General features: G+C 39.5%; 2 protein-coding genes across 2 annotated transcripts in view; both read left to right on the top strand.

The window, feature by feature from the left end:
* Positions 1-7864, top strand: part of cacna1da (calcium channel, voltage-dependent, L type, alpha 1D subunit, a) — a 98542-nt gene extending 90678 nt beyond the window's left edge. The window contains exons 43-47 of the mRNA XM_053484197.1: positions 1270-1398; positions 1537-1676; positions 1803-1909; positions 2757-3074; positions 3300-7864. Coding sequence (XP_053340172.1) covers positions 1270-1398; positions 1537-1676; positions 1803-1909; positions 2757-3074; positions 3300-3605 — 1000 coding nt within the window. The 3' untranslated portion in view covers positions 3606-7864. The remainder of the gene's footprint in view (positions 1-1269; positions 1399-1536; positions 1677-1802; positions 1910-2756; positions 3075-3299) is intronic.
* Positions 7865-20034: 12170 nt separating this feature from the next.
* Positions 20035-71805, top strand: cacna2d3 (calcium channel, voltage dependent, alpha2/delta subunit 3). Its single transcript, XM_053484050.1, has 38 exons — positions 20035-20147; positions 22782-22863; positions 26245-26361; positions 28627-28686; positions 32715-32877; positions 34807-34938; positions 35970-36030; positions 36555-36705; positions 37683-37757; positions 38183-38272; positions 39354-39467; positions 43182-43260; positions 45180-45313; positions 45604-45621; positions 47456-47527; positions 47615-47695; positions 47810-47884; positions 51106-51189; positions 54752-54823; positions 54923-54984; positions 55067-55134; positions 55417-55462; positions 58496-58593; positions 59380-59473; positions 60734-60829; positions 60983-61104; positions 61299-61376; positions 62198-62259; positions 62579-62623; positions 63208-63270; positions 64692-64762; positions 64918-64993; positions 66734-66774; positions 66889-66944; positions 67094-67211; positions 69102-69214; positions 70383-70465; positions 70663-71805. The coding sequence occupies exons 1-38, from the start codon at positions 20035-20037 to the stop codon at positions 70753-70755; spliced, it is 3258 nt and encodes a 1085-aa protein (XP_053340025.1). The 3' UTR covers positions 70756-71805.
* Positions 71806-72089: the final 284 nt, after the last annotated feature.

Raw genomic sequence — 72089 nt, 5'->3', positions numbered from 1 at the left:
TCTAGAATGGGTTCTATATTAGTACTGGGTCAGTTACATGAATAGATAGCAGTCTTAAATGTTAAAACCTTAAGACCTTTACACAAGACATCTCAAATGCAACATAATAAGTTATGATACATAACCGGATGAATTTACTTCAATCTCTACAGTATACGGTCCCTTTTACACCATCTACTGTAAATATCCAGTTTAGTAGCTCCTAAGCGACATGTGTTCTTTAAGGCATGATGCTACCACCACCATGCTTCACAGAAAGTAAGGAACCAACCAGGTGAGCAGCAGTGCCTGTTTTCCTTTAGCTTGCACAGTACTTGTTCTCATGGCCATAGAGTCGTTTCGGGTGCCGGCTGCACATTAATACCAAAACTCATCCCAGCTGTGAAGCACAGTGAAGGTAGCATAAGAGTTCAGGTCTATTTTTCTGCCTCGAGAATTTTTTACATCCGAACGTTAGTATACCATTCCTTCAACTTAACCATATGACTAATTCCCTCGTTTAGCTTGATGCTTATGAAATATCTGTTCAACTTATAAGAAAGGATAGAACATAGGGGCCAGGGGTAGCTCAGTGGTTAAGGCATTGGACTATGGTTCGGAAGATCCCAGGTTCAAACCCCACAACCACCAAGTTGCCGCTGTTGGGCCCTTGAGCAAGGCCCTTAACCCTCAACTGCTCAGATGTGTAATGAGATAAAAATGTAAGTCGCTCTGGATAAGAGCGTCTGCCAAATGTAAATGTAAACTTATTTTACAGTCTGTAAAGAAGCAGCTATAATGCATTGTAAAAAATACTAAGGTGTTATTGAGGGAACATTGTTTGTTACTTGCTACACCTGACAAATGACATCGTTTCAAGGTGCCCTCTAGCTAACCTTAAATTCCATGCCCAGGTTTAGTGAAAATTCAGTTTTATGACTATTTTGGTGCAACAGGCTTTAATTTGCGAGCACATACAATTACAACCAATTTATGTCCATTGATGGTGCAATCAGCCTCTGGGCGTGTTCTAGATTAAAACTTACTCCTAGACTTCTTTTGATAATCTATTCCAAAAAACACCCTTAACACTCCAACCATGTCTGCGTCTAGACCCTCTTGGTTTGTACATATCGCTCGTGCTGACACTGTGTGTGTTTGTTGATGAGGACAGCTTTGCTGCATCGCTGCCCCACTGGAGATATGCATGGCCCTGCATGGTCTTATTGCTCCTATCCTAAACACTGATGGACACCGTGTACTTCTCTTAATCTTTGACCTTCTGCTCAGGTCATGTGGCAGCATCAGGCGTCAACCCACTATTCGCCGCGAGGAAGAGTTTGAAGAAGACCGTCACTCTGGGGAGTATTACAGCGGAGAAGAGTTTTATGAAGATGAAGGCATGCTGTCGGGAGACAGGTATCACCACGGCACAGTAGATCGAGGCCTGCGGGTTATTAGAATAAATGTTTCTCATTCCATGAAGATGAGACAAAACACATTGTCTGATTTGTTTAACTTTTCATATTAGTGGTTAAATTTTTTTTCCCTGGTTAGGTATCCCAGCAGCGATCAGGAGTACGAGACTCCGCGTGGCTACCATCATCCTGACAGTTACTATGACGACGACGAGCAACCCCTTTACCACGACTCGTACAGGTCACCGAAGAGACGGCGGCTTCCTCCCACACCACAAGGTGGACATTTTGGTGCTGGCAATAATGAGCCAGGCTTTGCTTTATATACCTTATATATACATAGATTGGTGTAACTGTGTTCCCTCTATACTGGTAAATAACTCTCTTTATCCGTTACACATCCAGGCACCCGGAGGTCGTCTTTCAACTTTGAGTGTCTCCGCAGACAGAGCAGTCAGGATGAGCTTCCTCGCCAGCGGACCGCTCTTCCACTTCATTTAATGCAACATCAGGTATCACTGCACTACCGCTGCACTCAGCACTTCTGACATGCCTCTCATGCCGTCCCTTCAACGTAAAGAAAATGAAATAACCAGTATTTTCATTATTAAATAAAATCCGAAACCCTGAAAAGTCTGCTGTCTTTTTCATGAACCTCAATAATCAATTTAATTCAATTCAATTTTATTTATATAGCGCTTTTAACAATGGTCATTGTCTCAAAGCAGCTTCACAAAAAATTAAAGAATTTTTTTTTTTTTTTTTTTTTAGAAAAGAAAAGAAAAGAAAATATTTGGAAGTGTGTATGTGTGAGAAAAATGTGTCTAGATAATAATGAAATGAATGAATGATAAATGAAATATCTCTGATGAGCAAGCCAAGGGTGACGGCGACAGTGGCAAGGAAAAACTCCCTGAGATGGCAATAGTAAGAAACCTTGAGAGGAACCAGACTCAACAGGGAACCCATCCTCATCTGGGTGATAACAGATAGAAAAAACATCATGTGTGTTATGCAGGTGAAAGTTCAATATAACAGAAGTTGTGTAGATTAACATGAAGTCCAGTTCAGCACAGGGAGTCAGTAGGTGCAGAGGGCAGATGGGGTCTGGATCACTGGAAGCACAGGAGCAGGATGGTAGCTCCAGCCATCATAAAGCAGAATCCAGCTGGAGCTGGTCCTTCTCTAGATGCCTTAGAAACCTCGCAGGGTTGGCCTTTGTCTACTAAAGCTGGCACAATCTCCAGATGCCTCGGGATGGGTAGAAAAATACAGAAAAGATATAGAGAATAATCAGCCATAAACCTGCTTTCAGGTCTGTGCCTTTGTATATACAGTATGCCCCTTGGTCTTTTTCAGGTGATGGCGGTAGCAGGGCTGGACTGGAGTAGAGCTCACAGACTCTCCCCTTCTCGCTCTACTCGCTCGTGGGCCACGCCTCCTGCCACACCTGCCAGTAAGGACCGCACTCCTTACTACACGCCCATGATCCGCGTAGACCGCCCGCACCGCGACAGCATGGGCAGCAGCTACTGTTCGGTGAGGAAGAGCTCGTGGTACACAGATGAGCCAGAGTACCAGCAGAGCACCTACTCACCGGTGCACCTGCAAATCCCAGCTGAGTACCGGAACCAGTACCACCACAAGAGAGGCAGCGCAACCAGTCTTGTGGAGGCGGTGAGTCTAGGGGGCACTGTTCACTAACCATGAGTTGCATGAAAGTCGAAGATTTTTGAGAGGATGCATGGTAGTTTTGGATTAACATCGAGCCTGTTTGTTCTAGAGGTTCTTGAATCTAAGAATGTTTAACTGTAGGTGTGTTTGAGAATCATCAAAAATCTATTACATGTGGTGTGTAGATGCATGGTATGTTCTGATATTCTGATACCTTTTGTGAAACAGGTTTTGATATCAGAGGGATTGGGCAGGTACGCTAAGGACCCAAAGTTTGTGTCGGCTACGAAGCACGAGATCGCAGACGCCTGTGACATGACCATCGATGAGATGGAAAGCGCGGCGAGCCACCTGCTGAACGGCGGAGTCACGCCCGCGGTCAATGGTGTTCACGTTTACCCGGTCATGACTCAAAGAGAGTATGACGTGCAGGATGTTTCTGCCAACTACAGCGACGAAGAGCCAGAAGCCGAATCCCGGCCTCGTTACGAGGAGGACTTGGCGGACGAAATGATATGCATCACCACGTTATAGCGTCCGGTTAGCAGCCACAGCTAGCGGACTTTAGTTGTCACAAAAAAACGAAATGCATCTATTGGCTTAAAACCAAAAGAAGTGCCTTCCTTTCCAGTGGAGTAGAAAGGCACCTGGAGTAAGGACAAGCTTGCCCCGCCTACTCTCTCCCTATTGGTCGAGGTGCATATCCATCACAGGTGAGGGGGGGAGGGGGTCACTTCGCCAGGAAACAGTGTGTCGGACGTCTGATGGTGATGCTCTGCAGCTCGCCGCTAAGCTGATGATGAAGTGTGCTGAACTGTGATTGGCCGCTTGTGCTGTCGCTGCAGCGTACGGACCGATGAGAGCGCCCGCCGCTATTGTCTCCAAGGTGATGACAATCAGATTCAAAATGTCATTACCTCAGTCACTTTATTAAAGGTTTTTGCATATCACGCATGTTTTTAATGCAAGCTCAGTAAGGCGTATCTCCCCCTAGAGGCTTTAGTTTCACCTGATTAACTAAGGGTTAACGAGAGTTATTAACTCTTTAGATAACTAACTCCAGTAAGAGCGTTCTGGACTCGGGACAGAGATCTTACTGCGTTTTAAAATCTGGAAATTAGATAACGTTTTGTAAAAAAAACAAACAAATAAATAAATAAAAAAGATTGCAACGCTTGTGTTGAATGCACTAGCAGGCAGCAGGTTTATTTTTTTAACTCTAGGTGTAGCCTGTTCGGGCTTTCGTAAAAACGACTATGCTGTAAATGAATTGTAATATAAAAAAAACATGAGGAAACTTTGGAAAGAGAAATATTTTGTAATTATGTACTGTAGGAAAAAGGAATCAGCAATATTGATCCTAATTGATGTTACTGTATCATGGAGAGAAAAAACTAATTGTGAATTTATTAGATACTGGACTCTTATATAATGTTTATTTATTTATTTTGCATTCTTGATCATATGCATTCTTAATCGGTTTGTGTGACAAAAACGTTTTTAATGAGAGGAACTTCATCTCACACCTGCACAAAATATGCAAATCGTTGTTGTTGTTTTTTTTTTTTTTTAACATTTCATCTTTTTCCCTGTATGTATGTTTGTTTGTGTTTGTGTTTATGTGAGATGACATGAAACAGCAGCATCACTCGTTCCTGACCAGAAATCCCCAGCATGCAGTACGGATTATAAAGTGAGACTCTCCGATGCTGGACACTACTCTAGGGCTCGTGGAGCTGTCGTGCGTGTAGTTGTGTAGTTTGTGTTACGAGGAGGTTCTGTCCCGGTGTTTTCATTGTGTTGTTTGTGCACAGGAGGTGATGTTGGTGTTAAATACTGTCACGCATTGACAATGCTGCTTATATCGTGTATTACGACAAAAAAGACTGAGAGGACAGCCAAGTCCGGCGCATGCTTGTCTCATTTTTCCCTTTAGCGCTACGGACTGGGACGAGCCTGCTGAGGGCGTAACGATCACTAACGTGAAACCGACAAACGAGGCTGGGCTGGAGCGGCGAAGCAATACCGATTCCCGTTCTGTGTCTGACTCGCCGTGTCTCCGGTTTCTACATATACCTCCCATAAGCGAGGAAAACAAAGGCCCTGATTTACTAAGAGCCAGAATATCGCTTGCTGGTTTTTCTGTGCGCCAGGCGAAACCGGGCGTGCCGCAAGCGATTAATAAACAACTGCGTAAATGACCTCACGTTGGTAAGAATGCAGTCGATGATGCCATGACCGAGGCCAAGTGTGTTAAAAACCTTGTGTGGTGGACGCCTAGCATGAAACCAACCTCGCTGCTCTGGGAGTATTAATTCATTCTCTAGGGCTGCAAAAATAATGAAAATGTTAATGTTTATGTGAATTTATCAACAAATAACCAGCGTATAAATGCGAGCAGCTGTAACAAATATTATTTTTCCTTATGTAATAAAGCGAAACCGTGTGGAACAACTTCACCTTCACTACCGTCTTACTCTTCTGACGTTCTCGTCTCAGGCTAATCCTGGTTACAGTTTTAAAGGAGGAGTTAATGATTCTAACCTGTTCATTTTGTCCAGTTGTCTCTTACAGTTCATGAGCTTTGGTCCGTTCTCTGTGTGGGCTGAAAATGAAAATAAAAAACTGCGTAAAAATTCCATCTACTTACACAAGCCTGGGGTTTTATGGAGGAAATGAACAACACGGCACAGGCCGCACCACACTACACTACTCCAGCCAATCATTTATGATTTATATTGATATTAATTAGCTAGCCTATATTTTTAGGGTTGTTATCCATTGAAAATCCCCACAAAAAATAAAACTTGCTCAGCTTGGCTTTCCACAAAAGTACCCACGACTTGCTTGATCACTTGTATGCCGGAAATGCTTTGTATGTCGAGGCAAATTTCTGGCAAAATTTAGCATTTGTATGCCGAGGTAGCACTGTATCCCTGACTCCTCCTTTAAATCCCAAGAATGCAGTTTGTTTCAAATCAATAAAACGAGAAACTCAGAATTTTTTCGGTTCCCACCGAATGGAAATCAGACCTCGTTGTTTATCTTAAACAGGCTTGAATTAAAGGACATGTAGAATATAAACCTCCGTGTCAAAACCCTATTCATACCCGACATGGTGATTAGCTGCAGCTCTAATTAATACATGACATTGAACAGAATTATTTCGAGATACTAAGCCATAAGTCTTGGAGAACTAGTATATAATACTTGCTGTTAGGTTGCACTAATCTTCAGGCTGCTGGTGCTAAATCAGTCTCCATGCATAAACTCCTCCATGTGTTTTACCCCAAAAACATGTCCACTGAGGAAAAGGAAAACCAGACAAAGAGCCACTTTGTGCGTTTCAAAGATCCTCATTGATTAGCTTGTATGTTTCGTTCTTTTTTCTTTTTTTTTCAAATTTGTACGCGTGTTTACACTAACGCAACCCTTTAGTAAATCAGGGCCATAGTGCAAAAGTATTTTATCACTTAAAGTATTTTACATAAGAGGCTTCCTTTCCCGTTACCAATAAATAAAAAACATCAGATCACCACGAGAGATGTATTACTACTATTATTATTATTATCGTTATTTATTTAATATGTTTGACTGCAAAGGCACTGCCTTGAAGTGTTGGGTTTCAGCGCAGACGAAGCAGGCTCCAGGATTTGCGAGCAATGTCCTGATTTGCGAGCGAGCGCTGTGCTTTCAGTCAACCGAACACTAACACGAGGAAAAAAAAAAACTAAGCGAAACAAAACGTGGATTTAACCACTGCATGTGCACATCTCAAAGGGCTCTCTGAAATGTTTCGTGAGGAGGAAATACATGTACATACATAGTGTTCCAGTCTTTATGTGAATATATCTTGTGAGAGGACCAATGCGCATTCTAGGCACATTGTACTATTTGTAGCAATTACTCTTAAAAATATATATAAATATATAAATATATAATATGCATTATTTTTTAAAAAAAAGCTTTTTAAAAGTTTGAAAGTTTAAAACAACTTGCTTTTACCTCATGTCAGGGATTCCTGAAAAAAAGTTAAAAAAAAATATATATATATATAATAGCTAAAATAAAATATAAATATATGTATGAGAATTGATTTGGTTCACTCTACACCACTGGGGATTTCTATATTAGCACATGGCTGTTGGTCTTTGCACAAACGTCTGTGATTTCAGTTTCTCTTGTTTTTTACTTTGGAGTTTTTTGTGTAAGCGATTTTTGTACTCTTCTCCCTCCACCGCCCCTCCCCCACCCCGTGAATGTGTGTAAGCTGTAGTGAAATACATACAACATGTCATCTATCATTTCACCGTTAAATCCTGGAACAATGCGAAAAATAATAATAATTTAAAAAAAAAACGTTTCACCTCATCATAATTACAAATGGTAACGGGTTTCAAGTTTACAAAGAAATGTCTGTTAAATGAAGCGTTTTCATCACTTGTCACTCTAGAATTATTCCTACTGTTAGTATTATGATTATTCTTATTGTAATTAACGCTGTAAGGAAATTTAAGGTTATGATGTATATTCTGTACAAATCTCCTGAAAAGATGTGTGATCATGTTCACTACTTGAAAGTCCTGATTTTTGGCTCTGTAACCATTCTTATTAAGTAAAAAAAAAAAACTCTTTGTAGCAGATGTATGAAAACCCCTGGAGGTTTTGTATTGATGCATTTTTTGTTTTTGTATTTTCTTTCTTTTTTTCCCCTCCATTTATTTTGACCCGGAGTTGATTTGAATTAAAACTGAAATTTTATTTTATAAAGAGCGTTACTGAATAAACATAAAAATGCCAGGACTGACTCGCGTACCCACTTGTTTGTACTAGACCACAATGAACACTATTTTTTACAGGACTGTGCAAAAGTCTTGACGTCCTGCCTAGTTTTTTTATTCATATTTTTCTTCCTAAGTGCCAGACTTAAGCGGCAGGACGTAGTGGTTAGCACTGTTGGCTCGCACCACTAGGATCGAGGGATGGATTGCTACCCTGTGCAGGGTGTACCCCGCCATGTGACACACGTCCCGTGCAACCCTGTAGAGGATAAGCGCTATAGAGAATGAGTGAGGAAACCAGACTTACGTGGAACAGTTCTCCAGGCTTCCTGAAAGACTCAGATTTTCACTTGTCCCTGTACCTGAGCAGTTTCGGAGGAATCCACACAGCATCATGAATCACTTAAGCATGAAGACACATCTAACCCAAGGCATGACCCAGTGAGAAACAGGTGCAGATGATGACAGATGATCAGGCCGGGGATTAGTAGACTGCTAATGCTGAACGCTGAGTGGTTGCAACAGACGAGAGAGGAAATCACGTCGCTGCTGAGATCGTTACATAAACAAGCACATTTTAAATTGTATCTTTTGGGCACTTTGCAGCCTGTCGCAGTAGAACAATTGTTCTAATTTCTCTAATTTAATCAGCATCATGTAATTTCATTTAATATGAAGAAATGGGGGGGGGGGTCAAAACTTTTACACTTTTGTGCTGTGTCTACTGTACAGCTCATCAATATCCAAGTGATGTTACCTGTTATTTGTTTAGCTCAGTTTACACAATTTCATCCTATAAAAATATATCAATTGCAATATTTTGTAACTATGCAACAGAAACAGCAGTGCACAGTCAGAGATTTTACTGGAAATAAATGAAATTCCTGCTCAGCTCCTGTATGTGGAGTTAAAATGAGCTCTGATGTTCTGACATTAAAATCAAAAGCAAATCATCTGTGTTTAGTAAAACTCCTACTTACAACTCCTGTGTTAGCATGCAGCGATGATCATGGCAGATGGCACGCCGCCTGTCAGCGTGCCGCGGATCTGGATCGCCTGCAGAAATGTTGACCAGGGCGAATTTCAGTGGTCGACGCATCTGCCTGTGCCAAAGGGCGACCTGAACGGTGTAGAATCTGGATGAACAGCTGTCAAAGATAAAATGGTCATGATGGCTGAGAGAACAATAAGAGTGCCCCGTGGCACGGCCCGTGATCTCTGCTAGTGCCGTGGAATTCCCAGGTCTGTGACCAGAGTCATGCTGAGGGCTTCTTCACTGTTAGGGGAACAGGATATGGCTGGCTATATAATCATTTTCTTGTTAAACTCCATCATTAGAAAGCTCATAAAATCTAACAGCTAATTCATTTTGCCCAGAGTTAAAATCAGCTAGCTTATATTTTTGTTATACATAGTTTGATAAGATTTTAAAATGTTGCTCCTGTTTTCCTGTGTTCCAGCATCACACTCAGCAAACTTACAGTACATATAATTTTACCAGCAAAATTTCAAGTATCGTGCTATGATAGTTTACTATCTCAGTCTCTAAATGGTATTAAAACTTAAGTCTTAAATCTTGTGAATTTAACAAGCTGAAGATCCAAACTGACTTAGGGAGACAAAACACACTGTACGAGCCCCCAATAAAATGTTTGCTCAAATTCTGTGTTGTAATGTGTGTTCATGCCAGATTATAGATGAAAATACTCCAAACAATAAAACCTGCTTTACCTGGTCAATCAAGATGACCCGCTAATCAGCTCAAGCAGAAATCAAGGCTCTGAAAAACAGAAACGTTATTTGCGGTGAGCTGGAGGTAATAAGGACATTTCTTTCTGTCTCTTTGTAATCGTGCCGTGAGTGTGGGGTCATACTGTTGGTGTCTTTTAGATGAGTTTGGTAGCGGCGTTCACACTCAGGGATTTTTAATTAACACTTTCTCACACTGACACAAGTTTCAGTGAGTTTGCCAAATGATGTAGTGTGTAGAGCCACACAAACCAAAACAATTTCAGTCTTGAAATTAAGACTCCAGATCATTTGGCTAAGCCGAGGAGATCCATTAATTATACCTGCATTTCCTCCCACAGTCCAAAGTAGGCTAATTCTGTGTGTGTGTGTGTGTGTGTGTGTGTGCCCTGCAATGGATTGGCACTCTGTTTAGGATGTACACCACCTTGTGCCCAAAGTCCCTTGGGATAGGCTCTAAGCCTCCCTGTACAGAATAGCGGTGTGCTGTTAATAGGTTAGATTAGAATTAATTTATTTTTAAAGGAAATACATAAAAATATTCAATTCAATTCAATTTTGTTTTGTATAGCACTTTTAGCAATTGTCATTGTCGCTAAGCAGCTTTACACAATCAAAATAATTATTTAAGTTTGTATGGAATGGGAATTTGTATAAATCAAAATGGTCAGTTTGTCCCTGGTGAGCAAGCCGAGGGCGACAGTAGGAAGGAAAAACTCCCTGAGATGGTAATAGGAAGAAACCTTGAGAGGAACCAGACTCAACAGGGAACCCATCCTCATTTGGGTGAAACAGAAAGCAGGAAATTATCTGCATTTATACAGTCTGTTAGGTGGCAGGCAGTTCAACTATAATAGTTGATGTTAATTGATGTTAATATGGAGTCCAGGTAGTTATTGAAGACTCAGGTAGACTTGTAGGAAGTTCCAGTCCTAAACTATCGAACTGGCATTCCCCAGAGAAACAGTTGCCACCACACCAGTCGAGGCCAGAACCATCTTCTAGGTAGAGAGAATCATCCCCAGACACCAGACCCATCCCAAAAAGACACACGGGGCATCCATGTGATAAGATCTCCAACCAAAAGTGGGGCACCAGGATGGGTCAGACAGGTCCGGAGGGCAGAGGGAGTCTGGATCCCTGGCAGCTCAGGAACGACATGTGTAGCTCGACAGAGAGAGAGAAAGAGTGAAAGGGGGAGACAGGGGGAGAGAGGAAAGAGAAAGAGGGGGAGAAAGAGAAGAAGAGGAGAGATGGCAGTTAGGTATGGTCACAGTGACACAATGTATAATGTGAAGGTATATTAACTGTGGAGTGCAAGCAGATACTCTGTCAGGACTAACTGTGACAACAACTAAAAGAGAGAGCCAGAAGGAAACACAAACATGAGGGCTTCCTGAGATGTAAAGCAACCAATCACCTCACCATCAACAAACCTGAGTGATCAATGAGAGTGAGGAAGACAGCATCCAAACATACCAGTTCACCATAATACTCTACGTCCATGAGTCCCCCAGATCAGCTCCTTTACCTAAGGCAAATCTATTTCTAAAAATGCTTGGCTAAATAAATAGGTTTTTAGCCTGGACTTAAACACTGAGACTGTGTCTGAGTCCCGAGCACTAATTGGAAGACTATTCCATAATTTTGGGGCTTTGTAAGAAAAAGCTCTGCTCCCCGCTGTATTTTTCATAATACGCGGTACTGACAAGCAGCCTGCATTCTTTGATCGAAGTAGGCGTGGCGGTTCGTAAAAACACTAGCAGTTCGCTCAGGTACTGCGGCGCGAGACCATTTAATGCTTTATATGTCAAGAGTAGTATTTTAAAATCAATGCGAAATTTCACAGGGAGCCAATGGAGTGAAGATAAGATAGGGGTGATGTGCTCATATCTTCTGGTTCTAGTGAGGACTCTCGCTGCTGTACCGAGATGGCGTCGCTGAGGTCGGCTGCCGTCACGACTGCTCCGACCTATTTTACTTTGTTTTCGTCTTTTAAGTTTTCTTTCGGTAACTTTAAACCGGCTAATTCATCACCATTGAGTGCATTAGGTATGATAGAGACACTCTTGTTTCTATTGGTATACAATGTACTCACAATTCAACGTTTTTACCTCCGGGTCCAAGCTGGCCGAGTGAGATCCTGAGGGAGAACAAAGGACGTGACGCGAAGCGGCGGCCCCGAGGGAAACGAGCCGGGACACCGCACACCTCTGCCTAGCATCCTGCTCGCCAACGTCCAGTCACTGGAGAACAAGCTCTATGACCTCAGGGCCAGGGTAAAGTTCCAGAGAGACATTGGGGACTGCAATCTCCTCTGCTTCACCGAGACATGGCTGAACCCAGCGGTGCCGGACCACGCCATGTGGGATTAATCGGGAAACTAGCGGACGATACCGTGGAGAAAAAGACTATTAGAACGTTTCCCAACCAGAAGCCGTGGGTGGGTAAAACCATCTGCGACGCTCTGAGATCTCACACCGCTGCCACCAACACGGGACTCGCGTCGGGGGACATGGAACAATACAAGGCTGCGTCATACAACATCCGGAAGGCAGTGAAAGAGGCGAAGCAGCGCTACGGAAAAAAAAACTAGAGTCACAACTCCAACAGAGTGACTCTAAGAGCCTGTGGCAGGGTTTAAGGACAATCATGGACTATAAAACACCAACAACCGGTATGACGAACACGGACGTGACTCTGGCAGACGAGCTGAACACTTTCTATGCTCGCTTCGAGGCTGCAGCTAAAGACGCTAGCAATGCTAATGCTAGCGGCGCTAACGGCTGCAGACAGGAAGACACTGCCAGCACCGGAAACGCGTTCATCATCACCGAGCATGACGTGAGAAGAGCCTTCAAGAGAGTGAACACCAGGAAAGCAGCAGGACCAGACGGCATCTCAGGCCGTATCCTCAGAGCCTGCGCAGACCAGCTAGCACCTGTGTTCACTGAGATATTCAACCTCTCTTTATCTCAGTTGGTGATCCCCACATGCTTCAAAGAGTCCATCATTGTTCCTGTCCCAAAGAAACCTCAACCTGCTTCTCATAATGACTATCGCCCTATAGCCCTCACCTCAGTAGTGATGAAGTGCTTTGAACGCCTGGTCAGAGACTTCATCATTTCTTCACTACCGGACACACTCGACCCACTACAGTTTGCATACTGCTCAAACTGTTCTACTGATGATGCCATCTCTTACCTCCTCCACACATCACTCACCTGGACACTAGGCAAGGGAATTATGTTAAAATGCTCTTCATCGACTACAGCTCTGCATTTAATACCATAATTCCCTCCACACTCACCACCAAGCTGGAGCACCTGGGACTCAGCTCATCTATGTGCCAGTGGATCTCCAACTTCCTAACTGGCAGACCACAGGCAGTAAGGATGGGTGGTCATGTCTCAGCCTCCCTCACTCTCAGCACTGGAGCCCCCCAGGGCTGTGTTCTGAGCCCCCTGCTGTACTCTTTGTACACATTTGACCGTGTGGCCACTACCAACTCCACCGCCGTCATCAAGTTTGCTGACGACACTGTTGTGGTGGGCCTGATCACGAACAACGATGAGCCTACCTAGAGGAGATTGGAAATCTGGAGGAATGGTGCCAGAGGAACAATCTCCTCCTGAACGTCAGCAAGACAAAGGAGCTGATTGTGGACTTTTGTACAAAGCAGGAGAAGAACTACCAGACCCCAGTCATCAACAGCAGCCCAGTGGAGAGAGTGGACAGCTTTCGATACCTCGGTGTTCACATCACGCAGGACCTGTCATGGTCCTGTCACATCAACACCGTGGTGAAAAAGGCCTGGCAGCTTCTCTATCACCTCAGACGCTTGAGAGACTTAAGACTGCCCTCCAAGGTGCTCAGGAATTTCTACTCCTGCACCATAGAGAGCGTCCTGACGGGAAACATCACAACCTGGTTCGCGAACAGCACCATGCAGGACAGACGAGCTCTACAGAGGGTGGTGCGTTCAGCTGAACGAATCAACCGCACCGAGCTCCCGGACCTGCACTCGATCTACAGCAAACGGTGCTGGAATAAGGCCAGGAAGATGGTGAAGGACCTCAGCCATCCCAACAATTCACTGTTCTCTCTGTTGCAGTCTGGGAAGCGATTCCGCTCCCTGAAGACCAATACAGAGAGATTGAGGAGGAGCTTCTTCCCGCAGGCCATAAGGTCTCTCAACCACAACACAATACAGGACTAATATCATCTTTTTTACATCCAACACTGACTGGGCATTCATGGCCACTATGGGACACATTCATGCACACTTTTTGCACTATATACTTTCATTATGGACCACTGCACAAATCACTTTAATAATAAGACACTTTAAGAACTCACTTTATGCATATTTGCACACCTCAGCCATTTTTACATTTTTTATATGGACAAATTTCTATTTTCATCTTAATATTTTTATATTATATATATTTTGTTCTTATTTGTACAGTATATTTTTATTTTTAATTTCATTTTACTTTGCACAGTATATTTTACTAGTTAATTTCATTTTTCTGCAATATTTCTTTTACTGCAATATATCTTTATTTGTACTTGTACAGTATATTTTACCAGATAACTTTATTTTTTACCGTATTTCCTTTATTCATATTTATTTCTTATGTTTAAGCTTTTGTTTTAAGGTCACTGGTAGTCGAAAAAGCATTTCACTGCATATCGTACTGTGTATGACTGTGTACGGGACAAATAAAATTTGAATTTGAATTTGATTTGATTTGCATTCTGGACTAGCTGAAGCTTGTTTATGCACCTAGTTGAACAACCAGACAGTAAGGCATTACAATAGTCCAACCTAGAGGTGATAAAAGCATGAACTAGTTTTTCTGCATCGTTTAGCGACAATATATTTCTTAATAATATTTTATATAATAAAATAATATTTCTGAGGTGAAAGAATGCTATCCTGGTAATATTATCTACATGAGCTTCAAATGAAAGGCTGGAATCTATAATCACACCAAGGTCTTTTACTGTTGCACTTGATGGAACAGAAAGGCCATCTAAAGTTACGGTGTGATCTAAAATTTTACTCCTAGCTGTATGCGGTCCTATGACTAGAACTTCTGTCTTATCCGAATTAAGCAGAAGGAAGTTAATTAGCATCCAATTTCTTATGTCCTGCACAGATTGCTCAACTTTAGTAAGCTGTTTTTTCTCATTAGGTTTTGCTGAGACATATAACTGTGTGTTGTCAGCATAACAATGAAAACTAATACCATGCTTACGGATTACGTTGCCCAAAGGGGGCATGTAAAGGGAAAAAAGCAGTGGACCTAAAACTGAACCCTGTGGAACGCCAAACTCCACTAGAGAACATGCAGAATAATCACCATTTAAGTCTAAATACTGATAATGATCGGTCAGATAGGATCTGGAGAGCGCTGTACCCTTAATTCTTAATTCATTTTCTAATCTGTGAAGAAGTATAGTGTGATCAATGGTGTCAAAAGCTGCACTGAGGTCGAGTAATACAAGCATAGTTACACAACCCTGATCAGAGGCCAATAGGAGGTAATTTACTACTTTAACGACTGCTGTCTCTGTGCTGTGATGAGGCCTAAATCCCGACTGATACAATTCATGTATGCCATTTCTATGTAGATATGAGCATAGCTGCTCAGCTACTATCTTTTCCAGAATCTTAGAGATAAAGGGGAGGTTTGATATTGGTTTGTAATTGGACAGCTGACAGGGGTCAAGGCCAGGTTTCTAAATTATTGGTTTGATAACTGCTAATTTAAAAGATTTTGGAACATAACCAATGCTGAGTGAGGAATTAATTATTCTCAACAGGGGTTCTGTTATTGCTGGTACTATCTGTTTAAGAAAATGTGTCGGTACAGGATATAATATACAGGTTAATGAATTTGCAGAAGAGATAAGTGAAATTAGTTCATTCTTTTCAAGGGGAGTAAAGTATTCTAGGTTCTGATCTGACATGGCTAGTTTAGCATCTGCATCAATTATCAAGTCCTCACTATTGCATAATGTTTTTGTGGAGATTTCTGCAGTGGTTTTATTTCTGGTTAATTTGGCTACAGCATTAAATAAAAATCTAGGATTATTTTTGTTATTTTCTATAAGAGTGGAGAGATACGTTGATCTAGCTACACTAAGAGCTTTTCTATAGTTCAGGATGCTCTCCTTCCATGCTATTTGAAATACTAACAATTTAGTTCGAAACCATTTACGTTCTAATTTCCGAGCGGTCTGTTTTAAAGTGCGTGTGTGATCGGTATACCAGGGAGCAAGTTTCTTATCTCCAAAAATATTTCTTTTTTCTGGAGCTACATTATCTAAGGTATAGCGACATGTCGACTCTAAATATTCAGTCGCCTGATCGAGTTCTGTGGGGTCAGACGGTGATCTAATCGAAGTTGGGAACTCTGGGAGATTACTGATAAAACTCTGTTTGGTAGTTGATGTGAATGTACGTTTCATACGGTAGCACGGCCCTGTGCATACATTATTACTGTGACACACTTGAATTGAGACAAGATAGTGATCTGAGATAACTTCAGATAGTGGAATTGTGAATAAATTTCTTATACTTAATCTGAATAATATTATTAAATCTAAAGTGTGACCTGCTTTATGAGTGGGTCCTACTACACACTGATTTACTCCTACCGAGTCCAGTATGGACATAAATGCTGTTTTCAGAGGGTCTTCTGGATTCTCAAAATAAATTATTAAAATCTCCAGCAATAAACGCTTTGTCTACAGAAACAGCTAGGTTTGAGAGGAAATCTGCAAATTCACTAAGAAATTCAGAGTACGGCCCTGGAGGTCTGTAGATGACAATTAGTGGAATCGACTGAGCTGACTTAATATATTTAAATACACTTAAGTTACTATAAAGAATTTCAAATGAAATAAATTTGTGTCTGTGTTTTTGTACAATAGTCAAATCATCATCACTGCAATTTGCGTATCGTCCTAACCGCTCAACGGACGATGCCATCTCCACTACACTCCATCTTGCCCTCACACACTTGGACAAGAAGGACGCATACGTTCGAATGCTGTACATAGACTTCAGCTCAGCATTCAACACTATCATCCCCCAACAACTGATCGGGAAGCTGAGCCTGGTGGGCCTGAACACCTCCCTCTGCAACTGGATCCTAGACTTTCTGACCGGAAGGCCTCAGTCAGTACGGATCGGGAACTGCACCTCCAGCACCACCACACTGAGCACTGGGGCCCCACAAGGCTGTGTGCTCAGTCCCCTGCTGTTCACACTGCTGACTTACGACTGTGTAGCAACACACAGTTCAAATCACATCATTAAGTTCGCTGATGACACGACCGTGGTGGGTCTCATTAGCAGGAACGACGAGTCAGCGTACAGAGAGGAAGTGCAGAGGCTATCGGACTGGTGCAACAACAACAACCTGTCTCTGAATGTTGACAAGACAAAAGAGATGGTTGTTGACTTCAGGAGGACACGAGGCGACCATTCTCCGCTGAGCATCAACGTCTCCTCTCTGGAGATTGTCGAAAACACTAAATTCCTGGGTGTCCACCTGGAGAAGGACCTCAACTGGTCCCTCAACACCAGCTCCCTACACAAGAAAGCCCAACAGCGTCTCTTCTTTCTGAGAAGACTGAGAAAGGCCCAGCTTCCACCACCGATCCTGATCACCTTCTATAGAGGGACTATCGAGAGCATTCTGAGCGGCTGCATCACTGTCTGGTTTGGGAATTGTGCCATATCGGACCGCAAAACCCTACAGCGGATAGTAAGGACAGCGGAGAAGATCATTGGGGTCTCTCTTCCCTCCATTGAAGACATCTACACCACACGCTGCATCCGCAAAGCCAACAGCATTGTGGCTGATCGGACACACCCCTCTCACACACACTTCACACTCCTGCCATCTGGAAAAAGGTACCGAAGCATTCGGGCACACACATCCAGACTGTGCAACAGCTTTTTTCCACAAGCCATCCGTCTCCTCAACAAAAAGGGACTAAACTGATACACACACACACACACACACACACACACACACACACACAAACATTATCACTCAGCTTAACTACTACAACTCAACTACATCAATACATCAAAACACTGTGACTGGACTGACAAATGAACACAAGCGCAGACACACTGACCCACACAAACTATCGTACACACATCTGTAAATGCCTCACTGTTTATCTCTTCTGCACAATATTCATTACTTTTTGCACAAATACCAATTCTTGCTGCTATGTTTTTTACTACCTCAACACCATATTTTATGTTTTATGTTTTATGTTCCAATATTTCGTTGTTGTCGCACTGTCACTTTGTTGTTGCTCGTTTTGCACATTTGCACGTGCACTTTATGTTGTTGTCTGGGAAAAAAACAAAACAAAAAAAACCTGTAGATAGTCTTTTAGTTAGTTAGTCTTTTTAGTTAGTTTTTTTTTTTTTTTGTTAATTTATGTTGTAATTTATGTTAGGAATATCTGTCTTGTCTCTGCTAGCCAGCTAACTAGGCTTCCTAGCTAGCTAGTTTAGCTTCTCTGTTAATTTATGTTGTAAGTTTATGTTGCATGTAGCACCTTGGTCCTGGAGGAACATTGTTTCGTTTCACTGTGTACTAACTGTATATGGTTGAAGTGACAATAAAGCCTACTTGAACTTGAACCATTGTGAATAACTTCATTTATTGCTACATACTCGTCAAAAAAAGATGACCTCATGCTGCTGTTTAACATGCTCTTAGCTGGCTAAAAGTGTTAGCCAGCATTAACTAATGTTGCTTATAGCTTGGTCATCCAATTTTAGCAACTTAATAAAACATTATTTATAATGTCAACACTTTAATATTTATGTAGACAAAACAATACTGTTTAATTCCTGAAGATTCACTATAGTGTTTGTTTGAATCTATGTGGACTGAGGTGGTGAAGCTTTACTGAAGCTTTTATAGTCTGAGCAGTTTAATAAATTAAAAGTTTAAAAAATCTTTAGACTACTATCATCATTACAATCTTACTGGACAGTGACTGGGTGGAAGTCTGCATTTCACAGCTTGGAATAAATCTAACGCTTTATGATGATTGATTTACAGTTAATGTTAATGTTGAAAATCATATAGATATATATTGATAAGCTTTAATTACTAAATCATTTATTCCATTTAGTCAGTTGTTACTACTACTACCACGACTCTTACCCCTGTCTATATAAATATACACGGGTAAGTCTGTACATTTGTCTCAATATTTCAATGATATCTTTCTATTTCATACTCAGAAAATGTTCTGTCTGTATGTCTGTCCATTCAGATTTTGTCACAGCATCACGCAAAACTGTCTGGACAGAATTTACTGAATCTCCTGCAGTTCATTAGATCTCTGCCAGAAGTTTAATCTGCACCATCAGTGAATCTAAATGTGGAGTAAAAGTGATGTTATGAACAGTTATGTGTGGGATTTAATAATCTACTGTAAAATAATCTACTAATGCGCTACTGTCTCAATGTAAACAAACACCTGCACCAATAGATATTAATTAGAAAAGATAAAGTGAATATTTTTACTGGGATTAGTTCATATTTTCACTTTGGCTGAAATAACAGCGCTGAAGTGGTATAAGTGAATTTTAACACGCTGGAGTGGTTTTAAGACAAAACTTCATCTTTATCCTTTGATCTACTTATTCCATTTCTCATCTGTGATTCACTCTCCGATTACCGAACAGGGAGTGTATTTGTCTGAGCACCAAAGAAGGACAACTTAGTGTAAACAAGGCGTAAGATACTCAACCTTACAGAATGGGATTTCTTTGTATTAATAAGTTAGACAGAGAGTTCTGCTGTACAGAGAGACACACAGACATGTACGTGGGCTTTAACCTCAAATAATAGTAATAATAATAATAATAATAATAATATCACTGATTACATTAAAGATCAGATTATTTTTTAGCTTTTTAACTATTGCTGCAAACTTTAACCGTCAATGACAAAACACTTCGTTTATTTATAGATGTACAGTACGCTGTATGCAGATACCTTTGAGGGTCTCACTGCATTTATACGGATTGTGTGTGTGTGTGTGTGTGTGTGTGTGAGTGAGAGAGAGAGAGGGGGGGGGGGGGGGGGGGGCGGGGGGCGGATGGGGTAAGACTTTGAGGCAGTGATTATAGACACACAGCCGGATGCTGAACGCTTCATTTGAGGCTTCACCCGCCTCCGTTATTCGGTTCCGCGTCTCTACCGCAGTCTCACCTCCTCGGTCCATGGACAGCTCGTTCTTATTCCTGCGCTGGAGAAGAGCTGGTGAGCTGCTGTTGGAGAGCTGAGAGACTGAGAGAGAGACTGAGAGAGAGAGAGAGAGACGGTTCAGAAAGAGTGAGAGAGACAGAGAGAAGCCGACGGAGCGGTGAGAAGATGCGGCGGCTGCGGGGCGGGCTGGATCTGCGCGTGCGCCCGGTGCTCTTCTGGCTCGCGCTGTGCTCGGCGGCGGCGGCCCGGGGGTCACAGCACGGCATCCCGCTCGGAGTGTGAGTACACGATCACACACAGGCTCACACCATCATCTGAACACCATCGGAAACCCAAATCGGTACCGGCGGTGCGCGTTCACACACTCTGAGCAACAACTGGTGTACTGGGGGTTTGGTGCAAGATAATAAAATCAACTCATATCAGCCTGTACGGGGAAAAACCCTGAACTCTTAAAACACACCATTCTGTTCGACTCTAAAGGTAGATTCAGGGATTTAACTGAACAGTGTGTGTGTGTGTGTAACACTAACATCTAAATACTCTAGAGCCTCATGGGGTTTCTAGTTTTGTAGTGCTATTTGAGTCCTATTTCTTAAAATTTATTTCTTAAATATCTGCAATTTTTTATTATTTATTTTGATTCTATTTTTTAGTCCTATTTAGTCCTGAGTGTTTAATGCAAGATAATAAAATCAACTTGTAGCAACCTGTATGGAGAAATATGATTTTCTGAAACTGAATGAACTCTTAAAACACACTGATGTAACTGATTCTAAAGGCAGATTCAGGTATTTAACTGGGGACCATACCGTGCGCGCGCGTGTGTGTAACACACATCTAAATACACTAGTGCTTCATGGGGATGTTATTTTTAAGCAAATTAAAACTAGCTGAAAATATATATTTAAAAATAGAATATTGGTTAAATCTTAACAAATTGCACGCAATGAATATAAATATCTGCAGATTAAAGATCAAATACAATTTCATTTATTTCTAATGTTTTGAAGTGAATGTGCAACTGTATTTATTAAACTTGGATTGTAGAATAAAAATATACTTTTTTAAGGTTTAAAACATTTAAATGTACTAATGTCAAATGCGTTTATAATAATAATAATAATAATAATAATAATAATAATAATAATGATTATTATTATTATTATTATTATTATTATTATTAATCCACATGAGTATAAATCAGTAATGAAATGAAAATGTCTGCAGGGTTTTTTTCCTTTCTCAGAAAAATCAATCCGCAATATTTGATAACACTTTAATAACTAAGTTTATTCGTTAAAACGCAGTTTTAATCACACTACGGCTTTGTTAAGAATAAATAGTTTAAAATTCTTTGAGTTTGTAACAGATGACTACAAACCGAAATTAAATTCACGATGCAGGAAAATCACTAACAGCTGCAGCTTCTGTGCGAAATAATTTAACACCGTGTTCAACAACGCAAAGAAATCTGTCAGAAATAATTAAACTAACAGTTTTTTTTCTCTGTGTGCACATTTATAAGCAACACAACTTGGCAAAAACGGTCGTCTTGCTTGAAATCCTAACACCGAAAAAATACAACTATAATACAAAGTGCACTACAAAATACCAATAATCTGTACAGTCACTTTAAAAAGAAAATGTGTTGATTAAATGTTGATATAATTAAAACCTCCGGGACATTTTCCGGGGTTCTTATTGTAACGACGACGATGATGATAATCATCATCATCATCATCATCATCATCACAAACTGAAAACATTATTCTTTAATAAACTTTTTTGTAGTGTATGCATGTTTGTGTCGGCTGACTGTATTTAAACTACAACTGGTTAAACAGCTCACTTAAAGGTTACACTGAAGCTCTTCTTCTATAAAACAATTATGTTAATGTTCCAATTATCAAATTAAATTTTTGTTAATATTTGCTAGTTATTAGACTATTTAACCAGCACATTGGGGCATGACTCCACTAGACCTCTGACTGCATGCTGTGGTGTTCACCTGGACGTTGGCAGCGGATCCTTTGGGTACTGTGGGTTGTGGGGCGGGGTCTTTGTGGATCAGACTAGTTTATCCAGTGCATCCTATGGGGCTAGATCCATTTGGACCCCCACGGGGGTCTTAGACTTGTGATTGCTGGATGTGCACGGTGGGCTATGGTGCACTGGGTGTTCTGGTGCCTTTCTGTAGACAGTTTGTTCTGCATTAGCTTTTCTGTGGGAAAGCAGACCAGATTGGTTGACCCTGGATCCTGCAGGCCTTGGGTGCCCATGATCTTGTCACTAGTTTACTGGGGTATAATTAATAATCAGTGTTAATGTTATGGTTGATCGGTGTTAATTCAAATTAAAACCCCACACTGTTTAATGTTTAGTATAATTAAAATGTACTGTATATCATGGGAAAATAATATTTACTCATATTTCTCATCAAACGAAAACATGGATTATTTGTTTTGTTTTATTTAGCATATTTTTTTGCAAATAAATGTCACAAATTTGATTCAAGTTTAAGATAGCAGCTATTAAAAAACAATAGACCAGTTGCATGTTTTTGCTTTTGCAACTACAAAACTGAATACACTGTTTCAATAATTTATGTCTCACATTAAAGGGTGCTGCATTTTGTGCGATTTGTGCACAATTGTTTTAGCTAATGCATGCATGAAAATTTACCAGATGGCATCATAAATTTATTTGCAGAATAATGCGTTTGTCATGTTGCATACATTATCTGAAGATTTTCTATAAATTAGGGTGATTTCCTAATACAGCAGATACTCTGAGACAAACCAGATTAACCAGCATAGCGTTGAGCAGTGACGCCCTCTGCGTCTGAAATGTCTTGCGTTTTATTCAGTGTTGTGGGTTAATGAACTGCTTTCCCCATCTGTTTTGCGCAGGGTGAAACTGTGGGCTTCAGCATTCGGTGGTGAAATCAAATCCATCGCCACTAAATACTCTGGCTCACAACTGCTGCAGAAGGTACCTGCGTTCTTTCTCCGTCATTATGTCCAAGACTCAGACCATTCTCACTACAGCGTGTATTATGTTCATGTGTAAGTTAGGCATTTGGTAAACATGTTTTACCAAGCCATGCATAGACTGTGCAGTTCCATCTATCCATCTATCTATCTATAATTGTACCTCCTTGCCCCACTGTGATATTGTATTCAAAACTTTCTCTTAGAAGATCACCCAAGATGCTGCACACTCATCAAACTAAGAGTTTAGTGAATGATCATAGGTTTTAGCTTACCTGTTACTTACCTGATCTTTAGATTACTATCTATATATATACGGATAAATACATTGGACTGTTGAAGGTTCCTCCAAAAAGATACCTGAAGAAACCCCAAGGGTGTAGAACGTTCGCTTGGCTTTATATGGCAGCTCAAGTATTACAGTACATTGGCGGCATCCAGGTACCATCTTACAGCCTTTCATCACCAACCCAGAGCCTCATCTCCATCTTTCACGCTTTTTCATTGTTTGTCACTCTGTACTTGTTTTTCTCTTTTATTGTTAATTGCCTTTTCCTGTCTCTAATAATGCATATGATTTTTCTTTTACTTATTTTCTTTAGCGTGGCTTTTCTTTCTTTATTCACTGCTCCTTGTCTTTCATCTCTCGCTCTCTTTCTCTCTCTCTGTCTCTCTTTCTCTCTCTCAAGCGTAGTAGCTTCAGGCTGAAGTGTATTGTCTTCTGCAGCCTCTCAGCCTCTCAGCTGGTTCACACAGATGGTTTAGTTGGAAAAGACTCAGGTGTGCGTCAGAAAGACTCAGCTGTTACTCTATGTGTGTGTGTGTGTGTGTGTGTGTGTGTGTGTGAGTGTGTTCTGGATACGGCCCATTACACACTGAATTTTTTTTCTCATCTCATCTACAATTCTCTCCGGACAGAATCAGCCAGGAAAAGATAAATTGAATAACTGGAGCTGTGTGTAAATGTGACCCCGGGATGTTCATCGCTTGACAAAATTAGCATGTTCCATGCAATATACTGCAATGGGATAATGATAATTATGATGTTAGTATTAAAATTTTAAATGTTTAGTATCTGTGCATCATTGTAGATAAAAAATCTTTCCAAGACAAAATTGTTTCCCAGCAGAAAGAGGTTAAACTCTTAAAGGATCTGTTATGTCCCCTGAACCCCTAAAAAACACAAAGTACACTTTTTGTCACTGAGAGTGTTTGTATCAGTTGTGTGGTGTGCAGTACAAGATCCTGTCATGCTTTTAACATTTAGCTAACATGGTACTCGGTACACTCTCTAGGCTTTTTTAAGGGTTGTTTAGGAGTTCATGGGACTCTAAAGGCTTGTTAGTCTTGTCAGGGGTAGTAAAGCACTCTGTTATCGGGTTCTACGCAAAACCTTGAAGCATTCTCCAACAGCGATCCTGCTACATTTTACACCAGTTAGTATATGTTTGTACATCCTCATGACTGTAGCTTTCCCTGTTAGACAGGTTTATTAGGATGCTAAGAACTCTTAATTAACATTAAACATATAAGATATAACAATAGCAGATAAGAGATGCTTTTAGCAGAAACATCCCATACAGTAATTCTTGGTTTAAGAGCACAACTTTTGTGGTAATTATTAAAATAAATACAATATGATACAGTATTATATTGTAAGAAGATAACTCTTTCAATATAATGTGATAGTATCAGTTACATCCCAGTTTATATCTGGAGAAAATAAGACTTCTAACTGTTGTTGTAAACAAGGCAGATGCGTCTGACAGCTTCTGAAAAACGGGCTGGCTCTTCTTCTCATTACCCGAGCCAGCAGGACGATCATGGCTACTGATGAAGGCCTGTGAATTACAGCATGGTTGAGAGAGAGAGAGAGAGGGAGAGGGAGAGAGAGGGGAAGACGGGATGTGGAGAAGGGAGGGGAGGACAGGCGTGAAATGAAGTGTTCCACCTCAGTAACTCTCCCCCGACTCCTTCTCACTGTAATGGGATGTGTGTTGTGTGTTAGTGGCGGTGTGCAGGAACATGCGTCTGGATTTGTACAGGATTTGGTGCTTTGTTGCTCATAAAGGAACAGAACAGATGTTTGGTGTATTGTGTGTGGGGTGTTTGTGTGTGTGAAAATTTCATAAAATTCGGAGAAACATCTTTGATGGAAAATTTTTAGATGCATTTATGTCCAGGTGGTTGTGTTCAGGACGCCTGCGCTGTGTTCAAAGCATGTTTTGTGTATGTGTGTGTGTGTGTGTGTTCTGCAGGATCAGCATTGTCTGAAATGTAGCTCATTATTCCAAGCCACCCAGGCTTGACACGTTATTATCTTTTTCCCTGCGTTCAGACTCCATTTCAATTACCCTCTGTCCACGTGTGGCTCAAGGTCCAAACCGTTTTTTTAGGTGCCCCTTCGTCAGTCTCTTTTTCAGCCAACTGCGCAAATTGCAGCAGCTTCACAACCAATCCGAGCTCAGATTGAGCCTTGTATCAAGACAGGAGACCTAAGTCTCGACAAGTCGAGATCCTAACCTGAACTTGTCTGCAAATCATTTAAGTCTTTTTCCTGTGCAAATATGTGATGAAAGTAGGAAGCAGACATTTCACTAAAAAGTGTTGCAGGGGGCCTCAGTTGTTCCATTTAGACAAAGAAACACCTTGTTGGTGGTGATGCCGTTTTTTTAGACGGGTAGTTTTGAACACACAACAACTATTAGGTACTTATTTTACAATTCCCAGAATCATTGTTTTTAAATTTAGGAATCTGACATCAAGGTCCTGAAGTCCATTCTTATCTTACTCACCATGAAATGAACCTTCTATGAACTTGGTGTAGATGTCTTCCTTGAGGGTTGTGTTAGATCCTATTCTAAATAAATAAATCAAGGTGGGAAATCACTCTGAATGGCTATTTACACCAATAGTCATATATTAGAGAGCACAAGACATGAGGAGAACAAACAGAACTTCCCAAATTCTAATCCCTGAAGCTGTGAGGTGGTTATGCTACCCAGTTCACCATCACGGGCATCCCAAGGCCACAAAGCTTATAATCCACTACATGGAGTTTAGAAGATTTATGTTATACATTTAGATAAGGAAAAAAGCTATTGCATTTACATCCTGAAATGTTAGGATCTGATTTAATCCCACAATATCTGAAATCTTTTATCAGGCCCTGTTTCCTGATCATGACAGAAACACACACACACACACACACACACACACACACAAAGGTTGGAGATAAAGCATAGAAAATCCTCGGTCTATTGGACATTATATATATATATATATATATATATATATATATATAATTAAACCATGACACTGTATATTTTAGTGTTATTTTTGACTGTGTCTGATGAGGATGTTTTTGCTTGTAACTTGCCAGAAATGTAAGGAGTACGAGCGCACGGTTCGGATGGAGGAAGCTGATGGAGCTAAGCTGGTGCAGAGCATCTCTGAGAAGATGGCTGAAATGTTCCGCAGCAAAGCTCAAGCCGCGCGGGTGGGTATGGCTGCTGAGTCCAGTCTGAGATTGAGTTTAACATCTAGGTTTAGGAGTGAGTCTGAGCTTTTTAAGAATCAGCCTTCAGTACATCGTTTAGGTTTAGGAGTTTAGGTCATTGTCTGGGTGTTTAGAACGTTCTGTGGTTTCAGGAGTGAGTCTGATTATAAACACACCATCAATTCTGCAAGACAGCTTAATGTTGATTTAGGACTGAGACTGAATCAGTGCAATCAGTTTAAAACTCTGAGTCTAAATCAGTACAGTTGCACAGTTGTACTGAAGGTAATGTTTAACACATTACTGAAATAGACTTCAGCACTTGTATACATTTCTTTTACATTTATTCAGCTATAGGAGTCAATAGCATTACCCCAAATACTTTTATATTAGTGGATAGTTTTTGTACAGGTAGCTGCTGCTGGTTGGTTGTTAATGCTAGCCAATGATATAAATTATATATAATTATACAAACGCTAAAGGTTATTAATCGACTTAGTAACAAAATGATGTCACTTTTAAATAAATACACATACAGTTTATAAATCTTCTGTTTTTGTGTTGCTTTAAAAAAATATAACATCAACAAGCATTTCGTTCCTTACAGCTGGGCTGCAGTTGGATTTCACTGTGAGCACCTGTGTAGTGTTCCTCTGAGGACAGTAAAACCCGACATTATTAAAGGAAAGTGAGGAAGGAAGTGTACACGTCTTTTTTTCATTGCAAAACTGGAAATCAACTCTTTTTTTGTTTAAAAACAAAATTATGTTATTGCTTTTTTTCAGTGCGTATATTATTTATTTAATAAATGAGGGCTTATTAGTTGCTAACGTAGTTGTAAATGATTTTTTATTTAAAGAACACACTGAATGAAGCAGCGGTGCTGTTTAGTTACAGCTGAACTCTAAGTTAGTTTTTCTTTATTATGATGCACTGATTTCAAGCAAAAATAATCTGTGTGTAGTTGATATGCCAGTGTCACACCTCCAAATGGTTATTCCTAGAGCAGCTCTATTATTATTATTATTATTATTATTATTATTATAACTCCCTTGCTTTTGACTACTCTATTAGATTATTCCTCTATTGCAGTATATCCTTGATTTTTTTTTTTACTAAGTAAAAGACAATATTTCCTTTTCTTTAATTTCAGTTTATCCCGCAGATAAGGCTGCAGGTTTTAGCAGATGTGTATAAATCATGCTGAGTAAATGAGTGTGTAAACGTGTCCCCCCTTCCTCCTCCCTGTGTTTCTATCTGGGTGTGATGTGTTTTATTGATGTGATAGAAATCCCGTTATCGCAGAGCCGCAGCGTCGCACCGGCATTACAGAGAAGAATAAAGCCCACCTGCCTTGTGTGTGTGTGTGTGTGTGTGGTATGCAGGACTGCCAAATTTGCTGTCTTGAATTTTGAATTAACATTTCCAAAACTAATATGAAATCTTTTGCAGACAAAACACGTCAAATTTATCCTTGCTAAAAAAAAGGAAGAAAAAACGCCTGTGTAGTTAGTGCAATGTTACTAATAAAACATTGGCTATATATTCTGATACAGCCTGACATTTTATTTATTTCTTTATTTGCCGAATACGTATTCTGTTTAGGCGGTCAGTTTAATAACACGGCACTAATGCAGATGAATTAACATGAATTGTTTAGTCTACATTTTAGCAATATATATTATTTGTTTATTTAAAAATAATTCCTTTCTAAAGACATATTCCTTAAATCCGAACAGCACTGTGACGTGGGCATGATCCAATTGAAAAGCGTTTTATTGCTGTCATTTTACATACAAATGGAAAAAAAATGATTTAGCGTCAGTCTTGAGAACTGAAAATATTTAAAGGGGAACTTGTAAATTAATTGTCAAAAATATCCAGTTCCAGGTGATTTTTGTTGACGGTGCAGCCATTTCTCCTGACCCCAATTGCGACGTTTAATTTCTTGTCCCGCGGCAATCTCTGCCCCCCGCCCCCTTACACACACACACACACACACACACACACACACAGCTAAAGTGACCCATTAACAGAACAGAGACCCCAATTAGCCTAAGGAGGGTGAATGATTGTGTCTTTTATTTGATCACAGGGACTGTAGCCGCAGTTCGCGCAGGGTTAGTGATAATTAGGCTAGAATTGTAACACAAACACGATCTCGTAGTTTAACATTTTAAATATGACCCCACATCTGTGCGCGCGCGAACCTGATCTCGGCTCCTGTAATGGAGAATCATGTGCTCGTGTCTTTCTGCCATGCAGAGGCTGGTGGAGGCGGCGGAGGAGGCGCACTTACAGCACGAGGAGAAGCCCGACCTGCAGGTACGATCTGCCGCAGGACATTTAGAAAACTCTAGGGGTGCTTTTTCATCATCGTCACCATCATCTTCCTCATCGTCATCCAGTTCCATCTTCATGCTGAAGGTTGGAGGTCGTGAGTCACCAACCTGGTGCTCTCTTGCATTGTTTCTATGAGGTGTCATTCCAGCTAAAGTTATTATTAAGCCATTGTCTTGTAGGTCTTCCGCTGCCTGTTTGCTCTTGAAATTTTCCTTCTAGTTTTTTTTTTTTTTTGGAAGTTTTCATGTCTTGGTATACAGTACGTCTATACACTATATTGATATATAATTTGTTTTACTTTTTATTTAGCACAAACGATCTTTTCTCTTCTAATATCAGTAGTGCTCCATCATTTGTTTTTGTTTCTTTCCATGATATTTCTAATGCACCACCTTTCAAAGGCATCTAATTTGTCCATAATGTTTTTCACTTCATTTCCATATTTCACGTCCATATAATAGGGTAGATTATATGTGTGGAAAGCTCTAAATATTTTTGGTAGCAAGATTTTCTTACTAGAAAGACTTTATGTTATTAAAAAGGGACTTGTAAATTCTGTTCTTCTAGTTACTTCTTTTTTACATGTACCATCCATTGTAAAATGTGAATTTTGTGACTTGTTCTGTGTTCTTCTTCTTCTGTGTTTTTAAGAGGTAAAAAAAAAACATTAACATTTTAGCATAAAGATTTTATTCTTTTTTTATTATTATTATTTTACATGAAATCAACAACAACAACAACAAAAATTAGCTGTGTTTTCACACGGGTCACATTTATTCGCCTTATATTTTACCTTAAAAAATTACAATACATAAAAGATTTATTGGCTGAATTATTTAAACAATCCTCTTTTTTGTAGTTAAAAACACTGTATAACACGCGCGCGCACGCACACACACACGCACGCACACACACACAAAGAGGCGCAAGCAAACATTGACAAATTCCGCAAAGAAAAGAACAGACGTAAAGTAGCACCAAACACATACATTTACATGAATCAATATTTAAAGTTTCGTGCCATATCGCGGGATGTTTCTGCATGTTTCGAAAAATCGGAATTTAACATTAATAGATTTGCATCATATTGAGTTTTGGTTATTATTATATGTATAAAAAATAATTTAATATATCTTATGTTATTGAATAAGCGAAAAAGTAGAATCCACACGTTTACTACACGTTTACTACACACCTGAAAGATCAGCACCACGTCTGTCCAACGTTTACCTTTTGTATAGTGCTCTACAGTATAAACATTCCCTCCTGAAAATCGACAGTGAAATGACAGCCTACATTTTTTTGTAAAAGGTTTTTCTACTTGAAATTGTTTAAAGTGTACATGCACTCCATCCACCTGCCCTGGTACACACTACACATGTGGACATTATGGTATCTCTCCAGTGACCAAGAATTCTACTCACTGGTACCTTTAGTACCCTTTTCAAACAACTGGAATTGGCAAATAGCACGAAAATCAAGACATGCGTATGTTTCTCCTTTTACTTGATATCAAATGAAATTTGCAAAATAAATTGTTAATGTGCTAAAACAGAGACCTGGAAAAATAAACTATTTCCAACTCGTTAGTGATCATTTATACCAGTGTCTACTATCAAAAGAACGACTTAAAAAGATAGAAATATTATTATGATCATTAATATAAATTACATGAATATACTGTATTTCACTGCAAAAAAAAAACACCCTTCTCAACAATTTTGTTTAAGGATCTATCTAATGACGGAAACTTCAAAGCACTTTTTAAAGTGGCTTTGGACAAGAGCATCTGCCAAATGCCTGAATGTAAATGTAAATGTCATGGACTCTGTACAGGTACTTTGCACAATGACAATACAGTTGAATCTAATCTAATCTAATCTAATCTAATCTAATCTAAGCTTCTATCTATCTATCTATCTATCTATCTATCTATCTATCTATCTATCTATCTATCTATCTATCTATCTATCTATGTTTAACAATATTACCTCAGCTTGATCTCCTAAGGAAAAACATTAATATTTTGTGCACGAACAAAACATTTACAAAATAAATACAAATTAAAAAGGAAAAAGAAACACAGTTAATAAAAATGTGTTAATGCTTTCTTGCATAAAAATGTTAAGATTTATAGATATTTTTTTATTCAGTTTTTTAAAGTACTTTTGGATGTCTTTGAAATGTGCACTTTTTGTCAGAATTCAGAAAAATGTGTGCGTGGGTTTGGAGCGTGTCAAGCAGCAGTCACATCACACACACACGCGCGCGCGCGCACGTTTGGTTCGGGTGGAAACGCGGCAGCTCCACTGCTCCAGACTCAGGGTGAAGATTAATGACTTGTCGTGTCCGAGCTCTAAATGGAAAATTCACTGGAGCAAATTGCGTTAAAGAAAAGTGATGGCGGCTTCCCTGGAATAATGAAGTCGTTAACAAATTCTCTTCACGAACAAACAAACAAACAAATATTTCTGCTGTAAATTTCTGTATGCATATGCAGTAGGGTTAATGATGCAATGCCGCATATTTAGTGTGTGGGTGGAGAATATTTAGGTTTATTTCAGGTATTAAAAAAGTGGATGGCGTCACTGCGACAGTGGCAAGCACGAAAAATAGATAGATAGATAGATAGATAGATAGATAGATAGATAGATAGATTACCAGCATCATTGGTCTACCTGCATTGTGTGATTGTCTAAACATAAAAGGGTACAAAATCTTAATAAATGTAACGTAACGCATATTTACGGATTGTCTATATGGCACCATGTTTTCTATTTGGGGGAAAAAAAACACAAGTTGGATTGCATAAGTAAATATAACCATTAAAATACATTAAATTAAACCTTATTTAACATGTTAAACGTGTTTTTTTTTATATTTTATTAATTTTGTATTTTATTTTATTTTAGGAAGATTAAACATAATCACTTTGTTTAATAAAGTATAAACAGACTACATAAAGTCCAACATTGCAAAAGCTTTCATAATCCAAACTAAAGAAATTATCTGATAATTATCTGATCTGGTAAACACCCATAACCTCAGTTAGACCTTTCAAAACATTTTATAACCCTATAGCCTTAGGTCTTAAAGAGAACACACAATTACAAAATTTGAAACCAGCCCATCCATAACCCTTTGAATTAAATCTATTTAAAATGCAAACGAATATGCAAATCAAGTTTATATACCATGCACGCAGTTAATTTTGCAGTCGGTGTAAGTATACATTATTTATTTATTTATTTATTTATTTTAGTTTTAACAACACTTTCCAATGTACCTGTATATCGTTTACCTGTGTGTGTGTGTGTGTGTGTGTGTGTGTGTGTGTGTGAGAGAGAGAGAGAGACTCAGACACGGGTTCACTGACACTGAATGTGTAACCGAGATGCAGACGTGATGACATCATATATGTTTGTGTATGTGTGTAAAAAAGAGAGAGAACGTTTGTGTGTGTGTGTGTGAGAGAGAGAGTACTGTAATCTGACCACATTTAAACTGACAGCAGTTGGAGCTCAGTGCAGCAGGTCTGCTGTGTGCGCACATTTCCCCTCTCCGCCCTCCGAGCGAGTTACAGGAGCGTCGAGCCGTGAGATGAGCTGTCACTGCTGGACTTCAGGAGCACGACAGCCCTCTATTCCTCCTCTACTGTCCCTCACTCCACTCCACTCCACTCCACTCCCCTTCTCTCCTCTTGTCTACTCGACACAAATGATCCTGAACGGAACTGAATGTGACATAAAAACTAGATCTGTCGTTAAAAACCTTTTACGGTTCCTGCGGAATTTTTCTGTTGCCTTGTGGTTAAGTGAAGCTCATTTAATAATCCTGAGCAGTTCGTCTTCAAAGGACAAGAAAAGAAAGTCAATAAAGACACGCGTTAGGAACGGCGTAGGTGTTAAAGTCAGGGTGTGTATTCAGATGAAAGTGATGTCATGTAGAATTTCTGCTGTTTTGTTTACTTTTTTTGTCGTGTGTGTGTGTGTGTGTGTGTGTGTGTGCAGTACGAGTACTTTAACGCCGTCCTGATAAACGAAGTGGATGAAGACGGGAACAGTGTGGAGTTGGGAGGAGAGTTCATCCTGGAGCCGAACGATCACTTCAACAACCTGTCAGTCAACCTGAGCCTGAGCGTGGTGCAGGTCCCGACTAACATGTACAACAAGGGTACACACACACACACACACACACACCTCGAACCCTGCTTTTCAATGAGATTTTTCTAAATTTATTTATTTTTATTTTCAAATAAAAGGTTTTTCTCTCCAGCGATGAATCTGTCCTGCACGATCCCTGGGACAAACTGATCCTTTGCCATGTGTGTACTCTGATCTTCAGTTCCTACCTGGAATTAAATCCCTTTTCTACAACAAAAAAGAAAGAAAGAAAAGCCTAGAACTGTGGTTTCATTTTGTCCTGATACACGAGCAGCTTCTAAATAAAGTGGATTAAATATACATCTTTCTTTTTAAAGTATGCCTATAAATTATAAATTGACCTTAAGATGTTTTTTTCTCTTATTGGCACTGAAAAAAATAATAATAAGGACACAGGCCACGCCCACAAACAACAGCAGCAGCAGAGTCGCTACAGATCAAAGTGAAGTGATGTACTGATGTTCCCTAATTCTGTTTCTACACACGCATGCATTTTATACATAGACATAAAACCTTCACGCATAATGAGAGACAATGTGTGTGTGTGTGTGTGCGTGTTAAAGTCATGCTCCACTGATCTGGAGAAGATTAGCTTATCATCAGCTCCCTACTACAGGTCAATAATCACCCAGAGAAAGACAGTGTGTGTGTGTGTGTGTGGTCACTCCTCAGTGTCCTCAGTCACTGTAGGTTCTTTAAATGTGTTGTCTATAATGGTCTTTTGTTGTTCTACTCTATGCATTCATTGCTCAACTTCATTAAAGGGAAGAAAGGCAGCGAGGTGATTTAGATAGAGAAAGAGAAACCAAAAGTCAAAGGTCAAGGGTTTCTTAGGTGTATTTTGTTTTATTAGTATTTACAGTTCTCTGCTGCGCCATGATAACGTGTGATGATGGTGAGCATGGCAGTAAAGTCTACAGGGCGTACTGTACTGTACACATCACTTATATAAATCTCCTGCGAGCCATACAGAGTGTTCTCCTGTCAGAAACCACGGTCATGTGACCTGGAACCATCATAACCATAGACAACACTACAGAGGGAGGGATGGAGGAGGGAGAAGGCAGGTGGAAGGAGAGTAAAAAAAAAAAGAAGGAAAATTTGGTCAATAGTAATGGAAGATTATTGTTTCTTACATCTATTATATTTCTTTCTTTCTTTCTTTCTTTCTTTCTTTCTTTCATTTGTCCTTAAGTTCATGCCTTTTCTGTTGCTTCTTTCTTTTTCTTTTTTTCTTTGCAGTTTTATATATTTTTATATATAAGAAACGTTATATTAATATTTTTCCTTTACTTTAGCCAGAAAAAATGAAAGAAAGAATGAGAGCAGAATTGCTTTTATTCTCTGATGTGGATAAACAGGATGTTGACAGCGTTGTTCTGAACTTCAGATGAAGCTCAATGTGTTTATTTGGTATTTAGTTGTGGGATAACACACTATTCTGGAAAGTTATCTTGGCGAATAAATGAGTGCAGCAGGAGCTGAGAGTGTGAAGCAAGGTGATTATATCGTAAGGTTTATATTAAATGGTCTATAATTTATAAATGACGGACCGGTCAGAACTGTGATACTGCTGTGAGTGCTGTACTGTAAGTGCATTGCCAGGAACTCCATCTCTAGTGCCTGAGAGATATACGTACACTTATGTAAATTATACTTCTACGGTACATTTTAGCCTTTACAGCTGTAAGGATGCCAAAACTACACATAACATTTATTATTTTATTTTGTTCTGAATTGTTTTAAATATAAATGACTGTACATTAAATAATCAGCAGAAATATGTAATAAAAAGACTTTTCCTGCAGAGGCTTTGAGGAACATAATGTAATTTGGCTAGGGGTGCCCAAACCTTTGCACAGAAAGCTCTGAAAATCTGAGTTTACTAAATATAAGTAAATGTCTAAAAGCTCTTTTTGACAAATCCGTATCTTTTCAGATCCTGACATAGTGAACGGCGTGTACTGGTCCGAGGCTCTGAACAAAGTATTTGTGGATAATTTCGAGAAGGACCCGTCTCTCATCTGGCAGTATTTTGGAAGCGCAAAAGGGTTTTTCAGACAATACCCAGGTAAGCATGTGTGTGTGTGTGTGTGTGTGTTTGAGAGAGAGAAGGGGTGTTTGCCAGTCTTCTGCTGCTAATCTTTTTTTTTTTTTTTTTGGTTACAGACCATTAGAGACTTTAATTGAAAATGCTCAAGTTAATCAAACTCAGACCACTGTGTATCATGCAGTCAATACAGTAGTGATATTTTATAGATGATTATATGCAAGCTGGAGGTAAAAATATTTCATATATTTATAGTCCTATTGAAAAGTATTGACCCCCCCTCATTTCTTCATAATTTGTCTCTCATCATGTTTAGTCCAGTCCCTGTACCATGAGCAGTTTGTTTCAGAGTTTGTTAAGCCACAAAGTGACCTAAGAATCATTCAAACTTGAAAAAAAAGAAATCTAATTTAAGCCCTGACGCAGTGAGAAACAGGTGCAGATGATAACAGGTGATCAGGTCAGTGATTAGGAGAATTAAGGGAACATTTACTAGGGTGCTCAAGCAAACCCAGGACTAATTTTACTTCAAACTTACATTTTTGAGCAATATTCATATTTTGTACTCCAAATCAGTTGCTTGACCTTTTGACCTCCCCCAAATGCACAGTTTAACTTTGCTCACCAGAATCGTTTAATCAAACTCAAAACTTACAAACATAAAGTAAAATGACTTTTCTTGTGACTGAATTCTGATCAACAGACATTATAAAAGAATCAGACATCTTAAAAAATACTGATGTATGGATGATGATGATGATGATGATTTATTTGTACATGTATTCATTCTGTATTTTTTATATAATCTAGCAAATATAAAAGGCGAGCTGTTTCTCCTGTGAACAAGAAACAAGATTTGAAATAAAATTCGAATCACAATCAGTAACTTCCTCCTGTACTGTACATAACACACACACACACAAATGTGCCTTAACAGCAAAAGGTTTGAGCTCAAATCTCAAAGAACCATCACCATACAGAAGCCATTAGCTGATCTGAGTGTCACGTGGTCAACATGATGACGCCACAATGTGATTCTTTTCTCCCTCCAGGTGTGAAATGGCATCCTGATGAACACGGAGTCATCTCATTCGACTGCCGCAACAGGAAGTGGTACGAGCCAGACAATCTCTCCTACTGTCTTATAAATCTAAAAATATGATAAAATATGTAAATAGTGAACTCACTAAACATAACTATTCAGAATAAAATATACGCACTTAATTTACTCTTTAGGAAGATTACACCCCTTGTAGGGTTGTTTTTTTGTCTGGTGGAAGCTCTAAAGCTCCTGTTGGGGGCCGTACACCAGAGTGCTCCTCTGTCAGAGTCCAAACAACTGAGAGTCCTGAGCTCTGCTCTCTTACAGAACCCTCGGTTATGTGACTCAGGCTCCTACATAACCAAAGATACCGTCAGAGATAAAACTACAGAGGGAGTGATAGAGGGAGGGATGAGGAAAGGGCATTGGTGATAAGATGTCTCCTTATGCATCATATCCTTATAAATCATAAGTAGGGACGTAATGCGTGAACCAGACCTGGGAGGTGATATTAACGATTAGACCACAGCACTGTTGAACTCTGACAGTAGCCAAGTGTTTATATCCTCATTAGGAGTGTGTTCTTCCTCCTCAGGTACATCCAGGCCGCTACGTCTCCCAAGGACGTAGTGATTCTGGTGGACGTGAGCGGCAGTATGAAGGGTCTCCGGCTCACCATCGCCCGGCAGACCGTCTCCACCATCCTGGACACGCTGGGAGACGACGACTTCTTCAACATCATTGCTGTGCGTAACACACACACACACACACACACTATGGAGAGATGCTAATGTACAGTGTGTGGTGAGTGAGCATACATAAGGGAGTAAGAGAGAGAGGGAATAATAGTAAATGAGAAAGGAAGAGAAGGTGAGTGAGAGGGGGAGTGAGTGAACCAGTGAATAATTCACTGAATTGGGGTGTGAGAGAGTGAATGAGTTTGTAAATTAGCAATTGAGCAAGTAAATGAGTGAGTGTGTGAGTAACAAAAGTAAGTACACCTTCACAAAAGTAAGTACACCCCTCACATTTTAACTTTATTATATGTTCTGAAGGGACAATACTATAGAAATAAGACACAGATTTACTGTCCTATAGCAATAACTCAACATGCAGACTTTAATGTAGACACAAAAGTGAGTCCACGCTAAGTGAACATGCCAAAACTGTGTCCAAAGTGTCAATATTTTGCATGAGCACCGTCGTTATCTAGCACGGCCTTAATCCTCCTGGACCTGGAGTTCACCCGAGCTGCACATAATGACATTGATGTCACGGAGCTGCTGGATATCAGACACATGGCGCTCCGCCACCTTCAGCTTGAGGACGTCTCACAGGTGCTCAATAGGGTTGAGATCGGGAGACATACAGTACTCGGCCATGAATGTGTCATGTGACTTTGCATGGTTAAAGATGTACAGCTGTTAATACTTATGGTGTACTTACTTTTGTTGCCAGCTATTTGGACAATATCGGCTGTACTGTATGTTGAGTTATTGTTAGAGGACAGTAAATCTGTACTGTTATACCACCTGCACACTGAAAACTCTAAAATATATCCAAGTTTAATTTCCTTTTAGTTTAAGTATTGTCATTTAAGAAGATGTACTAAAATGTTTATTGAAACTAGAGGGGTGTACTTACTTTTTTTTCTCTCTGTGTGTGTGAGTGAGTGTGTGAGTGAATAATGATGCCGCTCACTTCTCTCTGCGTGATTCTGCAGTACAATCAGGAGATTCATTATGTGGAACCGTGTCTGAATGGAACTCTGGTGCAGGCTGACAAAACCAACAAAGATGTGAGTCTCTCACACACGTTCATTCTTTCAATTCCTTCACTTACTGTCACTAATTCACTTAATTATTCACTCATTCATACTTTACATTCATTCACCTATATTCATTCATTCACATGTTTATCCACTCACACATTACCCACTGACGCGGTCCTCTTCTCTTCTTGTTTCTTCTTGTTCCTGATACACAGTCGTAAAGCAGGAAGGCACGCGAAGAGTCACGCTTTACATTTTTTCTTAAATATGAATAATATGAGGCACAGTGAGAAAGTAACTGCCCTGTTTCTCTTACTCTTTTTCTGTTTCTGTTTGTTGGTGGCTTACAATCAAATTGGGCGTATCCCGCCACCTGCTGTATCGGAGAGTGTATGTGTACTCGGGTACGGAACGGTATTAATAACGCGAAAGCTTTTCTTTCCTCCTCACAGCACTTCCGAGCACATCTGGACCGGCTGTTCGCTAAAGGCATCGGGCTGCTGGGAGATGCTCTGACTGAAGCTTTTACAGTCCTCAGTGAGGTGATTCTGTCACACACACACACACACACACACACACACACACACACACACACACAATAAAGCCAGTGTAAAACCAAATTTTTGGAAAAGGATCCTTTTTTTTGTGTGTGCGAGAGAGAAAGAGAGAGAGAGAGAGAGAGAGAGAGAGAGAGAGAGATCCTGCTCCTCCTCCTCCACCTCTCTCAGACACACTGTGATTAATAGCAGTAATTAACATCACTGATTAACAGGCGCACTGGAGAGAACGCAACGCAGAAGAGATAGTGGTCAAAGGCAGTCCACTGACTCGTTTTATCTCTCTCTCTCAGATGAGTGGAGAGGAATGGAGGGGGGAAGAGAGGGGGAACAGGAAGATCAGGAGAGAGAGAGAGAGAGAGAGAGAGAGAGGGAGAGAGAGAGAGGGAGAGAGAGAGAGACCTACGATATCTGTATTTGTCATTTTCATTATCGTAGGCTAATAAATATGGTAATCAACAGGAACACTTGTCTAATGGGATGGTGTGTGTGTGTGTGTGTGTGTGTGTTCTATCCTGTTTTTTCTTTTTGTCTCCTAGTTCTTTCTCTTAGCTGTTTCACTGTGAGATATTTCACTCAAATATCTTTATAACTATACTTCATCTTTGTTCTTTCTTTCTTTCTTTCCTTCTTTCTTATGCCTTTAACTTTATCTTTTTCCTTTTTTCCCTTTCTTTTCTGACTGAGTGACTGACCGCATACATACTGACCATATGGATGGACAAAGTTGCTCTGTGTGTGTGTGTGTGTGTGTGTGTGTGTGAGAGATGTCAGCTCTCTCTCTGTCACGGGTCAATAAGCTAGTTAATTATTGTCATGGGTCTCAATTCATCAGATTAATGATCATTCATGCTGAGATGCGGACGCACCGAGATTTTCAATGACTTGTCATGAGAGTGCTGAAGCCTGAGGTTCAAATTACACAGCATACTGCAATAACACACACACACACACACACACTATACAATACAGTAGAGACAGTTGAGCATCAGGATTAAGAGCAGCATCTACTGTATACAAGTATTTTAAATGAATGTACGTCTCACATGTGTGGTTGTGTGTGTAGTTTAACCAGGCAGGCCGTGGGAGTGTGTGCAGTCGGGCCATCATGCTGGTGACGGACGGAGCAACTCAAATGTATGACGACGTTTTCGCCAAGTACAACTGGCCCGAGAGAAAGGTGTGTCACATTTACACATATTTAACGCAACAAAAGCCACATAGCCAAACTCTTCGAAATTGTAAATTTCAGCTGCACGATGTTCTTTAAATCCGGTTTAGACACATAACATAAAACTTTGGACGCATATAATTCTGTGTCACAAGTCCTTGGGACACTAGGACCCTGGAAACCTGGATCTGGACATATGAGGTGCATGGAACACAGGGCGTCCTAGGAACATAGGGTACTGTACCATGTGACCATGGGTCATTGAGTTCATACTGTAGGATCCTGGATCTATTAAACTCTTGGAAATACATAGAACCTTATAAACTTTGTCATTGAGATTCACAGGAGAGGATCCTTGGGTTCACAGGAGCGGATGGGAAACCTTGAGAACATATGATTATGAGTACATGAAGCCCTGAGAACGTTTGGATCATGGAAATATGAGACATTGTTACATAATGGACCACAAGTTCTCATACCACTGCTATGCAGATGACATCCAACTCTTCTTCTACTTTCCTCCATCAGACACTTGTGTTTCTGCTCAGATCTCAGCATGTCCTCTCAGACATCTTTCATGAATGGATGGCTTCTCATCAGCTGAAACTCCATCCCAGCAAATTGAACTGCCAAGGCTCACTGGGGAGCGAAGGCTAACCTAACTGGTACAATTCCAGTTACCAGATGGCACCAGGATGCACTGTAGGAAGAAGGCAATCAGGCAGAGGCAGTGTGATGTTCTGGAAAATGTTCTCGTGGGAGACCTTGGATCCTGCAATTCATGTGGATGTTACTTTAATACTGTATGTACCACTTACCTAAACATTGTTGCAGACCAAGTTACACTCCCTAATGGAAAAAGTGTTCCCTGATGTACGATAATTGATCTCTTTGACCAGAATAATGCCCCCTTACACACTGCCTGAAAACACTGTTTAGAAACAGTTTGAGAAACATGCCCAGTTGAGGTGATGAATTGGCCTCCAAATTCCCCAGAGTTCAATCTAATTGGACACATTTCTTGGATGTGCTGAAAAGTTTGATTCATGGACTCCTGCTCTCACAACTTACATGATATAAAGAATCTGCTGACAGATACCACAAGACACCTTCAGACATCTAGTAGACTCCATGATTCATACAGTAGATGCCCATAAACAAAGCATCATGAGAACATATACAGTATCGCCCTGGAAACATAATGTGCCTAAAACAAAGAACACTAAGAAGATAGAGCCTTTGGAGGAAAGGAAGATTAAAACATATGATCCAGAGAAGATGAAGGACTTAAGACATAGGGACATAGAACCCTGAGGACATACAACCTTGAGAACATCCTGGGAAGACATGGTGCTAAGAAAACAGGACCCTGAGAACATACAGTACATAGATTGTTGAAAGATTAGTCTCTTGGGCCATATGACCACATAAAAGTGAGAACCTAGCATAGAACAATTAAAGCATGCGAACTACATGAGGCATGAGGGAAAAGATCTCTGGAGATGTTATGTCCTCAGGAACATGCAGTATGGTGTGAGGAATGTGCATTCCAGGGAACATCAAGAACTGTGCGTGTGAAAGGTTTTATGTCAGCTCCTATACATTCGAAGGCAATTCTGTGCATCTTTTATTTTCTTAAAAAAATAATAAATAAATAAATAAATAAAAAAAATATATATATATATGACCCATATAGAGGAATATCCCTTTTCTCCTTGATGTGTCTCCGTTATAAATGTGCTTCACGCGGCGGTGTGGTTTTATTCCAGCGGGAACGCTCGGGTCATTTCACTAGCACATGGCTTAATTCCCATTCTGAGACCTAGTGAGGAATTAAAGCCGCTGATGGCCTGAAACGCTAATGCTAATGTGTTAAAAATGCTGATGCTGTCGTTGTGTAGCTGGACCCCCGGCGGCTACAAAAATACACACAAATACAAACTGATTGCACACTCGCTGAAAAACTGACTCCAGGATATGTTCACTCAAATACTGTAGTGACATAACACAGTTTATTCTCCCGCCTTTGTTTTAATGTCGTGTGTGTTATACACTGATAGCGTTTCATGTTGTGTGACGGTGGTTTGTGTTGTGTGTTAGGGATTGGTGGAATGGTGTGTTACAGTTTAGTGTTGGGTGAGTGTTTGGTGCTGTGTATTATTGTTTAGTGTTGTTAGTGTTCAGTGTTGGGTTAGTGGCACGTGCTGTTTGTTAGTGTTAGGTGTTGTGTATTAGTTTAGAGTGTTAATGTTTATTGCTGTGTTAGTGTTTAATGCTGTGTTAGTGTTTAATTCTGTGTGTTAGTGTTTAATGCTGTGTTAGTGTTTAGTGCCGTGTGTTAGTGTTTAATGCTGTGTTAGTGTTTAGTGCTGTGTTAGTGTTTAGTGCTGTGTGTTAGTGTTTAGTGCTGTGTTAGTGTTTAATGCTGTGTGTTAGTGTTTAATGCTGTGTTAGTGTTTAGTGCTGTGTGTTAGTGTTCAATGCTGTGTTAGTGTTTATTGTTGTGTGTTAGTGTTTAATGCTGTGTTAGTGTTTAGAGCTGTGTTAGTGTTTATTGTTGTGTTAGTGTTTAATGCTGTGTGTTAGTGTTTAATGCTGTATTAGTGTTTAGTGCTGTGTGTTAGTGTTTAATGCTGTGTTAGTGTTTAATGCTGTGTGTTAGTGTTTAATGCTGTGTTAGTGTTTATTGTTGTGTGTTAGTGTTTAATGCTGTGTTAGTGTTTAGTGCTGTGTTAGTGTTTATTGTTGTGTTAGTGTTTATTGCTGTGTGTTAGTGTTTAATGCTGTATTAGTGTTTAGTGCTGTGTGTTAGTGTTTAATGCTGTGTTAGTGTTTAGTGCTGTGTGTTAGTGTTTAATGCTGTGTTAGTGTTTATTGCTGTGTGTTAGTGTTTATTGCTGTGTTAGTGTTTATTGTTGTGTGTTAGTGTTTAATGCTGTGTTAGTGTTTAGTGCTGTGTTAGTGTTTGTTGTTGCGTGTTAATGTTTAATGCTGTGTTAGTGTTTAATGCTGTGTGTTAGTGTTTAATGCTGTGTGTTAGTGTTTAATGCTGTGTTAGTGTTTAGTGCTGTGTGTTAGTGTTTAATGCTGTGTGTTAGCGTTTAATGCTGTAGGTTAGTGTTTAATGCTGTATGTTAGTGTTTAGTGTCATGTGTTAGTGTTTAGTGCTGTGTGTTAGTCTTTATTGCTGTGTGTTAGTGTTTAATGCTGTGTGTTGTGTTAGTGTTGTGCGTGTTAGTGTTGTGTGTGTAGAGTTTAACCATAATGGCCTTCTGACACGTGCCATGTGTCTACATTTGACTCTCATGTTCAGATCAGCGGGGGGTAAAATACATCTTTAGCTCTGCAGAATGTGTGTGTGTGTGTGTGTGTGTGTGTGTGAGGGAGACTGTCGCATTGCTGCTGCACTGGAACTGCTCTGAATGAGCTGAAATCAAAAACCATTTATACTGGACAGACGGGGGCAATGTAGTGGGAAATAAAGAAAGAGGGGGGGAGAGAGAGAGAGAGAGAGAGAGATGATGGAGTGATGCATTGGAAATAAGATGTAAAATACACAGATGAGTCTAATGCAGGATGTAATCACTGACAAAGCGAGTGAAAATGTGAAAATAAGGAAAAAGAATGAATGAAGAGGGAGAGATGAGAGTGTATGAAACTGTATGAAAAGACAAATGGAGTGTTAGGAGACGCACTAACAGGCGCTTGCTTCTGTCTGCATAGGTGCGCATTTTCCCTTATCTGATTGGACGAGAGTCGGCCTTCGCAGATAACCTTAAATGGATGGCATGTGCTAACAAAGGTATGCACTCACACACACACACACACACACTGAACTAAAATGCACGAACAAAAGAGCAAAGACGTAGACTATACGCAACTTTGGATTTACGGTACCACAGCAGAGATTACGTTATATTTAATTCCACTTTATTGTGCAATAAATTTATTTAATTCTTGTATTTCTTTAACATTTTAATACACAAATAAACACAATGTTAATTTTATAAATTTACATATTATGTGTTTTCCAATAAACATACTACACCACTATGTGCAGGTTTCTAAAATGGCCTGGAATTTTTATTTTTTATTTTCAAAATTTCAAAATGTAATTCTTAAAATTTTTTTTAAATTAATTATATTTTATTACACTGTCCGTAAAGCAATTATTACTTTTTTATATTTCCTGTAGTGATCATTTATATCATCTTACATTTATTATAATCGGTTCACAAGTTTGAGGTCGTGTACAGTAGCTACATTGTATTTATTTATTTTAACATTTATTTTGAAATGTATTAAATTTATCGTTGCAGAATAAATGTATCAATTTAAGGTATTGCATCCAACATTAGCACTTACAATGTTTTGTTTCACTTTATTTTATAAAAAGACAAATATATATTATTATTATTATTATTCTGTTGAAATTACTGACTGTATATTTAGTCCCTAGTTGTCAGTTTACACTCAGTGTGTTCCGTGTTGGGTTAGACAGAGTGTGTGTGTGTGTGTGTGTGTGTGTGTGTGTGTTTGGGGATGGTGGTAGGGGTGTCTGGGTGGCAGGGGGGGGTTGCCGATTTGGCAGCGTGGGGACTGTGACTCTCTCAGTGTGCAGAACTGACAGAGAGGGGTCAAAGTTCAAATGAGCCCGAATCACTCTTCCTGTCAGCTCCGGGCCTCTGGCTGCTGCCTGCTGATCTGTGCTGTGTGTCTCCGACATGGATGAGCTGACACGCCCGCTCTCTCTCTCTCTCTCTCTCTTACACACACATACAAACACACAACATTAACACACACAACATTCTCCTGTACACAATGCCAAACACACCGAGTGTACACTGGCAACTGCAGAACAAATGCAGTCTAAAAGTAACGTATTAAATTACACACACTCGTATTTCTTTAGATTTTAGATGTTTTTATAATATATTTAAAAATAACTTTTTAATTAAATTGTTTGTAAATTATAAACAGCTCAGTGTGTGATAGGTAACATGCAGTTTGAAATATGAAAAAAATTGTGTGTGTGTGTGTGTGTGTGTGTGTGCACGTGCGGTCTGAAGGTTTTGATGCTATTTGATTATGTAGTTTTGGTTTATTTATTCAGGAGCTAAACAGACAGTCATATGATTAATACTTTATTGTTCGTCGTAATAATTTTATTTAAATCCGGATCTTTTACAGCTGCTGTATTCAATATTTTTTTTTATTGGTTATAAAAACAACAGAACAAAACCAGTCAGATTCCCGTCTCTGTGTGCGTGGAGTTTGCATGTTCTCTCCATGCTTGGTGGGTTTCCTCGGGGTACTCCGGTTTCCTCCCACAGTCCAAAGACCTGCAGGTTAGGCTAATTGGCGTTCCCAAATTGCCCGTAGTGTGTGAATGAGTGTGTGAGTGTGTGCGTGTGTGTGTGTGCCCTGTGATGGATTGGCACCCTGTCCAGGGTGTACCCTGCCTCATGCCCTAAGACTCCTGGGATGGGCTCCAGGTCCTGAATATAAGATAAAGCGGTATAGAAGATGAGTGAGTGAGAAAGAACAAAACCGATTTTTCAAATGTTTTATCTTGTACAGTTTTCGCATATTTGTTAATTTAATTATTAACTTGATGGTAACAGTCAGATTATTACGGTGTACGTATGCATCACTATGTGGTTTAAACACGTGCTATATTTTCATGCCCGTATGTGTGTGTGTGTGTGTGTGTGCGCGCAGGTTATTTTAGTCAGATCTCCACCTTGGCTGACGTTCAGGAGAACGTGATGAGGTATCTGCACGTCATGAGCCGGCCGAAAGTCATCGACCACGAGCACGACACGGTGTGGACCGAGGCCTACGTGGACCAGGCGGTGAGCGTGCTGTCACCTCCAAACCACATTTTATTGTTTATTCTGGACTTCACATCAGATGTATTTGACCTTAATGATTATCTGTGTGTGTGTATGTGTGTGTGTGAAAGCTTGACTCTCTCCACCCCCTGCACCATGTGTAAATGATCGCACATTAATAGCATCATTACCTCTGTCCGCGGTCTCCTCTATCTGACTGAGAGTCATGAGACGCTGCATGTTTACTCTTATCTAATTGTAGCCTAAAATAATTTGTAACTTTTTTTTGTTGTCTGCTTTTGCGTTCGCAGCTCGCCCAGGCTCATCAGGTAAAAGACACCATTTCTCAGGGTTCACATATATGTTCAGATTTAATATAACACATTCTAGTATGTGATATATGTATTATTACTTCACTGTAAATCTGGTGTTCAGAGGAAGTATAACAAAATAACAAAGAAAGAGAAAAATGGAAAGACAAAATGAGAAGGAATAAGCAGGCGGCGTATCCTCAGTCTAATAATGCGCCTTGTTTTCTACATACACACGTACCGTCCCTATCACACATGTGCACCTGAACACTTATGATTTTATGCTCCCATATATATTCTATCGCACACACACACACACACACACACAAAGCATTGAGGGCTGTCCTCCTGTGGCGTACGGTCGTTGTATCTCGCTCGGAGAGACACTCCATTCATCATTTCGTGGATCATTGGCCTTTATCTCTTAAAGCTGTAATAAAAGTGACAGCAGAGCAGAAAGAGAGAGAGAGAGAGAAGGGTGAAGGAGAACGAGGGGTTACACAGAGCACGGGGCATTTCCCAGAATGCACCATGGGCGCTTTATTTGGATTCATTCAGTCTCGATTTTTTTTCCTCCACAAAGCGTGATCTTGCCGCAGCATCAGCTTTAGAACCGAGTGGAGATCAGAGGCAAGGAGTTTCTGTAGGATGCAGGACGTTTACATTTCATTGCAGCACATTGGGTTTGTTTACCGTACATTGTATTTATTACACAAACTAACAAACTGTGTGTATTATCTCCAGTGTTATTTTATAAAGGGGTTATTCTTTTTAGTGGTAATAATTATAAATGCATCAGCAAGCTGCTAGCATGACCCAACAAAACCACACATATACATAACATATGTGTACTCACACACACACACACGCACACACACACACACACACACACTACATAATTGCCAACAACATTTTAAGAAATACCCCCATTCTCTTAAGTTTTGCCCAGCTCTCTCACACCAGCCAGCTCTACCCAATCATATGACACCTACAGTATATACCATTGGAACATGCGCTCCCTCATGTGAAGCTTGACAAACCCATTTTTTCAAACCTTCTGCTCAAGTTGTAAAAAAAAAAAAAAAAAAAAAAAACAAAAGGGGGGGAGGCGGGGTCCCTTTTTTTTTTTTTTTTTACAACGAAGCATAATTCTCCTAAGACACACAGTAGATTTAAAGAACATGCTGGCTACATTATACGTTGCACAGATTGGTTTGACATTATGTAAAAATATTGTTTAATTAAAAAATTTTACATTCAAACACCACACATTTTTTGGTAAACTCCACACAGTATTTCACATTTTTAGGACAGCATATGTAAGCCATGTTCTCGTGTCCCCCTGTCCATACATGAATTCTATTTTCCTCTAGTCAATGTCAGTGATGTCAGAGTCTGATGCTGTCTGTGGTTGAATGGTGCAAATTCTCACCATATAAGTTTCTTTGGATTTCCTTGGCTTATTATTAGGCATGCCCCACTCCTGGCTGGCTCGCCAAAATGAAATATGTATAGATGCAAATACAACCATCTGACAACAACAGACGAAACACCATGGGCTAACACCACTACACTACATTATGCTAACTGATCATGCAACACTGGACTTTAGATGACATCGATCAAACGGTGCTTGATTTTGATTTGTTTCAGGAGACCAGCAGGTCTTGAGTCTGTTGTGTTTTTATAAGTCCTTTAACAAAGTGTACTCAAAAGTTATGAGATACTATCACCAATAATCATTTTCATAATTTGAATACTTTTTTATTTTAACATTATATTTTTCATTTTTATTATAAATAACATTCACAAGTATGGAACTTACTCATGCTCCCTTTGTCGGATTGTCCAGCTTTCTGCACGTCACGGCCCAAACCCAATGACCACGGTGGCCATGCCTGTCTTTAGCACCAAGAATGAAACGGTGCGTGTGTGCATGTGTGTGTGTGTAATAGCTCATTACACTGGTGATTTTTATCACTAATTCTCTCCTTTCCATCTGACTTATCAGAAAAATCAAGGCATTCTCCTGGGTGTAGTTGGAATAGATATTCCCATTCAGGACCTAATGAAGACCATCCCAAACCACAAGGTAGTATCTTCAACACTTTTTAAGTCTTACCCATACACATCTACAGTTTTTTTTTTGTTGCAAAAATTCAACAAAATGTTCAAGTTTTGTTAAACCTTTGCGTTCTTCTTCCAGCTGGGGATCCATGGTTATGCGTTTGCCGTCACTAACAACGGCTACATCCTCATGCATCCAGACCTCCGGCATTTGGTAAGAAAATTGTCGCCCTGTTATACACCAGAGTCTTAATGTAGAAATTACACTTATACACACCACAATGCCTGTCTACAGCGCTGAACAGCAACTCTGTAGAAAGTCACCCAAAACACAAAAAGCATGGTCTGTGTGTTGCTTATCATTACATTAAAAATTAGAAAACTTTATATATCTTTGATTGATTTTCGAAGGAATTAATTTAACCTACAGATGAAATGGTAATACATGCTTTTTCAGATATTATTTTAATTTACACCAACAAGAAGACTACACTTCAGCCACAGACATCATTTTAAATGTTATGCAATTCTCAGAATCAAACTTAGTTTCATTATTTTCTACGTTTCTAAGTATAATGTAGTTTTAAATCAGGTAAAAAATAAAAGCTTTTCTGTAAATCTGTGCCCAAATTGTTTAGCTGCTTATACTGCATTATAGAGCGGTGTAACACACCTGGAGAAAAGCGCAATCTGCCCTTTTTATCAGATTTTATCTCCCAGACACTTGGGGTTGGCTATTGTCACCATGATTGACAGGAGAGACTGAGTATGCCCCTCCCATTTAGACAGCAAGGCAAGATTTTCCCACCCTGGCTCTCGTCCACAGAAAAGAGGCTCATGGAAATAATCTGATATCGGAATATGCGTCATGTCGGGACTGAACGCGTTGTAAGGGAAACAAGAAAAACGCAGAATGATGAGTGATGCACAGACCATGCACCTGTACCTGACAATACATTTAACAAATCCCCTATTACTGCTCTTAGTACTCATACAGGGAAAGTGCTGTGCCATGACAAGCTGGACGGATGCAGACGTGCATGCTGGGACTTGTAGTTTTGTAATGCGAACCCTTTTCCTTTGATGTATTGCATGCAGGAGTAAAAGCTCCTTCAGGTGCCTGCCAGGCCTGAGCTGAGAGCCGAGGTAACCACAGAGACCCTCCTCTCCTAACATTCAGTCACTGTGTGTGACTGTGTGTGTGTGCGTGAGACTGTGTGAGTGAAGTATGTGTGTATAACTATGTGTCTGTATTCGTGTTAGTGTGTTAGCCACGGTATTTGTGCCGCTGTGTGCGTATAGTTTTGTGTTTTGTGCAAACCACACTGGCCGACACTCAACCATGCTGAGTGTGTGTGTGTGTGTGTGTGTGTGTGTGTAAGAGAGAAGAGTGACTATAGTGCCTTTGTGTTATTGTAGTGTATGTTTCAGATGTTGTACTTTTTATTTATTTGTTATTTATTAGCATGACTGGTTGTTCATTGTTATTCATCTTCAAGTTATTATTTTTATTTTACCAATATATTAGTGAAATGAACTGAATTAAATTGAATTGCCCCCCCTGCATTTTCACTAGGAAGCAATTTACAAATTAAATGTTTGTTAATTTTATGCAAATTAGCCTTAAAATAGGCTGATGATTGGCTCTGACAGACTCTGGACCCTTCACACCCTCGGCTTGCCACAATTCTTATCATCTCTGTGCACCCTTACAGTAGTGAAACCATGGATGTCCACGCTAGCATCCGGTGTGTTGCTGGTTAGCCATGTCGCCGTAAAGCACATTGTACTGTACTGCTGACCAGGACCGCTAGCTCATCAGCCTTATTAGCTAGCAAATTCACGATCCCTTTATGATCGAGAGAATAGAGGACTTGTATATCCACAGCTTAGCTTTTAGCTTAGCCTTTAGCTTGGCACCGGCTCTGCAGCTCTGATACCAGTGCCTTCATTTCTCCGGGACAGGGGATGTAGTAGCAGTGTGGCTTTTTTGTCCAAGAGCCAGGAGTTCTTCATTTGAATAAATGAGAAGAGTACAACAGCACTGTGCAGAAATAGGTTCCATATCCATAGGACAAACTATTAAAAATTTAGGATTGAGAAAATAAAAGTAAAAACACGTAACTGAAAACAAAAGAAATGTAAAAATGTTTTTAAAAAAAGAAGGGAAAATGTGACTGTACAGTAGGAAATCGGGAGTGCCTTCTTGGGCATGCTGGGTTGGAGCAGTAGTAAAGGTTTGGTAAGGTGGGGTCAGCTGGCGTGGCAGTGTGATGTAGTCTGCAGAGAAGCTCCAGCAGGGGGATATAAAAAGCATAACATGAGTGAAGTACACTTTACACTCAGTACACTCTATTCAACTGATGTTCAGCCTGATGGCCTTTTACAGCAGCGCAGTAAATAGAGAACAGGGAGTACTTATGCCCTGCCAGCTGTGTCAAATTCAGTCACCCTGCCCCTTGAATACGTGTCATGGAGGTGTCAGTGGTGCTCATGGGTAATAGCACTGTTTTCCAACATGATTATGGAACGGCAGAATGTGTAGGCATGCTGGCTGTAGGTCTGCCATCAGAATACTGTTATCTCCCCAAAGTTAATTATTTTCCGTCTCTGCATGTCTGAGAAATTGTATTCCTCCCACACCACCATAATTTGCCAAAAGTAGTTTCCATCCCAGCATCCCTTTTTTTTTTTTAATTACATTACTGAGAAACCACAAAGCATAAACTTCTTGGTCTTAAAGACATCAAAAAAATGTAAATTAAGCGTTAACTGTGAATGTTAAAAAGCACTGCCACTGGAGACTCCTTCCAAACTGCACAAGCCACACCCATGAGTGATGATGTTCCCGATCTTGGCACACACGTCGGCTTTTAGGTAGGATAAATGCAGGATGCGGGCTGACCTCATTACAGTCTCTCTTTTAAAAAATAGGGAACAGGCTGCAGTGTAATGTGTCGGTATGGGGTATACTGTATGTACAGTTTTTTTGACTGTATGACTGTAAGGAGGAAATCTGCGAATCTTAGACACCAAATTTGCAAAAAAAAAAGTTTTAAAGCTTATGTTTAACATGGTCAAAAAATATGTATTAAAACTAAATACTCTGACTGGTTTAACATAAGGGGTTTAGAAACGCAGTATGTGTGTGATTATCAGTGTATGTATGTATGTACTGTATGTATTTATTGGTGTATGTGTGTGTGTAACTGGGGTTAAAAGCAGCCCCTGCAGAAGAACAATCGCATCTCCTTTTACTACATTCATCCTGTTCCATCTTGTGGACATCATGTGACTTTTGTGATCCGAGTTTGGTTTCTGTTTTTTTTACTTTTGCACTCTCTTTGTAAACCTTGCTTGTGCTGTATGCTATGTAATAAATGAGTGTTTTTTGTCTGTGTGTCTGTGTATGCGTGTGTGTCTGTGTGTATACAGTACCAGGACGGTCAGAAGAGACGGAAGGCTCATTACAGCAGTGTTGATCTGTCTGAGGTGGAGTGGGAAGATGCTGACAATTTTGTACGGACATTTTCCATTACATTAAAAACAATTTTAAAAAACAGGAAATAAAGTTTATATACAGAGGGTGTTTGCATCAAAGCAGGACTTTTGATTGTGCAAGATAACAGAACACAGTTCTAAAAGTTAAAACTCACTTTATTTCTCAGCCTGCTACACTAATGCACTTATCCCAGCGTTTCACTAGTGCTTGGACACCGTCAAGCTGAAAAGTTTTCGCTGGCCTCCAAGGAACTCCTTTAACATTTCAAATATGTGAAAATGGCTTGGAGCAAATTCAGGACTGTACACGGGATGTGGCAATAACTCTCAGATGATTTTCTGTAATGTGCAAATAGTGTTGGTGAATGATTGTGTGTACATTTTCCACAGATAGATGAATTATTTTCTGCCTTTGCCATGGGCTTAGAGCCATCTACAGATGTACAGCCTTCTTTAAAAAAGTTTAAACCAATTAAATTTTTTACTGCGGCTGAGAGTCTCATCCATACTGTGTACTGTGCTTGAAGTCCTCTGTACGTCAATCACTTTTATGCCTTCATTCACCAGAAATTCCTCCACAAGTCCTGGTTTGATTTGAAGGCCCCTCATGCTTTATAATCATAGCAAAAATAATTTGAGTCAACGAACAGTATCGCTGCAGGGTTTGACACTGATTTTGTATTGCTATTGTTGCATCATAAAAAATGAGAGCTAATCGTGTTCCAGTATGCAAATTCAGTTGATTGAGCAACAATATAAACCCTTTAAACACTCCAGGGAAGCGGTGTGTTTGGTTACTGTTTTAAACATATTCAGTTAGGATATTCCGTATATTTGAAATTCTTGCTTGGGTTAACTATGGCAATCCATGTGAGTAAGATTGCTATAGAAATTATAACATTTTTCAATAGTGTATTAAACCGTCTCGGGTTACTTTGCTGTAACCCTGTTCCCTAAAAAAGCGGGAACGAGATGCTGCTTGAAAACGCTACGGGAACATCTTATGTTGCCAGTTGTGAAGCATGTGTGTATCAAACACGCCAAATTTGTGGCTTATATAACCTCAGTCAGGTGACGTCATCTAATGAAGTGCACCTGCAGGTTATAAATAGGAGTGAACTGGAAACATTCCTCAGATCAATTTTGTCTGAAAGGACGTCCAGTCACGCAAGAAGTGCGGCATTCGAGCGCAGCCTCTCATTCTCGCTTTTTCAGGGAACAGGGTTACAGCAAAGTAACCCAAGATGTTCCCTTTCAAAAGCTACACTCAATGCTGTGTGAAAACGCTATGGGAGCGAGAATACCATTGCCGCCACACTGCAAGTGTCTGGACCCCCAGTGTTGTGTTACGTGTCACACAATAGCCAAGGAGGTCTCAGAACTAGCTCTGGGAGGCTGACTCGAGGACCTGTGAGCCTGGAGTAGCATAAACATCCAAACTATAAAATTTAACAAATGTGTGCTGAGAGAACCAACCTGCCGCATCAAACACTTGCTGCAAGGGGACTCCAGCGCAATAGATGAGGCAGTCCCCCTGGTCGAATGAGCCCTGATTCCTAGAGGCGAAGTGTGACCACGAGCCTTGTAGGCTAGGGCAATAGCATCTCTCACCCAATGTGACAGCGTTTATCTAGTGGCGGCCGCCCCCCGGTTGTGGCTCCTGTAGCATATAAAAAGCTGCTCTGACTTACGCCACTAGCTAGTGCAGTGGATGTAAATCTGAAGAGCACGTACTGGACAGAGTAAGTAAATTCTCTCCTGCTCCGGAGCTGTAAAAGGCGGAGGACAGAATGCTTCAAGAACAACTGGGTGCATGGTTGAGAATAGAACTTTTGGAAGATAGCTCGGGTGAGGATGCAGAATAGCTTTGACTAGCCCAGGGGCAAAGTCTAGGCAGGATAGGGAGACAGATAAAGCCTGCAGATCTTCAATTCTTTTCAAGGAAGTAATGGCCATAAGAAAAACCATCTTAAGAGTCAGAAGCCTGGCGGGCGCTGACTCTAGTGATTCGAAAGGGGTGTCGATTAGACCTTCGGGCACAATAGCTAAGTCCCAAGAAGGGACCATCGCTCTGGTGGGCGGCCTCAACCGTTTAGCTCCACAAATAAAACTAAAGGGTGCTTTACCACAGAAACCCCGTCAGCCAGAACATGACAAGCCGAAATAGTGGCTACGTACGTTCTGAGAGTACTAGGGCATAAGCCTAAGGACAACTTTTCTTGCAGGAACTCCAGCACTGAAACAATTCGGCAGTGGACTGGGTCTATATGTTTTGCCATGCACCAACTTTCAAATGCACTCCATTTAAGGGCCATACGTTCTTCTAGTGAAGGGAGCCCTAGCATTCAAAATAGTTTCGATTAGACTGGCTTAAAGACCAGCATCTCTTTATTGGTCCTCCTGAGGGGCCAGATGTGAAGGTTCCAGAGAATTGGCCTTTTCGCCTGAGACAAAAGATATTAGAAAGATATTAGATCCGAGAACTCTGGGCGCATGAGCCTCACGCCTTATTCTTTGTGAAGAAGACTGTGCTGGTCCGACCTCTTTGAGGTGGATCGCGAAGCGCGGCGAACCGTACCCCAATCTTTATGATGGGGTGCCCGGATTATCACACTCTCCTTCTGCGTTTTCTGCCACGCGAGAGTCAGACCTGGTTGGGACTGGGTGGCCGACAGCACCGACTCTTGAGCACAGCGGGGAAGGAATTAACAGCGTCGCCAAACAGGCCGCCGTGGTGCGCAGTGCAGCACCAGCCTGACCCGCTGCCTGAAAAGCTTTTCCCACCAAGGAAGATGAAAGTCTGCACGGCTTGGAGGGAAGTGTTGGCTTTTTCAGGGAGGATGATGTCCCAGGAGATAGATAGCTCGCAAACGTCTCTTCTATCTAACCCCGCGCTTTTGCATCAACGATATTCGAATAAATCGAAGTCGATGGCACGAAAACACGGGATGATTATGGCTTGTTTCCATGAGTGAGTTAACTCGTCATGGAGGTCGCTAAAGAAGGGGAGAGAGCGCCGTTGAGGCTCCACCCCCTGGCCACCCAACAGAAACCTGTCATCTAATTTCGAACGTTTGGGGGAAGTGTGCTCTTGCGGCCAGTCAATATGCGTTATACGACCGCACGCGTTACTACTTTAAGTAACTCTTCATACACTCTAGTTAATACATACACGCAAGTTAAACACTTTCTTAATTTGCTTTGTCACTTTCTTAATTTGCTTTGCTTTTGCTCACACGCACAAAGTCAGTCCTGAAGACAAAAAGATTTAAGGAATGTTTCCGGTTCACTCCTGTTTATATCCTGCAGGTCCACTTTATCAGATGACGTCACCTGACCAAGGTAATATAAGCTAAAAATTTGCCGTGTTTGATAGACACATGCTTCACAACTGGCAGCACAAAAATGTTCCCATAGCGTTTGTTTTGTCAAGTGAAGCTTTTGAAAGGGAACTGTGATTTGCAGCTGCACTACTGTCAGAGCTGCGGTTACAAAAAAATAAACCAATCAGAATCCAGAAACTGGTGTCGTATATTGTGTGAATTACATTTACTCTTTGCCGTCTTTTTTTCTGTCACAGCTTAGGAACGCCATGGTGAACAGAAAAACAGGCACCTTCTCCATGGAGGTGAAGAGGACGGTGGATAGAGGGGTGGGCATCGGCTTTCTTCACTGAGTCTCATTCATTGATTATGGAAAATGTTCTTCAGCTTGCTTGATATATTTTTAACATCATCTTTACCTTCTACAGAAGCGTGTTCTGACGATGCACAATGATTACTACTTTACTGACATCAGAGGAACCTCATACAGGTAGATACTGTATGGACAACCTCTTAAATAGCTATAAAGAGTTTCATATTACTATGAATCATGTGTTTGTGTGTGTATGTAGTGTTGGAGTGGCTTTGTCTCGAGGACATGGAAAGCACTTCTTTAAGGGAAACGTCTCACTGGAAGCAGGTAAATTGAAGCATTTATTAATTTTTTATTCCAAATGTTTATTGTAGAAAGGATGCACTGTATGTATTCACCGTTTCAAATTTTACCAAGATTTCTGACCTTCCTTTCAATAGTTTGAGTGCTTGATGCGTAAACAGGTCCACTGCTTCAAATTACTCTATGTTATGTCAATTTAAATTGCCTCCTTTTTACATTAAACATTTAGAATAAAAAACTGTTTGAATTTTGCATAAAAGGTTTGAGAATGTAGATAATATTTTGAGAATGTTTTCTGTCTGGCAGGGCTACGGGATCTTAATCAGCCGGGTGTGGCTCTGGCAGATGAATGGTAACACACATTTATACTTTTATTATTATAGAAGGATAAATAGTAGAAGAGAAAAGTGTGCGCCATCCTCACCAGTCATATACACTTACACACTTAGAATAGATAAACTTGATCAAATATGATAATTAATGAAAATATGGTTGCCAACTCCCTGAAATAGAAATAAGGGACAGGTGAAAGAGGGGATGGTGGAGTAAAGATACAATTGGTTTTATGCCCTCATTTATCAGAAACTTCCATGTTCCTGCCCCTCCTATATCATATTTTCAATATATGATCTGTTTGGGTTACTACAGATAACATTATAAATATTATTTGTAATTCAAATTATATTTAATATTCTGTAATGTAGTAACAACGGAAGGTATGTTAAAAACCCAGAGTTACTGGAATATTCACTAAATACATAATATTATACTTATCAAGGAACAGTGTTGGGGGAGTTACTCAAAAAAAGTAATCTACTAATACAAATGACTAATTACCACTTTAAAATTGTAATTTGTTTACATTACTGATTATTACATGTAAAAAGCAATCAGAGTACTAATTACGTTACTTTGAACATCTGTCACTGCATTCGCCTGTGATGGGCTGCCTCAACCTGTTGTCGCCCCTTGCTCACTCCGTGTTAACCAATCTCTGGCTTTCTCCGTGTTAAAAATCCTCCCTTTTTCCCTCCCTCCTTTATCCATTCTCCTTCCCCATTTTTTCTCAATAAAATCACCCCTTTTCCAGTAAGACCTCGCCTTGCAAAAAGAGGGAACCGGTTACAACATCAAATGTAAAAGTACAAAGCTCTCCATTATTGACATTAGTAACTGTAATCAAATTACATGCATTTAATGCGTTACATTACTGCGTGATCAGGTAATGCGTTATACCCAACACTGTCAAGGTATAACAACTACATACTGTACCGTCCTTACTCCCTTTGTTTCTTTTTTTTGTAAACTGGGCACCTAATGGGTTTAACCTTTTTTCATTTACTGTAAATATTTATTTTTATTCACTGAACATCAGGACATTACACACCCCCAATTATTAGTCAAGACCAAACCTTCACACCTCTAGGAGTTATGCATTATTCTTAACAATTTCATGCAAAACAGATTAATTAAATGTTCCTGTGTTTCCTTCTATCCACTCACTGAGTCTCATAAAAATCACCCTGTCTTAGTAGTTTGTTTTGAAATATTTCTCTCCCATAGATTTTACTCACAATTGATTATTAAAAATATGAAACAAAAGGTCCATATAGGTTCAATACAGAACAGGTCTTTTAGTTTTCAAATATGGGATGATTTCATATTGTGGTTGGCAATCGTAAACGACAGAGCATAACATTCTCACTAGCTTTTAAATATTGTTTCTTGCTTTTAAAAAAATAAATAAATCATGTTTAGCCTAAAACACAGTCTGTAATTACATAATATCATAGTTTATTTAAGCAACAATTTAAATAAAGCCATTTATCTTACCAAACATTAGCGGTAATCCTGTAATATCTAACTTCATGAAATGCTAACTGTATTTTCACAATAGGATATTTAACTATAGTAGTTTATGCTGAACAGTTGCTTATACTGTATAAGGCAGCAAACTAGCAAAGTCTTCTGTAAAGGTAGTTCTGCTAATCTTGTGCTAGCTATAATTCTAAAACGCTCGCTAAATTTATACAACATAATAAGCAAAATAAGCTTAACCTGAAGCCATCCAGCATTCTAAATACAGCATTCTGCTAATATAACAGTTGACTAGCAATGAATTACTGTAGTATAAAGTATAGCTTAGCATGGGGCATTGGCGGCCCAGTGGTAGGTTACTTATGCCATGTGGAAGGCCCAGGTTTAACTCCCAGCCAATGGCCAAATCCCAGCTGCTAGATTCTAAGCCAGTTCCAAGCCCAGATAAATTGGGAGGGTGGCATCATCCGGTGTAAAACCCGTGCCAATTTGTTGTGCGCATCAGATAGTCTGCCTATGACGACCCCTCGACAGGAGCAGCTGAAAGATGTGTAGCTTAACATAAAACACTTACTTCATTCAACAGTTAAGTGAAATGGGTCGAGCTCAACAGCTGTTACACCACAATATAACCACAGTGTTCTAGAATAAAATTAAATAAAATAAAATAGGCAAAATATCTTATACACTAACTGTAATAATGTTTAGCATAAGATGTTTCTAGAACAGTAATCTGGCAGCATGAAATTTAGCAACATAACACTAAGTATAATGCTTTAATAATGCTTAGCGATGATACATACTACAGTATAGTAAATAAAGAATCTTGCTAATGTTACAGTAAGCTAGCAAGTTAGATTATGTTATGCTAACTATAATTATACTTAGCATTTTTCTAGAACTGTAATAGTTCTAAGCTTAGCTAAACTATAATAACACTAGCTGGAGTTGAACAATACAGTAAAAATAATTAGCTAATCTAGATGATAAATGTATATAAATATAGCATTGTGGCTATTTTAAAGTTGCCTAGCAAGTTCGATATAATTTTGCTTACTAAAATTAAACATGGCATATTTCTACAACAGTAATCTGGTATCTGTAACTTATCCAGGTCGGCTAGCGACCATGCTAATATTAAGCTAACTGTAAAGTTATGTAGAATAATATAATCCGGTATAGTTTATAGACTGTTTTTATTTAAATTTGCATCAACTTTGATACAAAATTTTATTCTGCTAAATAGATTCTGCTTAAACCCTGAAAGGTTCTTCAGAACTGCAGTGCGCTCTGTAATTAGCTAAGGAGTGTATAGGAGGCACAGACACAGCATTTGCACACACGCACGCACACACACACACACTTTTGTCCTTTGCCAGGAAGCAGAGTGAGGAAGTTCCTGTCCTTCTATTGTTCCCAGGTGTTTTTATGCGAGGTGATTAATTACGCCATGCTGTAAAGGTGCCAGGGCAGTTTCATTATCTGTAAAATCACGGTGTCTAATTTAGATTTCTGCCTCCAATGTTTAGCTGGAGGTGTAACACACTGTAACTTTCGGTCTCCGCAGGACGTACTGCAACACCGACGAGCATCATGAGCATCGCTACCTGACCCAGGTTCAGGCCATCAAACTCTACCTAACTGGCCGCAAACCCCACCTCAAGTGTAAGCTAAAGCTGTTTAATGATGTTGAAGCTCCTGGAAAAGAAATTAAACAATTTGTGTCATGAGGTTCTAGGAACATAATCAGTGATGATAGGATGGTGCGATGAAATTAATCTTACTATAACATTATATTCCGAAAATTCCACATAAGTTTAATGTGTATACCTCATACTTTTTACATATTTATTTATACTTAAATTTCATGAAACAAATTAGCTCCTGATCTCATTTATATTATAGCAGCTACTTTATGAACAGTCACTCAAATCTGTGTTATGTTGCAGAGAAACTCCACACATACTGTAAACTTATCTGTTTTTATACTGTTACAAATCACTGACACTGGAGACTCCTTCCGTAAATGTTAACTAACATCAACTGAGAGAAATCTTCCACGATCCACAATGCAAATCCCAATCAGTGAACTGTTTCCATATGATCATGTGTTGAACTTGTTATTAGTGTTACTTAAAGTAAAATAGTATTTCTGTTATCTAAGGAAAATATTAGCTAAGCCCAGCTAGTCAGTCCTAATCTCTCCAGTGTTTGCTAGCTCACGGTCATGATAGTGTTCAAACTTTTGTAAGAAATATTAAGTCTATTAAAGCACCTTTATTCTGACTTTAAAGTTTTTTTTGTGTCTCTCTCTAAATTAAATGTTTTTGAACATAAGTTCACATATTGTCCTCTCTTCAATGAGCCGTACCTCGTCCTCATCAAACACCCAGATTTTTATGTGTATTGTGTGTGTATGAGTATGTGAATGTCACATCTGGCTTGCCGTAGGTGACAGGGAGCTGATCCAACAGGTTCTGTTCGACGCCGTGATCACCGCTCCACTCAAGGCCTACTGGACCGGCCTCGCTCTCAACAAGTCAGAGTGAGTCACACTTGCTCATACGGAAGAAGTCTTTGGACAGATGTTAAATTGGGGCTTTAGAAATACCATAAGACCATAAAATACATATTTATTGCTAAAGCTGTAGGTATAAAGGTGTGTTGTGAAAGCCTCCCCAGTTTTCCAGCATTAAACGAATAAAGGGGGAAGGATGTCTGATATAGCATCAGTCGCACAACCCACATAATCTTCATTTCTACTTGGAAAGTTATTTCTCTCTAAAATCAACACTGCATATGAACATGTATATGCAGTGTTGGCCAAAAGTATTGAGACATAAGTGACATTTATTGTTTAAATCAAGATAATAAGAATAATTTGTTATTCCTTACAATGAAATTGCTATACAACAATCAATATTTAGTATGAAACCCACTGGATCTGGCTGGGCATAGAGTCAATAAGACATCGGAGATACAGGTCATACCTGCTTGATTGCTTCCTGAAAACAGCTCTTCCCCATTGTCCAACAGTTTTCTGCTGGGTTTAGGTCTGGAGATGACCCAGGCCATGGCTTCAGAAGCTCGACAATATTGTCACATATACAGTCTTCCCTTAGTTTTTACTTAATTAGCACAAATCTTCAGTTTGATAGGTTCACACTAATCAGTCACCTGTTTGTGTACAGGAAGAAATATAATATGACATATTTTATTTAAATAGTTTTTTGCCACTAATGCATATAAACTTTTCACAGAATGTTTAATGAATCTATTAAAATAGATTTTGCTTAACCTTCTGAGTCCTGGAGTGCATTACGATCTTTACGGTCTGTTTTTCTTTATTCATTGTTGATAACTATAAATTTAATCAACGGCTCTGCAACCAGGCAGAAGTTTAGCAAAGAGAATTATACAGCAGTCCTTACTGTATATGAGGATGGTACAAGGATATATAGGCAGTGAAGTTGGGAGGAAATGTCATGTCCTTATATGAGGACATTCAGGTCTCAAGAAGTTCAACTTTTTCTTTTTAATGTCGACATCCTTTATAAGTGCTGTTGAAAATGTGAAATGTGTTAAAGTGTTTAACTTGACCCAATCTTATTAAGATTAAATAACAAACAAACAAATTACATAAACATTTTATGGAAATGAGACCATGAAGTCATTATATTTTAGTTATTGTTGGCAAAATCAGTATTTACAGAAAAAACTATAAAGTTCCTAAAAATAAATCATTTAATTTGTGAGTAAATATTTACAATTTAAATAATGATCTCTTTTTTTCTGCTACATTCAGGAATCCTGATAAAGGAGTAGAGATCGCTTTCCTCGGCACTCGGACCGGCCTCTCCAGAACCAACCTTTTCGTGGTCCCGGAGCAGCTGTCCAATCAGTGAGCAGAACCGATTCTTAACCGGCCAGTCAGAAAACAGTTTGTGGTCTGTCCAGAAAATGAATGATCACTTTAGATGATGGATATGACATCCAAGTTAATATTAAATTTGTGTGTGTGTTTGTGTGTGTGTGTGTGTGTGTGTGTGTGGAGGGATCTATTGAGAGCAGAGGATAAGGAGGGCGTCTTTAATGCGGATCACTTTCCCCTGTGGTATAAGAGAGCGGCAGAGCAAATTCCTGGCACCTTTGTCTACTCCATTCCCTTTAGTGCAGGTAGGACACACACACACACACACACACACACACACACACACATGCACACACACACAAAACTACTAATCTGGTTCCATCTAGTGGCCGGAAAGAAATTGTGTTCTTGTTTTTAAATTTCTTATACATGTTTGTATGATGTGTTATGTATTTTTATTGTGTGTGTGTGTGTGTGTGTGTGTGTGTGTGTGTTTTAGCACAGGACAATAAGAGTGTGGTGTTAGCCAGCACTGCTATCCAGCTCTTGGATGAGAGGAAGTCTCCAATAGTGGCCGGTAATTGCTTCTTTATGTCACTGTACTGAGGTACTGGACGTCTCTACTGTATACAGACTTCATATGGACTTTATAACATGTGCATGAAGCTATGGATATTAACATTTATCAGGATTCACAAGATACACGTTTTATTTTTTATTTTAGGATAAGCCTTAATGTTTTCAAACGACAAAAAATGTAGTATATAGTATATCATTTTATTCAAAATGTATCTTTATAGGAACTTCATAACACACACATAGGCTACATGTCTGTATAAACCAGATCAATGGAGAAGCTTTAAATTAGGAACTTTAACTGGAACTTTATATCATGCTCATAAAGCGATTATAAGCAGCTTACGGTAAATCAGTCTGCACAAGACTACTGTATTTGATGCTTTATAGACGTCAGTTTGAAGCATTAAAACTGTTATTAAACCCAGTGGTAAGAGTTAACAAGTGTGTGTCATATCAGCTGCGTATGGAGAAAGAAGCTACTGTAGAATAAGGCTTCATTAACTTGTTATAAACACAGCAAATGTCATAGAAAGAAAGAATCATACAGGAGGAAGCACATCACTGTTTTTTATAAAGTATAACTTTTTGTGTCTTGCGTATTCAGTTGGATCTTTGGTTCGCCGCTTATGAAGACAAATGTTCGTGTGTTATCCGCGTGTGTGTTATAAAGTGGTTATAAAGGTCTTTAAATCAGTGACAATATGAAGTGAAATTTTATACACACTCTTTCCTTCTATTACTTCCTTCCGAACATTGTGTGTGTGTGTGTGTGTGTGTGTGTGTTATACTTTATAATTGTGTGTACACATGTTTCCCCAGCTGTCGGGATTCAGATGAAACTGGAGTTCTTCCAGAGGAAGTTTTGGACAGCCAGTCGGCAGGTGAGAAGTTAAACCCTCACTCACATCATCTAGGGCGACTTGTACGTTTGTGTTACATCTGAGGTTTTAAGGGCCCTTCAGGGGTAGCTTGGTGCTGCTGTGGTTTGAACCTGACCTTGTAAAAAGTAGTCCAAGATCTTAACTAGTAAGCGAGCGCTGCACAGAGCTACTCGACTCTTAAACAGTTTTTATCCGTGACTAATATTTTAATATCACACATTGATGATTATTCCAAAAGTGAAACACTATAGAGAGGTGTAATGGGAGGGATAAAGTACAGACGAGTCGTGCTAATCATCTGATCCTCTGTCTTTCACAGTGTAATGCACTGGACGGGAAGTGCAGCATCAGCTGTGACAACGAGGTAACCTCCCCCCCCCCCCCCTCTCTTTCTCTCTCTCTCTCACACACACACACACACACACACACACACACACTGTCTTAACTTTATTTCTCTCATTATCTCTTTCTCTTTAGCCCACTCTCATTATCAGTCTTTCTTTAATTCCTCTCTTTTATACTTTGTCTTATTTCCCCTTCTCTCCCTCACTACCGTTGTCCCTTCCTTTCTTTTCCTGTCTGCATGTCTGTACGTCTCGCTGTCTCCCTGACTGTCTCTCTGTCTTCTTTCACTCTCACTTGCCTTTCTCTTAAACTTTAAAACCTGGTTTCCTCTTTCCTCTTTTGTGGCAGCCCACAGCTGTATCATGCAGAAACGAAACACACACACACACACACACACACACACACACACACACACACACACGCACACACACACGCACACACACACAGTTTCACAATGATATATAACAGTTCAGGTTTATTTCCCCTCATCATGCTGTGTTACTTGATAAGACACTTTTTAACGTTTCATGCGGACTGTGTCATTTTTACACTTCTCTCTTCCTTTCTCTCTCTCTCTCTCTCTCTCTCTCTCTCTTCTTTCAGGACATTAAGTGCTACCTCATCGACAACAACGGCTTCATTCTGGTGTCGGAGGATCACACTCAGGTGGGTCAGACTCAGTGACGGGGGGAATTGAGTACACGCTACACCTCGGCCATTATTACCGTCTTAAAGTTTAATCCGCACACCACAGTCTGTGTATTTCCCTCCTTATCAGGGCCACACACCATACAGCTCACTGCGTTGTCCATCTATTATGCTTCACAAAGTATTGGCACCCCTTCTGCCCAGTCTATCAGTGGATAAAGACTGATAAGAAATGATTTATTTTTAGCATTTTAAAAATATTTATACAGTATATGTTACATTGGTCCTGATCTCTCCATCATAATCAAACATTTATTATTTAATATTTGCAAAATAAATGCAATTTTATAAAAAAAAAATACTTGTGGAAAAAGGCATAATGCATATATTCTGAGTTATTATATAAAAATGATGGCTGTCATTAATATGTGATTCATTTAGAAATTTTACATTTACATTAAGGGAACTTACAAAGTATTCACAGCGCATCACTTTTTCCACATTTTGTTTTGTCACAGCCTTATTCTAAAATAGATTCAATTATTTTTTTCCCTCTGAACTCTACACACAAAACCCCATAATGACAACTTGAAAAAAGTTTATAAGGCAAATTAATCATATGACCGAGTTTTTCCCAAATGGTTTCCCATAAACCCAGCACGGTTACCCGACTGTGTGATAATGGCCCGTTTAACTCAGGTAGAGGAAACATCATCAGGTGCTGAACGGCAAGTTTCATTATAAAAAGCTTCTAGATGGAAGTTTGGATAAAACCAAAGTCGTGTGCTTGAGCATTTTTTATAAGAATTCATTAAATGTTAGAAACTACATTTAGTTTTTTACACAAAGCGAGGCAGTTTGCAGATACTTTTATTGTACTTACTGTAGACCACTGGACATCATTAAGTGACCAGAACTACCACAAACAAACAGAACATGTAATAGATAACAAATAGAAACTGCACTTATTCACCCTGGGCGTGTTAAAAACTCCGGAAAGTCATTTTGTCAAAGGATGTGTTACAGTAGCCAGTTGCTCTAGCCAGGTTAAAAAGGAGATATCGGACATGGTCACTATCGGACATGGTCACTATCGGACATGGTCACTATCGGACATGGTCACCGCTATAGGATGAGACAGGACTCACAATATGATTACTGCTGCGAGGAGTTTACCATTAATGTTTGAGAAATTATAAAACTGCATAATCTGTTTTCTCTATTCCAACAATCACATCATAATACAAGTAAATCTAAAGACTTTAAAATTGTGATTAATCACAGTCTATGCATGCGATTAACTAGAATACATTTTTTAATCGATTGACAAAACTATAAAAAGCCCAAGTAATACATCCTGTTCTATATTTAAATAGTTATAATATGTAGTAACTGGTTCCTGAAAGTTGTTGTGTCACTTCCTCGACGTCTCTTTATAGACGGGACTTTTCTTTGGAGAGGTGGAGGGGGCCGTCATGAACAAACTGCTCATCATGGGCTCGTTTAAAAGGTCAGAGAGCAAGTACCACCCACACACACACACCCACACACACACACACACACACACAAACACTATTTATGTGTATTGCATCTTTAATGATGTTGTAGAGCATATTGTAACAGCGTGTGTGTGTGTGTGTGTGTGTGTGTGTGTGTGTGTGGCAGGATCACTCTGTATGATTATCAGGCTCTGTGTAAGGAGTATGTAGGCAGCAGTGACAGCGCACGTACTTTACTGAACGTGAGTATTAGCTGTTAGCATTCGTGGTGTTAAGAGGTGTTGAGATGTTACGCAGGAACGCCGGGATTATCTTCAAATCTCACCAGAAGTGAGCGTTAAGGAGGTCTATATAGAAGGTCTTTTAAAAACTCGCAAGAATCATTTTTCATTTACAAATTATTCCAACAAGCAGCACTTAAAATAATGTTATTCACCTCCTGATCTGCGGAACGTCCTGTCCAATGTGACTGAGTAAAGAAATGGTAAAAAAAAAAAAAAATACATAAACTTAATCCAGACTAAAATATATTATCTAGAGCTCATTGTTTCAGTCAGACTCCTGGAGCAAACCCTTAAAGAAAATGATACTGTATGATGCACCTTCTGTCAGTATCACATGAATTAAACATCTCGTAAGGTTTTTACACTGCAAATCAGAAATCCTCATCTCTCATACACACTGTAACTCGGCAGGAAAACCCCGAGCAGACGGGTGGAATATTCATCCACTGTTTGCTCCTCACAAACACCCTGCTCTGGTCCCAAGGCTTTTGGTGCTTTTTTATGCGTGTGTTGTAATTGAACAAGAGTGTTTACATTTACATTCAATCGAATTGGCCTTCTTTAGTTGAACAAACAAACAAAGGAACAAACAAACAAAACAGTACAGAATGCTCCACCCACTGTTCACATCTGTATTCATATTCGATTAAGGCCCGGTATCTTCACACTAAATAATGGATTTGTATTTACCTGAAAAATGAACATATAAGTTAGAGATTGAAGGTTGAGGCTGGATGTAAGGGCAAACAATGTATATTTTATTTACAAGACACGCATTAGGCAAAATTCACAAATCTTGACCCCTGATGGGTCTCCAGTCTGCACTAATGGCTTAACCCAGCTTATTAATATAAAGCTACAGTAAGATTTACAGTGGAACCTCAACATACTAATTTATGTCGTTCTGGATTTCTTAAGGCGACAATTCATATTGCGATACAAATTTGCAGCTAGCTTTGATTTGCTGGCTCTCATCTCGCAATCACAAGTTTTGATTGACACATGGATGTACAGTACCCGCAACTTAGCCGGCGTTAGGTATGGGGAGGTTCCACTGTATTAACATTTAGGCATTTAGCAGACGCTCTTATCCAGAGCGACTTACATTTTTATCTCATTACACATCTGAGCAGTTGAGGGTTAAGGGCCGCGCTCAAGGGCCCAACAGTGGCCTATATTAACTTGTCAAAAGAGAAGGAGGTAAGCTTTAAGTGAAATCCCAAACATGGACAGAACACACTGGGAATCAACACAGAGAGAATAAACTTTGGTGATGCAAAGACACTAAGAGACACCAGAGCTTCAAAAACACAACAATATAACCTCAAAACATCTGAACACAAAGGAGGAACTAATCAAGAAATGTCAACACCACAAATCAAAATAAAAGTCCCCTAAAACTATAGTCATTTAATTATTGATTTTAATACATAACGATGTAAAGAGTGAATGTGAAGTACTGCAAAAGAAGTTATTAACCTTTTAAAAGTCATTACATAAAATTTCACATTTTTGACAAATAAACATTTGCCGCTCTTTTTTTTACTGAAGCACCAACGCAGAACAAATCAAACCTATAAAACAGGGTCTTTATAAGAGATTGACACATGAAGTATGTGTAATCTTTGGTTCTCTGGGTGTTCACTGTGTATGTGTGTGTGTGTGTGTGTTGATTGTGTGTGTGTTCTCTTTTCTCAGCCGTTTGCTGCTGTGAAGTGGCTCATTGGTGAAATTATCCTGTAAGAAACAGACAATTTGAAATAAGTTTGGGATTTGGTATAAATTCAGCAGCTATAGTAAAATCTGGTAAAGCTGGATTTTTAGTGTTTTTTATGTGTCTGTGTTTGTTTCAGATTTCTGCTAGAGTTTAACTTCTACAGCTGGTGGAGTTGGAACTCAAGTGTAAAAGGTTGATTCAAGTTTGCTCGTCTCTTTACCGAGCTGCGAAGAAGCTTTTACCAAATGTATGCAAAGTGTTTAGGAAGCAGAATCAGTATGGTGTATTTACAGTATGTGTGTGTTTGTGTGTGTGTGTGTGTGTGCGTGTGTGTGTTGCAGCTGACAGGATGAACAAGAGGACAATGCTGGTTCCGTGTGATATGGAGTATCCAGTGTTTGTCTCAGAGCGCACGATCAAAGAGACGGCTGGAAGCATTGACTGCAATGGCTGCATCAGGTGCATGTGTGTGTGTGTGTGTGTGTGTGTGTGTGAGAGAGAGAAAGAGAGGTCATCCTCACTTTCACCCTAAAGTCCAAAAATAATTAGTGTTTAAATATGTTGTTTCAAAACGACCCGTCACAAGGAGAGGTTAGAATCATGTATAATTATATTATACAATACTGTAGGATGATGGTTTGAAGTCCCAAGTCTTAGTCCAAACAAACAGTGTCTGTTCAAAAAAAATGTCACTAATTGGATTTAACAAAGCAAATAGTTAAATGGCTTCAATTGCATAATAACTCCAGTAATTATTATGGTTCTGAAGCTATTTTCTTATTATGAATTCAAGATCTTGGAGAGAAATGAATGCAGCTCTGGACAGAAGTAAATGTTGTGACATTGCATAAGCTTATCTAAAGCATATTATTATTATTTTTTTTTTTTAGATCAGTTGTTTTTTAGATCAGTTGGTTTCATCTGAGGTGTCATTTCACCACTACTCCTAAAGACTGCCTTCTCGCTAAGAGTTGTGTAAAATTAGCTGTTTGTTGTGTGTGTGTGTGTATGTGTGTGGTTTGAGTAAGAACATGATGTGTTAGCGTGCACCGCGGCTATTAAAACATTCGATGCCTACTGAGTCTTTTAAAAAGACCTACTGTTGTTAATACAAAAAAAGAAAAAAAACAGTCTAAGGCAGTAACTTTTATGGTACAGAGAGAAAAAACAAACGCTGTGGTTTTATTTAGGCTTATAGCACCGTGTAAGGACACTGAGACTAGATTGTGCTGTGCGCTCTCCGAAAAATGCACACACTCATGTAGAACCGCTGAACGGTCTATAGTTATCTCTCTGCAGAGTGCATTGTTCAAATAAAGCCCTAAAGACACAGTGTGGAGACGTGAACAAATCATCAGGGTCTTATAAATATGAAGTGAGTTCATTTAAGATAAAATAGAGACAGGTCCATAAATGTTGGAACATGGGTAAGTTTTTTTTGGCTTTGTACACCACCACATTACATTTAAAATTAAACACACAACATGTGAGCGAAGTCAAGCATTACTTTTTAACTCAAGAGAATTGACAGAAGAGTAGCAATAACCATTGTGGTGGAAATTCATTATATGTAGTGAAAACTTTAACTAAAACAGAGACGAGTCAAGAATAAATGTAAATAAATATTTAAGTTTTGTTTCCTCAACCAAGTGTGAGAGTGAAACCCTTACTGGAACAGAATTTCATATGTACATCCTTAACTCCCCCACACTCTGGCAGAGAAAGGCACATTTTCTATCCAGCTGACACTCGAGAATAGAGATTTGTTATTTTATTTCTTATTACAGTAAGTCATTTATTTGTGATCTTCTTTGAGGAACTGTTCACACACTGGTAAGGGAATGCATTTTTTCAAGTTTTCCATAACACCATTTATAAATTACAGATATTTTCATGCACACACCCCATTTTATGAGGCTCATAAATAATGGAACAAAATGGCTGACAAACAGTTGCATGGCCAGGTTGCAGGGCCTGCTGCCTCATTACTCCATGACTATTTAAGCAGCTAAAAGGCTTAACACAGCAGACACCCAGATGCCCTACGAAGCCATGCCCTGAGGAGCCGAGCACCCCAGTAATGCAAGGGCGAGCCAGACCATAAGGTTAATGTTAAGGATAAAGTTTTGGCTGATTGGTCTATACCATGGTAAAACCACTTATGGGCACATGTACTCTCAGTGAGATCATTGTGTTTACAGTCAAGTAAAATGCTGCGTGAATAAAATAAAAACAAAATAAGACAGATAGATTGATGAAACTTGTAATTATCTGATTAAGTCAATTTTTTTAAAACATGTGAATCTCTCTCTCTCTCTCTCTCTCTCTCTCTCTCTCTCTCTCTTTCAGGACATTTGTCATACAGCAGATCCCCAGCAGTAACCTCTTCATGGTTGTTGTGGAGAATAAGTGTGACTGTAGCTTCACTCCTTCAGTTACCATGGAGCCCATTGAGATTATCTATATCCTTCATCTTTTATAAACAAAAATAATCCATTACATTTTCTGTTCTGTTAGAGCATTTAGAATCGACCTAACTTATCATAACCTACTCAGCCGGAACGACCTCAGTGACATACATAAGAAATGTACTGTATAGTACGTGACAAAGATGTCACTAAAATCAAGTCAGTTTTTTGTTGAACTACTTGTTCACACACACTACGGCCAATTCGGGAACGCCGATTAGCCTAATCCGCATGTCTTTGGACTGTGGGAGGAAACCAGATTCCCTGAAGGAAACCCACCAAGCACGGGGAAAACATGACAAACATGAGATATAATCGAGCCTTAAAAGATAATATTAAACATAATATTGTTTCTTGTTCATGATTGCCTAAACCGGGGGTCTCCAAATCCAGTCCTGGAGGGCCAGTGACCAGCACAGTTTGTAATTCACCAACACCTAAACACACCCACTGAACCTAGTAATTAACAAATTAGTTAAATCAGCTGTGTTTGAGAAGAACAATCACCAAACTGTGTTGGACACTGGCCCTCCAGGACTGGATTTGGAAACCCCTGGCCTAAACAATCAAAAAAAGTGTAACTTCTTTCGTTAGGCTTTCCACTGATACAAACAAGTTTTAAAAGGCTCCCTGACGTATGTGTACCTTGACTCGTTTGCTCGTATACTGATAATAATTTGTATGCTGAGAAAAATTTCTTGCAAAATTTCAGTTTTTTAGGTGAAAATGTGTGAGGTGGGGCAGTTGTATGCCAAGAAACCCCAACATTTTAAACAATAATATCTTATAGCCGATGTGGTGTTTTGATGTTTTGAGGTGAAAGTTTTTACACACACCCTGCGTGCTGATTGTAGTAAATATAGTTAATTCATTCAGCATTGTTATTAGGTGTTATCCATAAAAAAATAGACTCAAATCCAGATTTAACCTCATCTCTGGCTTTGCATTCATTCGGTATTCCCCTGGGTCCAATGTGTCAACAAGGTGGCTGTATGTAGCTACAGCTAGCTAGCGTGTGCTTACTAGTCTAAATAGCTGGTGTAAGCAAGATATTTAAACATAAGGATGAAGATTAAAGAATGATCAGGCATGCTGTAACACCAGATGTCTTTACATGTTTGAGTGTGTGTGAGACAGTTTATATGCCTTAACCTCTGCACACACAACGAGTCTCTTAAATGCGAGACGTTGAAGTTTCAGAAAGACCGCAAACGCCCTGACTCCTGTCACCCCTTCCATCCTGAGGTACACTGTATGTGTGTGTGTGTGTGTAGCACTGTGTCTTGTTGCGCGTTTTTTTCACTCATGTGCATGTGTGTTTGTGTGTACTACTGTATCTTGTGTAGTTTTTCTTACTGTATCTTCTACTGTATCTTCTACTGTAGCAAGGAATATAAAAATAAGTAAACAGTGTGTGTGTTTGTGTGTGTGTACTTGTACAGGAAAACGCCATGGAGTGCGGTTCAGCCATGACCCTTTCCCCCGCGCTAACTGCCGGGCTAATCCCCCTGCTGCTCATCGTTGTTTCCAGGTGACCTTTGACGTGACCTTCGACCATCAAGCCACGGGAAAGATTGACCTCAGCTAAAAGCTAATGCTAATCGGGGGATGAACGCAAAAGTAACAGTTCAAACGCAGCTTGCTGACAGAATCAAACTCATCCTTATGACCTCACAACTGAAACCTGCTGACACTTTACAGGCTTGGTGACCTTCATATGACCTTTAAGAATGTCCACGTGTAAAGAGACTAATCGGGAATGTGCGAGACCCAAACGCTGGAAAAGTCTTTCTTAGAATTCATTGTAATGAGTTACTGAGAAGACTCCAGGCACTGTGGTGTAAAAAAAAAATAAAAAATAAGTGCAATGGCAGCCATTTTGTAGTTAGCTAGCAACCTGCTGGAAAATTAGCAGCTAACTAGCAGCTAAAAAGATTTTACCCACTATCTCCATCTCTAAAGTTTGGCACAGGGACACTCAACATGCCCGACTATCTGCTTATTAAATGACAGAATTATATTATGTTATGTTTGTGACCAAATTAATGTAAACTGCCTCTAAGCGTAACAGCTAATGTATGCTAGCAGGATTAAACGCAGTCCGACAGCCATCACAAATAAAACGGGGACATCTTGTTAGAGTGGATTCTCTGCACTCTTTCGTTTAATATACTAGCTTAATAAAAGAATAGAGGTATGAATTTATGGTTTGGGACATGACCTTGTTTCTTTAGCCATGAGTCCCATGTCATGCGGGAGACAAGCGTGCTTATGGAAAATCACTGCTGTTTATAAATTAATTTAAAATTCAGTATGTTACTGTTTATAAACAACTTTAAAAAAAACTTTAATTTGTAAATTATATTCTCATTCGTCTGCCTGACATTTTTGTACACGCTATAATTTAATAAAAGGAAATAAACATGCATGAAGTGTGAAAACTTACAAAATACTCTACAGAAAAATGCAAATAAAAAAAAAAATCTTAATTGCACAAGAATGCCTGCTTAATATTAACAACAACAAAAATAATAATAATAAAGAAAAGATAATGTCTTTTAAGTAATTAAATCTATACCTCAAAAAGAAAGAAGAAAGCCATTTGTTGTAAATAAAAGCATATTTTCCATCAGTGGTCTCACATTTGGTCTTAATTTTAGACTTTATTTTATTTTTGAAATAATTACACATTGTATGTTTGTATATGTGTATATAAGTGTGTGTGTGTGTGTGTGTGTGTGTGTGTAGAGGATTCGTAATGGGAAATTGTGTTAATTGAAGAAATTATATATATATATATATATATATATATATATATATATACACACACACACACACACACACACACACACAGTGGGGTCAATAAGTA

The sequence above is a fragment of the Clarias gariepinus genome, chromosome 23 (assembly GCF_024256425.1).
Source record: "Clarias gariepinus isolate MV-2021 ecotype Netherlands chromosome 23, CGAR_prim_01v2, whole genome shotgun sequence".
Lineage (NCBI taxonomy): Eukaryota > Metazoa > Chordata > Actinopteri > Siluriformes > Clariidae > Clarias > Clarias gariepinus.
The sequence above is the reverse complement of the archived record's forward strand: the minus strand, read 5'-3'. Positions and strand labels throughout refer to the sequence as shown.

What these genes read in the sequence shown, in the direction of transcription:
- cacna2d3 (XM_053484050.1), top strand. Translation starts at nt 20,035, where the DNA reads ATGCGGCGGCTGCGGGGCGGGCTGGATCTGCGCGTGCGCCCGGTGCTC. An exon ending in AAACGTCTCACTGGAAGCAG is followed by an intron (nt 55,135 to 55,416) that starts GTAAATTGAAGC and finishes TCTGTCTGGCAG; the next exon opens with GGCTACGGGATCTTAATCAG. An exon ending in GGAGCCCATTGAGATTATCT is followed by an intron (nt 69,215 to 70,382) that starts ATATCCTTCATC and finishes ACCTCTGCACAC; the next exon opens with ACAACGAGTCTCTTAAATGC.